This window comes from Pantherophis guttatus, chromosome 4 (assembly GCF_059756535.1).
Source record: "Pantherophis guttatus breed Tessera chromosome 4, ASM5975653v1, whole genome shotgun sequence".
In the NCBI taxonomy this organism is placed as follows: domain Eukaryota; kingdom Metazoa; phylum Chordata; class Lepidosauria; order Squamata; family Colubridae; genus Pantherophis; species Pantherophis guttatus.
Window position 1 is genome coordinate 36249420 of NC_142066.1, and position 72089 is coordinate 36321508.

The following is a 72089-nucleotide window of genomic DNA, read 5'->3' on the forward strand; positions in this document are numbered from 1 at the left end:
ACACTCACCTACTACAGAGATAATATTGGTCTGCTGTTTAAGGCTATTTTAGTAGTGTTATGTGAATATAAGCCTAGGGCTTTGAGCACAGAATAGCTGGATTTGTGTAAGATGTTTAACTAAATAAAATGGTATTTGTGCTTTTCATGATTCAAAGTAAGAGCTCAATCTTTCTTTTAATGTATTATTAGAATCTGCCTATCATCTTAATTTATATTATACTAATTATATATTTGGCATGGAATATTTTGTAATCAAAAGAATTGTGCTTTCTTAACCAGCATGAACTCAGCTCATAAGTAGAAAACCTTGTTTTCTGGTTGAACATATTCTATCATTAGGTAAAAATTCTAACTCAAAGACCAAAATCCCCACAGAGATTCCCAAACTCATTCTCCAAGGTTTGAAGATTGGTGATTTGCAGAAATCTTTGAGCCCATATCCCGCAATTCTTACTGCCATACAAATCTTGTTGAATACAAACTTTAACGTCAGGAATAAGATTTGTTATTTGGCACTGCTAGTCTTGCCAGGAAATGCATTAGCAACCAGAGCTTGCTTGCATGCTCTCTCTGTACATAGTTAACATTATTTCCATGAATGCAATAGATATGATTGGGGAAGCGGACCACTCCTCATTCATTTATCCATGCTTCTCACTAACAAGGACAGTCAGGACCCTATCTCATCTCCCAAATGTCACTGAAACTCTTGGATGTCTGAATGTTACTGGCTTGCTGCAACTAATATTTGAATTATACACTGAAATTGGTAAGAAAACTGAGAAAAATTCCTTAATACGAATGTAGAAAATCTGGAATCCTCTAGAAGTTATTCTGTTGTGATTCCTTACAGTTCATTCTGTTGATTGGACTGGCTGCAGCTGTTGGATGTATAACAATATGCCTGTGGAACACAAACTTCATATCTTTGTCATATTATTTCTTCTCCATTTATTATCTCTCCTTCAGAAGTTTCAAAAACCTAAATAGTATGCTCTAGCTTGATTTTTAGACAAAAAAAAAAGAGAGAAAGAGAGAGAGAAAACCAGATATAGTTTATTATCTATGTTATATTGATTTTTAATTTCTGAGCAAAAAAAAAAACAATTATAGTTAAGCAAAACAAGCTCAATATTTTTCCTTTGTAATAATATGGTAATAGTTCCACATTTTTAAATTGCAAGAATGAACGGTTAAGTTTTTCTTGAATGCATTGGAACAGAAAAGGGAGATTGTGCTGATTTTCTTCACAATGTGAATTAGTGTCTTCCACCAATTTCTGATCACACAAAAAAGATGGCCTAAAAACCCAATAAATCTCTAGAAGGCAGTCTGAAAAAAAAAATCCAATTCACAGTTGCATGTAATGGTTGTTGAAATTTTTGTAGCCCAGGTAGGGTAAACTTGACTTACATAAGGTTCATGGGGTGAATTTTCAAAAGAATATATGCTTAACTCAGCTAAATTATTTTAGAACTCGTAGAACAAGGATGATTTGGGACAAGGGGGACTGAAAACCATATGCAGATAGTTCTTGACTAATGATTATCCATTTAACAACCATTCAAATGTATGACAGCACTGTCATAAGCACTGAAAGAAGTGACTTATGAATAGTCTTTGCACTTAGAATCCATGTAGTATCCCTTCAGTCATGCGATCAAAATTTGGGCATAACAACCAGTATTTATTTATGACAATTGTAGTATCCCAGTGTCATGAGATCACCATTTGTGACATAAAGAGGTCATGATGGAGGGAGGAACACTTGTGAGATTCAGATGTGAAATTCTTATCTTGGTTCAGATTAAGACGCTTGCATATTGGACAACGTTCACACCCTTCACACTAAATCAGGACCTTTTACCATAATATGTTGAACCAGTCTGATTTTACATATAACCACAACTTATAATCAGCACATCACACCAGAGAAATCTATTGGGCAATTAAAAATGTCAAAACTTTGGTTGGAAACACAAATTAGCCTATCCTTTTTGTGTTGACATAATGAGTATACACAAAGGAGCAGGGCTTCAATTACATTTTTGAAACTGCAAATTTACTTTTTTAACCTCCCCTTCTGATACAACTGTATTTTACTCCAAATTAAGCCAAAATCTAACATAACTTTCCAACATGTAGAACAATGTTTTGACTAAGCCATAATGGCATATTATCTGTAAAGAAGCAATTTGTTTACAATCTTGGATTTTTTTTATGTTATATATTGAATAGATGGGCATAGGAACCAATCAGGGGCCCGTAGCTAGAGCAGGAAAATTAAGTGCGTGTCAGTGGCTGAAGCCACTGACAGCTCCCATTTAAAAAGAGCTGCTGCAGCTCGCATCACAATTGCTGTTACTGGAGCTGAATAAACCTGTTGAACTTTGCCGGACATGTCCTGTATCCTTTGTCTGAACCCAGAATTCAACACTGGCAACGAAGGTGGGATATTCAGAAGGACAATAGGCACTATGCTGAACAGACATTCCATGTGGCAATTGGTGGCCATCGAACTCAACAACCAGCCAGCACAAGATGTCTTCGATAATTCCACCTGCTCCATTCAACTCCGCAGGAGAAGACTGGGATTCCTACATGGAACGTTTCCATTTGTTCCTGGAATCCAACGACCTCTTGAGTCTTTCCAAACAAAGGAAAAGAGCACTACTCCTCACACACTACGGAGCTGCCATTTTTAAAATGGCAAAAGCCCTAGCCTCACCAGCAGAATTGAGAACCATGACCTGGCCGGCACTACAAAGAATTCTGAGGGCACACTACGCTCCCCAAGCATCATCCCTCGTGAGACGGCACAAATTCTACCAGAGAGACCAATGGGACGGAGAATCCATCAGCGAGTTCATTGCAACCCTGCACGAAATAGCCACCATCTGCGAGTTCTCCAACTTGGACAAAGTGATGAGAGACCGGTTGGTATTGGGACTGCGGGACCTCAACTTACAAAACCGATTGCTTGTGAAGAATAACCTTGCAAGGAGCCATGGAAGAAGCGACGGTGACAGAAGCATCACAAAAGTCTGCAGCCGCGATGAAAAAAATGAATAAATTACTGCAAGCAAAGGAAGACACCACCGTCCACTATGAGGACGCTGAGACCGAATCAGAGGACAGAGATGAGGATAAAGTACATCATCTCCATTTAGAATGGAAGGGGAGAACCCAAGAAAAAAGGACTTCTGGTGTGTTGGATGCGAGGGAAACCATTCCAGGACTGAGTGCAGATTCCGAGATGCCATCTGCCAGTGCTGTGACTGAAAAGGACACATCGCAAGAGCCTACAGAGCATCCCAACCAGTTTCCTGCAGATCCAGACAATCCAGCCCTCCTCAACACTCCAAGAATTTCCAAACAATCAGCAGGAGACAACCATTTGGAAGAAACCGCCGAAATGAGGGTAACCGTTCAGGAAGAGGGGAGACACACTAGACCATAATAGTTGGCTACTCGAGGGTGGGAAAAGCAAAGAAGATGGCAGCGACTGTTTCCATTGAAGGGAGAACCATGCAAGATGGAGGTCGACTCAAGATCCTACCTGTCCATGGTCTCCTGGACAGCCATCAAACTACTAGTACCCAGAATCACAGCCCGCACACTTAAACCACAGAAACTGACACTAAAGAACTATCAAGGAAACCAAATTCCAGTAATGGGAATCGGTTATTTCAATGTAGCTTTTAAAGACTTCAAAGGACAATTACTTCTAACCATAGTAGCCGGGCCAGAGCTGGCCTACTGGGGCTAGAATGGTTCGAACCTCTGGGCCTGACAGTGACGGGGATCAACCAAGTTGAAGACAACAACTGGGAAGAGGAACTCCTAAGGGATTTCACAGACATTTTCGACGAGAAACTAGGCAAATAAACGGGGACCCTCATCTCCTAGATCCCCAAGTTGCCCCTGTCTGGATAAAGCCAAGGAGGGTCCTATTTGCTCTACAGCCCAACATTGATGAGCAACTGGATAAACTTGTTGTCCAAGGGGTCTTAGAGACAATGGACCATGCTAAGTGGGAGACACCAATAATAACCCCCATGAAGCAGATGGATCAGTGCATTTGTGCGGTGACTATAAAAATATACTGAATAAAGCCTCACAGCAGAGCACATATCCCGTGCCAGTTGTGCAACACTTTTACATTCCCTGGGTCAGGGAAAGGTGTTTGCAAAACTTGAGCTGCCGGTTGATGATGACACAGCAGAGGTCCAAACTATAGTCATGCATAGGGGAGCATTCAAATGCAGGCGGTTGCAGTTTGGCCCCAGGGTTGTTCCAAAGCCTCATGGAGCACCTCTTACAGGGAATTGAAGGAGTCATCCCCTATTTCAAATGATGTCCTAATATCAGCTATTAGTCATGAACAGCTACAACAAAGACTAAGGGCAATATTAACCCAATTCCAAGAAGTGGGGTTAAAAGTAAAAAAAGATAAATGCCATCTAGCGGTGGAAAAAGTTGAATTTCTGGGATACCTAATTGACAGTTCCAGAATACAACCCACTATTGGCAAACTGAAGGCAATTTGAGAAGCCCCAACCCCAACAATAAAACAGAACTCCAGGCATTCCTGGGGTTATTAAATTTCTACAATATTTTCCTGCCACAGAAAACCACGATTGCTGAGCCATTGCACCGTTTACTGGACAAAAAGATGGATTTGACTTGGAGACGCAAAGAAGCGAATGCAGTCGAACAAATAAAAAAACTAACATTAGACAGCATCCTAGTCCAGTATAGCGAAATATTACCAGTAAGACTTGCAATATGTCACCGTTCAGAATAAGGGCAATCCTAAACCATTGCATACCCAATAGAAGAGAAGCACCCATTGTTTCTACTCCCGGACTCTATCCAAACTGGAAAGAAATTACAGTCAGCTCGACAAAGATTCCACAAATATCTCTATGGAAGGAAGTTCGAGCTGATAACTGACAATAAACCACTCCTGGGGATCTTTGCAGGAGATCAACCAACACCTCACGTATTATCTCCACGAATGCTGAGATGGATGGAATTCCTCGCTGCTTATAATTACCAGCTGCTCTAGAGACCCAGGAAGACGATCGACCACGCAGATGCCCTCAGCAGATGCCCGCTGCTGGAACCGGTGGAAGACCCAGCACCAGCCACAACCATGCTGCTAATAAAGACTCTTGCGAATACACTGATCACAGCTGCAGACATCTCGAGAGCAACAGTGAAAGACAAGACTTTGGTGAAGATTTTGAATTAGGTATGGAAGGGATGGCCAGAGACTGGGGTAGACGACGAACTCAAGCCATTTAAAACACGAGAAACTGAACTATTGGGACGGAGAGGGTGTTTGTTGTGGGGAGATAGAGTAATTATCCCAAAAACTCTATGAGAGGACATTCTGGAAATGCTACACGAGGGACACCCAGGGATAGTTAAAATGAAAATGCTAGCTAGGGGTTATGTCTGGTGGCCGGGAATGGACAAAGAAATAGAAAAATAGATTGCGATATGCACACCCTGCCAAGAATCTCGGCTGGCACCACACGCAGCACCCACACATGATTGGGAAAGCCCTAAGACTCCATGGTCCACATACATATTGACTTTGCAGGATCCTGCCAGAGAAACACATTTTTTAATCACAGTTGATGCCTATTCCAAATGGTTAGAAGTAAACCTCATGTCATTGACCACAACAGAAGCAGTCATCAGAGTTCTACGGAGACTATACACAACACATGGTTTGCCCGATTTAGTAGTCTCCGATAACGGGCCACAATTTACTGCCAATCAATTTGAAATGTTCCTAGCTAGCCAAGGGGTCAGACATTCACCATCCACGCCGGGACATCCATCCACTAATGGACAGGCAGAATGGATGGTGAGAACGACCAAAGAGACCAAAGAGACCAAAGAGCTAGAATAGGCCCCAGGGAAATCCAAGCAAAAATAGACAAGCTACTAAGCATACAACACAACACCCAGTGCAACCACACATGGAAGTCCCACAGAGCTATTGATTAGGAGGAAGCTGAGATCTCAGTTAGACAGACTACACCCCCAATATAATGCAGAAAAACCGGTAGATTCAACCAGTAAATATAGACAGTTCCAAGTGGGGGATAAGGTGTATGCGAAGAATTACAGCGGGAACCCCCTATGGGTTCCGGCGAAAATAATTCAAATCACAGGCCCACTAACATATAGAATAGAAACAGAGGACGGCCGAGGGTGGAAGAGACACATAGACCAACTCAGAGGCTGAATACTTAGAAAAGAATGCAAGACACAAGAGGAAGCCTCAGAGCGAGAGAGGAAACACCACACAGAAACCACAGAAATAGATCAGGCCCTACACAATATACAACCAAGTGGACAACAACAACACTCAAACCCAAATATAGTCAGTAGGCACTTATCTGATGTCCAGCGACAAGTTCCTGAAGTCGGAGACAGTCCACCAGTCCAGCAGGGGAACGAAGAAATAAATATCCAAAGAGATAGGCCCATATCAATAGCCGAGTTTGAGATAATTCCAAGAGTACCCATGGGAGAGGCACAGAACCCAACCTCTCTTCATGAAGCTGCTGAACTATCTGAACTATGCAGGTCAAGTCGTGCCCAAAGGCGACCCGCCTACTTGCGTGATTACATTGTCTGAGAAGAGCCTGATTAGAGAGTGCCAGCCTAGAGGGGAGGGGTGTTAGATATTGAATAGATGGGCACAGGAATCAATCAGGAGCCCATAGGTAGAAAGGGAAAATTAAACGTGACTCAGTGGCTGAAGCCACGGACAGCTCCCATTTAAAAAGAGCTGCCATGGCTTGCATCGCCATTGCTGTTACTGGAGCTGAATAAACCTGTTGAACTTTGCTGGACATGTCCTGTGTCTTTTGTCTGAACCCACTATTCAACAGTTATATACACAAATTGCTAGACCTTGGTTATGTCTGTACAGAGAAGTCTTTGCCAAACATCCTATTTCAACCCATCAGATCCACAATGACATCGGACCCAGGAGGAACCAAAAATCTATAAGGTACAATAGTAGGATCTTTATTTTAATAAAACAAGAAAGCTGTACAATTAGGCTGTTGATTTTTTACTCCTGTGCCCCCACAATATATCTAACTTTGCATTTTAGCATATGTATTTGTTTGCTCTGTATACCTTTTTCACATGCTCAACCCACTTTTCTTTCTCTATAAAAATCTTTGGACATGGGATGCTAGAACCCCTGATTTGGCACATGTTCTTTTTTTCAGGACTGAACTGTGAACCAAGTTGGTAGCCATTTTATGAAAGCAGCCATTTTATGACTAGGCTTATGTTACTTGATCCAAGAACTGGCAGAGGCAGGATTCTATGAAGGGACTGCAAAGCAACAGGTTGCTAGGATGAGAAAAAACCATTTTGCTGCTAAAAGCAAAAATTGGCAAATTGGAGTGAAGGGGAAAAATGACTGCCAAGGTACAAAATGCCATAGCCGGCCAAGATATTTTGGCAAATTAGACATTTGTCCTGTCCAGCAAGTCAGGATTTTCTCAGCTGTAAAAAATTTGAAATTTGGAGAAACTATAACAAAATTAATTTAATCTAATGTGAACTGTCTAAAACCTTAAAAGAGGTAGTTCACACACACACACACACACACACACACAAAAATTACAGAAGGGTTGTAGTGCTAAGCAAAATATAATAATGTAATGTAATATAGTAATATATAGTATGTTTATAGTAATGTACTATTATATAATATATATTACTACAATAATTATGATGTCCCCAAATTAAAGGTTCATCAAGTGGAACTGACTGATAACACTCATAGTTAAGTCTGACACCTTGAGAATGACCTCTCGTATCTCAGAGATTTATATACCAGTTCAGGTGATAAATTCTTTACATTTAAAAATAGATTAAGTTGTAGCTTGCTTTTTTTTTTTTTTGGCCTGGACAGTAGAAGTAATGAAGTTTTGGTAATGAAGGATTCTGCCTTACTCAACATTCAACTGCTCCAAAGTTAAGGCAGGCAACATACAAAATTAAAATAATTTTGCTCTCTTTGGATCCATACCCTTAACAATCTTTTAACCTTAGCTTCCCATCTTACCCCAAGGTACCTCTGGGTGGCTTACAATTATAAAGTTACAAAAACCTTACAGAGCTTCAGTCACCAGAAAGTCTTATTGTAAAATTGTGGTAAAATATTGAATTGCATTCAATAAATAGAAGTCAGGCTTTCCTGAGTAATTACTCTTCTCTTAAATAAAAGGTGTGGGTTTTTGTTTTTTTTTTGGTTTTTTTTGTGGGATTGGAAACTGTCTTCCACTACTTTAAATCTATCATCTGAATCCTGTCTTCTCATGAGAGAATAGTCTTGGCTTCCTTCTTTTTAAACATGAGAGTATCAAATCATCCTCCTAGTCAATTTTTCTTAAAGCTAATTATACATAGTTTCTTCAATCTGATTTAATTCTAGTCCTGATTATTGCCCTCTCGTGATCAAGAAGATGGAAGTCTCCCAGATATCTGTACACTAAAGAAAGTGAGATACAACTACTTTTCTTCCATCTTTCCAATTCCATTGTTTTTCCTTATGTTGTATCTTTCTGTGGGCTGTTTGACAGCTTCTTGTTTTGAGACGTATATTTATGAGCACCAAAGCAACCAGACCCACGTGCTAGATCCAAACTTGGAGGCGAAACTGGCAAATCCAAAGGTGGTGACAGAAATTGTTATAATAATTACCATGAGATGTCCCCAGTTCCAAAATAGTCCTGCAGCCGTGTTACACGCTTGGGCAGTGCTAAGATTCCAAGGGACGCTGCAGCAAGTTCACATTCTGAAAGGCTTGATACTTGAGAAGTGGGGCAGGACCATCTCTTCTTTCTTACCTCATCTCAACCATGGATTATCTGCACTGGCTTGGCCCACCTATTCCTTGGCTTTTGGAATCTTTCCCCGATGAAATATTAGCAGATACCGCTTTTTCTTTCCTTAGATGGATCAATCACAAGCTTTCCACTTGAGTAGAACGAAAGTGGACCTGTCAGCTCCTGCACCTTTGTAGGACACTGAGCAGCAAACATCATCCAACCCAGCTTGACATATCACATTCAATTTTATAATTTCTGCTGCAAAACTGGAGATAAAACAAGCACAAACTTATTTCAAGAGAGTGGGATAACTTATTGAGAGAACTTTTATCCACCCTGAAGACAAATTTCAAAGTTTATCTTTACAATTATTATTTTTTCTTAAAAATAGCTAGAGAGCAGGAAGTGGCCTGAATCCAGCAGACAAAATAAAATAAAAAGAGCTCAAATGGCTGTGGCACTGCAAGGATTTAGAGTCCCTTTTCCTGGCCTTCTTTGGATTCAAAGCCTTACTGCTAAATCATGTCTCTGTACTTAAGTTCTTGAAAAAATTCAGTTCTGTCCTAGCAACCTGATTACTCCTCCAGATAGAGGCACAGAGACTGGGCCTTTTAATGTAGAAGGCAGTTGTGATCCTGATGAGAGAGAAAATGTATCTCTAGCCTGCAATAATTTTTATTTATCTTTTATATTTCTAAACCACCCATTGCCCTCAGGTTTGACTTGCTGAGACCCTTGAGGTTTTTATAAAAACAGCAGTAAATGTCTTCTCTTTTGTCCTAGAAACTCTCCGTTTCTCTGGATAGGTGAGAAACCTAGGAGACATTCATGTCTGTTTATTTATTTATTTATTTATTATTAAATTTCTATACCGCCCTTCTCCCGAAGGGCGGTGAACAGCCAGAAAATAAAACACAGGAAATACAAAATCTAAAATAAATTAAAACAAATTAAATAATTTAGGCTGAATTTTAAAATACCCCATAATTAAACAGATTAAAAATTTATGTTTAAAATTTAAATTTAAAAGAGGAGATGATTTAGGCCAGGCCAGCTTGATGAAATAAAAACGTTTTAAGCGCGCGACGGAAGGTGCAAAGATCCGGGATCCTCTGTATCTCCGGGGGGAGCTCGTTCCAGATCGTAGGTGCCCCCACAGAGAAGGCTCTCCCCCTGGGGGCCGCCAGCCGACATTGTTTGGCCGACGGCACCCGGAGGAGCCCCTCTCTATGGCAGCGTACTGGCCGGTGGGAGGCTATTGGTGGTAGCAGGCGGTCCCGTAGATAACCAGGTCCTAAGCCATGGAGCGCTTTAAAGGTAGTAACCAAAACCTTGAAGCGCACTCGGAAGACCACCGGGAGCCAGTGCAGCTCGCGCAGGAGAGGTGTTACATGGGAGCTCCATGTTGCTCCCATAACCACCCGCGTGGCCGCACTCTGCGCCAGTTGGAGCCTCTGAATGCACCTCAAGGGGAGCCCCATGTAGAGAGCGTAATGCTGAGCATAATGCTTAGAAAGTGTAGATTACTGAACAATCAATGGCTCCAGATACAGAACTATCAACAGAGGAAACAAGGGGCTTGCTAGCCTTCAGGACGATATCTCTGGACAGACAGAGAATTTGAAAGTCAAATCTGGAAAACAGCAGACTTGCAATTGCAGGAACACCTCCATTCTGTCACCTAGCTCTGTATCTGGATTTGGCTAAAACATAGAGACATAATTAACATAAATAAGCAGAAGACAAACAATGGCTGCATGGTTTTTTAGGCCAACCTTAATCAGGAAAGGATTCTTACTTTGAGTTATATGCCAAGTCCAACTAAATCTATAGCCTACTGTCTCATGCAAATGCCTTCCGGAAAGCCCTCTGCAGCTGATAATAGAGCTGCTTATTGATCCAGAGCTGTGTTACAAGCTGCAGATGCCTTCTTGCAGGCATCTGAAGGCAAAACGGAGGCCAGGGCGATGCGTACGAGTGGCAGCAAGTGGCTGCACAAGAAGGTGAAGCAGGTGTCGGGATGTGCGAGGCCTGATAAGTAGGGCAGCTCCACCCCCACATCCCCACCCTAGCTTATTTTTTACCTCTGTGCTTCGCCCTACCCCCTGCACCCTTAATTAGGGCTAATTTTGTGGGTGGGGCTTAATTTGATCACATGCACTCAAAAACATGATAGGGCTTCTTTTCAAGATAGGTCGTCTTTTTGGAGAAACACGGTAGGAGCAGGAAGCTCAATGCTATATAGTGGGTAGTCGAATATAACACACACAGATGAACTGAGGAGAACTGAAGTATTAAAAAATTCTGATATGCCTGTCTCATATTACAATTACAACCTGTTTCTTATCTCCAGAGAGTGGAAAATTTTGCTTTCACTTTCACTTTCCTTCAGAGGAAATTGAAAGGTTTGCAATATCTCATTATAATAAGAATGTTCTATTTCTTTTTTAATTAGATCAATATTTGTAGATATAAATTTGAGTGTTAACAGGATGTATACAGTTAACACATACAGAACTATGAAAACTGGAAAAAGTCCCAAAAACTGATACTGGGAGGCAGTTGCTAGGAGACAGTTGCTAGGAGGACTGAAAGTAAAAAAAAGAAGAGATAGAAAAGACAAAGACAGTTGAAGGAAGGGAAATGGAATGAGAAAGTAATAAAGAAAGAGGAAATGCCATCATTTCTGGATTATGAGAAAAATTACTATCTCAGCTAAAAGAGACCATCACATATTTGCCAGCTTATTATGGAATAGAAAAGTGATGAAAGATAGACAAAATTGGGAGGCTTGCTGTGTTGAAAATTATTATATTGACATCATCCAAGATGTCGTGTTTGCACAGAACAGCAAAAATCAAGGTTAATGAAGATGGAACAACTGAAAAAGGTGAGATACCTATTAATTAAAGAGGCAGAGTAAATTTGGTTGGGTTTTTAACAATCATTAGTCTGCCTATGACCTGTTGGATCATAATTTCAAAGATATTGCCTTACCAATGGCAGAATTTTGAAGGAACTGCCTCCACTGGAAAAGTTCTTAAAAATAAAAAGAATATTTATAGATGTATCTACTTGAAAATAGCCCTTGCTGAACTACGTAGCACAAACATTAAAAGTGTTTATGATACTTGTCATAAAATGTGATAATTTTAATGCCATAAAATGTTTTATAACGTTACACAGCACTTATGAGTTCTGGATTTTGGGCACATTCTGTAATATGGTTCAAAAATTATTGCCCTAAGATGCACTCTTTTGCCCAGTTAAACGCTATACACAAACAAACATGAGTTTTAGTAGTATATAAATAATATGTAGACCTATCAATGCATTTTAATCAATTAATCCATTTTTAGGAGCCACACAAATTTATAACAGCATGTTATTTATTTTCTTTGACAGTGCATGCAAAGGGAAGGGATTTGAATGCGGCCAATTTAGTAACAATTGACCCTGATGAATCATGAGCGCTAAATATAATTTCCATGTTTAAAGGCAAGATGTGTAAATGTTCAATGTTAGACAAAAATAACTAGTAAGGACTGTTCTCTTTAGGGATAGGATCTGTGGACTTCCAAAATATTGCTGAACTACATGTTCCAGCAGTTCCAACCAATCTCTCTAATGGTGAGGAATGGAGGTATACCGTAGCACAGCAATCTGGAGGGTGATCATTTCCCCATTAATGTGCCCTATTTAGGTACATTAAGTATCCTGAAGGTACTTGGCTCCTCGCAGGTAGGATAGGATACCAAATTGGATGGATTGGATGGATTCTTAATGATGCTTAATAGACATCTGATGCCTTCCAAGAAAAGAGGAAGATAAACAAGATTGACACCAAAATATCATGTCCTTTTCCTATTCCACTAACCGGCTGTTGCTATAAACTGCCCTATTACAAGGACCCTAGAATTGTGTTTCTTTTTAAATATTTATTGCACTTTTGGTTGTATTATATGTATTGCTTGAAACATCTTAGCAAGATTGTCATCCTGTAACGCATGATATAATGTAACTTATTACAGTGCACTAGAGACATCAATATTTGTTTTTCTATTTTTCTTTTTATTTGTGTTTTGTTTTTTATTTATGTTTATTGTTTAATTGTCACTGCCCTGGGTGTTTTCTTCTAAACAGAAGGCAACATATGAAGTTAATAAATAGATTAGGATTTTGCATCATTACTTGACAATTCTAAAGTTTCACAAAAGTATCAGTTTACCATCTGAGTGAAGTGAACCCGTATAAATTATAAAATAACGTAACAGGGGACTTGAAATTACAAGCAATTTCAATAAACCTTTGTGCCAAGTGCTGGGCCTACAGGTGGAAGTTGCTTCAAGGCAGTCAATGCCACTAAAGAACCGGCAACATATCATTATCCTGTGTCATGCAGTCTATGTTCTTGCAAGAAATCCTTCCATCTCTCATCTCCTGGGATTCCTTCATACTGGCATAATTAGACAGAGCTCGAAAGCAGAAATGCCAGAGTTCCAACATGATAAGTTTTAAACACAGTAGCAAATCATTTTGACTTAGTAACAGGAAATGCTACCAAATTATTTTATTTTATTTTATAAAGAGAAGAAAGAATGGGTTTTGACATAAATGTGAGTTATGAGAAAGTGTCTAGTTGTTGAGTGGCAAATGACCAATCATTGGCTGGCAATTCTCCAGGTTCAATTATTTGCCAGAAAGGATAAGTACTGATTGATTTGTAGTGTTATGCAAACTATATACTTGTAAATGTACCTACATTTACAGTATCCTGTTGTCAAGTAAATTTGAAAATAATTGGAATAACTCAGTTCAATTGCTATCTCTTTAAACTACATTCAGAGTGGTAGAGACAGGACAGAACAGAACAGAGATAGAATGACTGATCAATTAGATTTCTATAATCATTCATTGGGATATTATAGTCCCATTTCAACAGTCTATTTTAATTCATGTTCTTATAGGACTGGTTTATATTTATCCCATCTCTCAAAGTGAGAAAATCTCATGAGCAAGATCAAAAGTTATGTAACTTCAGAGTTTCCAAATTTTATTTTATTTTTAATATTAATATTTAATGATATTTGCATACTTCCAAGTTTGCAATAAACCTGTCTAATCAGAAGATATAATGAGATAAACTATTTTCATTCTGGAAGTGACTCAAACCATGGTCTTCCAAACTCATTGTCCACTACAGCAATCCTGAAATCTATTTTACAAATGGATTATTATTTATTTAAATTTCTATACATTGCAGGAGCAGGTCAAAATAAGCAGCAGAGTATTCCGATATGTTAAAGGCCAGTTGTCATCATGTTACTGTGAGTTCCTCTTTCAGAAATTAGTATACAGGTTATTATTCAAAGCCTTTATTGTCATTGTACATAATGTACAATGTACCTTAACGAAATTGGTTAAGGTAGTACTCAATTTATAAACACAGCTGGGACCAGAATTTCCATTGCTAACCAAGGTGGTTGTTAAATAACGTGTGCCCAATTTTATCACTTTTTTGCCACAGTTAAGTGAATCATGCTATTGGTATGTGAATCCAACTTCCCTCACTGACTTTGCTTATAGGAAGCTAGCTGGGGAAGGTTGCAAATGATAATCACATGACCCAGGACACACAACCTTGGTAAATACAAGTTGCCATGCTAGTTGCCAAGCACCCACATTTTGATCATGTGATGGTGAAGTATTGTTAAGTATTTTTTTCAGTGCCATTGAAACTTTAAACAATTGCTAAACGAATGGTTGTAAATTATGGACTATTTGTATGGTTACTAAATCTAGGTACTCCATTTTCCATTACTATACATCACTGATTATCCCGGTCTGTTTCTTTTTCTTACATATATCCACCCTCCATGATAAATCTTTAAACTTTTTCTTCCTTTACAAAGGACAAAAGCATGGGGCCCTTGCTAGGATAAACTTTTTCTTCATGTAACTAGGAGATACAGTTCATTCCCTTCTGAATTCAGGAAATCTCATCAGCTTATCTCTGCCTACAAGGTTGCTGTTTAAGGCATAGCTGCAAAGACCAGATAAGAACATGATAATTTCAGCCAATATCAATCTTCTACTCCCACAATTTCTTTCCCCTCCCTGCCCACTTTTTAGTAAGATGCCCATTTGATTCTCTTGTCAAGCTCTACCTCTTCAGTTGTGATGTTTCTTTGCAATAGCTAGAATGCTGCCCCTTTGTAATACTATGAGCTTCCCACACCTCTTGACAAAATGATTTCCAGCTTTTTTCTCATAAAACTGTATTTACTTATTGGTTAACATTCTGTGATTAATTCTGTATTCATGGTCAAATATTTCACTGATACGTTTTCCCAGTTCTGTCTTAATTTTGACTACTTTTTAAGATGGTCCTTGAGTCTTCAGAGAAAAGCAGCATACAAGTTGAACAAATAAATAAATAAATAAATGTGAGTTCTTCAACTGCCAGAATTCCCCAGCCAGGCTGGCTGAAGAATTCTGAGAATCAAAGTCTACACATCTTAAAATTGCTGAGATTGAGAAATGCTGTGTCAGAGCCTAAGGAACTTATCTTACAGACAAAAGATAATACTGTCTTGCACTGCCTCTGCTGGTATTCATATAAGCATGCAAGTACTACTGTATACCATTCAGCTGAACCATATCTATAACTGGGATTCCTCAAGGTCATCAAATGCTCCACAACTATTTGCAGATGAAGTTTTAAGGGATAATTGTAGGTTGCAAAAGAGAGCTAATTTGCTGTAGTGATTAAAACATTAGTCTAAAAACCAGGACAATTTGAGCTCTAACCTTGCTTTTGTCACACAGCAGCCAGCTAGGTGACTTTGGGCCAGTTACTCTCTTCACAGCCCTAGGAATTGACAAACCACTTCTGAAAATATTGCCAAGGATACTATAAGGACTCAGCTAGGTAGTCACCAGGAATCAAGCCTGTCTCAAGTCCCTGCTCTGCCCTCCACAAAAGGTAAAATAAAGGATCTACACAGGAACACTTGTTACAAAAGTCAAAATAATGGCTGTGACTGTGTGGTTGAAACGTAGCTCCCTTTTATTTTGTATGCAAGTGTTAAAACAAATGGGCCTTCAATCACATCTTGCCTCCCCCCCTACAACCAGCCCATCTCCAACAATTCCCTTATTTTTTTGCATATCACAGTGGTGCAAAAGGCAAGACTAATTAATACTGGACATCCATATTAAACCGCTGTTGGCGTGAAAAATTAGTATGCATTTTTGAGCCTTCTGGATTGAGGAACAAGAGTTTCTTGTCCCACATTCCAGGTATTAACTAGAATAGTTGTGCTTTAAAAAGCCAGTCTTCCTTTTGCATACACTGCAGCTTTAATATCCATTAATATTATTTATTTTAGACTTTTACCATCACTTATATGTTTTTCCTCTTCCTCTCTACCATCATTAAGGTTGATACAGCACAGCCAACTAAAATAGTTTGTTTGGATCTGGCTTAGCATCATCTATATCAGTGTTTCTCAACCCTGACAATTTTAAGATGTGTGGATTTCAATTGCCAGCATTCCCCAGCCAGCATACTGAAGTCCACATATCATAAAATTGACAAGGTAGAGAAACTCTTATCTACACAGGTAGTACTCCATGTACAACCACAATTGAACCCAAACTTTACATTGCTAAAGGAGATGGTTTTACCCCATTTTACTACCTTTCTTGCTAGTGAATCACTATTGTTAATTTCTTAACACAGTTGTTAAGTGAATCGGACTTCCCCATTGACTTTGCTTGTCAGAAGGTTGCAAAAGGGGAATCACATGAGCCCAGGACACTGCAATTGTCATAAATATGAGTCAGTTGCCAAGCATCTGATCCAGTGATGGGATTCAATTTTTTTAACAACCAGTTCTGTGGGTGTGGCTTATTTGGAGGGGGCATGGCTTAGTGGTCATGTGACCGGGTGGGCATGGCTAGCTGGTCATATGACTAGGTGGCCATGGCTATGTGCATAGGGACTACTCAGAGGGCTGAAAAAAGTCATTTCTGACCAGTCCTCGCACTTTTAACCGGTCCTCACACTTATAACCATCCTCACATTTATGCCCATTGCAGCATTCTTAACAACCATGTCACTCATTTCACAACTGCTTCTCTTCACCATGGTGACAAGATAGGGCGCAAAACGTAAAAAGTGAGGATAGTTTTAAGTGCGAGGACAGGTCAAAAGTGTGAGGACCGGTCAAAAATAACTTTTTCAGCCTTCTGAGTAGTCCCTATGCTCATAGGGACTACCCAGAGGGCTGAAAAAAGTGATTTCTGACAGGCCCTTGCACTTTTGACCGTCTTACACTTATGACCATTCATCATTTATGCCCGTTGCAGCATTCTTAACAACCGTGTCACTCATTTCACAACTGCTGTGTTTCATGTGACCGGGTGGGCGTGGCCAGGTGGTCATGTGGCATCGCTTCTTTGCCCTAATGCAGTTTGCTGCAATGGTTGTAATTGTGAAAAACGGTCATAAGTCACTTTTTTCAGTGTCATTGTAACTGTTGTAAATCAAGGATTACCTATACAAAAATACAAAAAGCTTCTTTGCTTGCAAAACGTTGCCCTAAATACCAATCATTAGATTAGAAATACCTGCAAACTGGAGTTACAAATCAGGCAGGGTGGCAGAGCACCTCGAGGAATTAAAATAGTTAAAATGCAATGATTACTATCAGCAGCCAACTCTTGCTCATAAAGTGAAACCCTTTAGCAGAGAGGTCATTTAAGCTCTCCAGAATGAAGCAAAGGAGCAAACAGAGTATCTGTTGCTTGTTAAACCAATTACCAGAACAAATAGACACAGGAACCAGTTAGATTTCCGAAGCTGCTTTTTTTTCAGGAATAGAGATTAACATTTTTCCTTCCAAACAAAGCTGAATAGGGAAAATTATCTCATCACTAAACATAGGATTAAACATCACCAAGCACAGAATTAAACTTCACCAAAAACCAGTTTTAGACCAAAAGTCAGAAAGGATATGTAAACTCATGTTTGAATGTCAATCTTTCTAGCTAGCCAAGAAGCCTTGCTGAATGTCACTCATCTTGGTTCCTTGTCATTAAAAGCTTCTGCTTCGTTATTCAATTATTTCTTCAAAGTGCTGATCATTGCACTCTGGCTGGAAGAACTCCAACAGGGGAGTATTTCCTCCCAACAGCAGTGTAAAAAGCTTAAAACAATCTTTCCCTTTAAGAAAGTCAAGCCAAAAAAACCCAAAAACCTCTGAAAAGCTCCAGAACTGCAAGCAACAGTAAGTCTAGGTATACTGCCAAGAATGTAATAAGGGTTAATGGAGAGGCAGTTTCTGTAAACAGGGCAATAAAGATTAGGCTAGGAAACAACACCAGAAAGTTGTACTTCCTTACAGCAGTGGTCCCCAACCCCCGGTCCACGGACCGGTGCCGGGCCGTGGAGTACCTGGCACCGGGCCGCGCAGCGGCCGGGGGACATGAACGCTGCAGCGCAAAGGCTCCTGGGCCGTGCGCAATGGGCCGTACGCAAAAGCTCCTGGGCCGTGCCCCCACCCCTGCGCGCACTCAGCGGGCCGCGGCGATAAAAAGGTTGGGGACCACTGCCTTACAGGATTAACTCTGTAAAGTGGAAAAAAACAAAAGGAGATTTCTTCTAACAACCGGTTCTCCAAATTGCTTAACTACTTAACAACAGGTTCTACCGAACCGATGCGAATCGGTAGAATCCCACCACTGAATTAAATACTCCAGGCGGTTAAATAATTAGCAATGCAAGTGCATAGCCTAAGTGTGGAAGAAGTTCTCACTTTTCCAAAGAAAAAAAATGTGGGGCTATGTTCAATACTCATGGAAATATGGGGTTATAGTTCACATGATATTCCAAGCTACCAATTAGCATCTATGATTATCATAAGGATTTCTGTACTGAGAAGAATACAAAAAATAAATAAACATTTGATATATCAATCAACAGAACAGCTTTGTGTTCCCAAAGACAAGTTGAAAATAAACTAGCTAAGCATAAAAATAATTCCAAATATATCATAGGACAAGGCAAAAGACAGGATGTACGGCTGGCTAGGAGTAAGAAAGAGGAAATTGTGAGCAAAGCATGGTTTAGGAGATCAGATGGTCAACATTGATCTATGAACATGAATATGTATTTCATGCTTTTTGCTGATATCTATGAAAAGTTTGATGAGAAGTGAAACTATAATTATGCTACGATGGCAAATGAATGTATGAACTTGTGATGTAGAGCATTTATGGTTTTTATCTACAAAACCCCTCAATATCTGAGGATGTGTATACAGGCTGTAAGGGAAACCTCCTCTCCCCACTATGTGAATCAAATCTCCATATCAATGTGTTCAATTGTGCTTAAACATTCCAGGCAGGAACAGTTTTGGGCTGGAGCAAACTCAGAAAATTGGATCAATCAAATACAGGTAGTCCTCAATTTACGACCACAATGGAACCCAAAATTTCTCTTACTAAGTGAAGGAGTTTTGTCCCATTTTACCACCTTTTTTTGCCAGTTATTAATCATGTGTCGGTAAATGAAACTAACTTCCCACCTTGATTTTGCTTACAAGAAAGTAGCTGGGGGAAGGCCACCAATGGTGATCACATGACCACAGGACACCACAATCTTTGTAAATATGCCAGGTGCCAAGCATCCAAATTCTGATCATGTGACCATGGGGATGGTACAACAGTTATAAGTGTGAAAAAAGATCTAAATCACTTTTTTCAGTATCATTGTAGCTTTGAACAACCATTAAAGAAATGGTTGTAAACTGAGGGCTATCAGTAAATAGGCAAGTTAATCATAAACATGAGAAAACTCAAAATAAGATAATTTTCAACTTACAACCATTTGTTTAATAACCATTTGAATGTGCCCTGGCATTGAAAATAGAGTGGCTTATGATATGACAGGAGGAGGAGCCCTGTGGTCACATGGACCTAATTCAGTCTTGGCGACTGGCATGCAATTATGGAGGTTGCAGCATCCGAGGCTGCCATTTGCAAATTTCTAGGCAACTTCTGACAAGCAAAGTCAATGGGGGAAACGACTCGTTTGCTTAATGATTGGCAAAATAGATTGTATAATTGGGCCCGGTGACATGACTCACTTAGCAGCCATAACACTTAGGGAAAGAAATTGCAACTGTGGTTGTAGGGCTGGTATCAAGGATAAGTGGGCCAAAATGGTGACTGAGAATAGGAATATAAGTAAGATCTTCTACCGTATTTCCTCGACCTACCCCAAAAATAAGTCCTAGCATGATTTTTGGGGTGGGGCAAATATACGCCCTATCCCCAAAATAAGCCCTAGTGAAGGGGGTGGGTGTGGCCAGCACAGGAGGCAGCCTTTCCCTTCCCCGGTCAAACATTGTTTGAAATGGTTTCCTCTCCGCTGTTTCGCTTCTCTGCTCCACCAACCTGCCTGCCCACTGCACCTGGGCTTACCGGACACAGTCCACCCCAAACCAAGTGGCAGGCAGGCTTTGGGACAGTGCCCTTCTAGTACCCGCCACCCTGGCAAAAGTGAAGCTGAAGCAGGTAGGGGCTGCACAGGGCTCCTCCGATGGCCACTCCATCACTGCCCTGCTCGGGGGTGGCCCATAGACGAGGTGTGAGTACTGGCTGAATTTGGCATTTCACCTTCCTGCCTTTTGTGATCTTTTGGTTGCACGCAACAAAAGCAGCAGAAGCAGCAGAAGTCTTTCTCTCTCTCCCCCAAACTCTGCCAGAGACTCATTGTGCCACCTGCTTCAGCTTCACTTTTGCCAGGGTGGCGGGTGCTAGATGGAAGCTGTCCTGAAGCCTCCTCACCGCTTGGTTTGGGGGGGGACAGTGCCTGGCAGGCCCAGGTGTGGTGGGCGTGCAGGTGGGTGGAGCGAGAAAGATAAATGGCATAGAGGAAACCCTTTCAAACAGTGTTGCCTGAAATTCTTGTTACTGCCCTCCGTCGTTTCTCTTTCTCTCTCTCTTTCTCTCTCTCTCACACAAAGACATTTGATCGCTTGAAAGGTACAGGCTGGGCTTTGCTTCTATTGTAAGCACGCGCTTCCAGGGGTGAAATACTCCTGGTTCGGACCGGATCACCCGATCCGATAGCGATGGTGGCGGGTGGTTTGGAGAACCGGTAGCAAAAATCTCTGCCCCCCCCATGCCCAGTTGAGCCGTGTGATCATCAGAGGCTTTTTTTTAACTTTTAAAAGCATTTTTTCTACAACTTCTTTGGCCGAAATAATGCTTTTAAAAGTTAAAAAAAAAAAGCCTCTGATGATCGCGCGGCTCAGCTGGGATCATCAGAGGCTTTTAAAAGCATTTTTTTTACAATCTCTTCGTCTGAAGAGGCTGTAGAAAAAAATGCTTTTAAAAGTCTTTGACAATCCCAACTGAGTTGCCTGATCATCAGAGGCTTTTAAAAGCATTTTTTTCTGCAACCTTTTCGGCCAAAGAGGTTGTAGAAAAAATGCTTTTAAAAGTAAAAAAAAAAAAAAAAAAGTTGGCCACGCCCACCAGTCACATTACCCCCCAAGCCACTCCCACAGAACCAGTAGTAACAAATTTTACATTTCATCACTGCACGCTTCCCACAATTTTCCAGAATTGCCTGTCCTTTTCTCATGCAGCAGCAAGGTAGAGGTGGTGATGGTGGGAGCCAATTCAGACAGCCGCATGGCTTTCTGCTTCATCGTAGCAGCAGCCTAAGCAACATCCGAGCCCCAGGCCTGGCGGAGCGCATACCGTGCTCTCCGCCTGGTCCATAGGCTCAAGGTGAGCTGCTTCTGCAGAAGGGGCCTCGGCTGCAAGATTGCCTGGCGCTGTGGGCAGGGCTGGGGTAGCAAGAGTGCGCTGGAAATATCTCCTGGCAGCCAGAAAGACAGAACTCCTGGCCCTCGCTGGATCAGCTGGTATGTGGGCTGACAGTTAAGGGGCCCAGTAGCCATGAGGTGACTGTGCTCGCCGCCTCCTGCACCTGAAAAAAAAAATGATCTCCCCGTTAATAAGCTTTATATAATTTACTATTTGAAGCCTTTTGCTATCAAACATTTTCAGATTCTAGTTTACTCACACTAAAGCTTGGCTGCTACAGGAAAGATATAAATAATTTCAACGGAGAGCTCAAAATTAGTCTAATTTATACTAAAATACGAAACTGGTTTATTGCTGTAACTCCTCCTGCTGCCATCTAGTGGCCAACTTCTGAAGCAGTAAATGTTTCAAATCCTATTTCTACAGCTGTAATAGATGCTAGCTAGTCCTTGATTTATGACAATTGAGATCAGAATTTTTGTTGTTAAGCAAGGTGGTTATTATATGAGTCATTCCTAATTTCTGATCTTTTTGCCACAGTTAAGGAGTAATTGCAGTCATTCAGTCTTTAAAATTAATCCAGCTTTCCCTATTGACTTTATTTGCAAGAAACAGGCTGGGACAGTCATAAATAGCAATCATATGACCCTAGGACATTGCAAATACATGCCAGGCAAACAAATTCTGATTACATGTCTGCAGGGATATTGCGGCCATTGTGTGAGGTCTGGTTGTATTGCAGCCGTTGTAAGTGTGAGGTTTGTCAGGTCACTTTTGCAGCGTTATTGTAACTTTAAATCAATGGTTATAAGTTGAGGACTACCTGTATTGCCTCTATTACAGCCTACTCTTGTGTTTGCACATTTTCATTAACGTAGTCCATTGGATTTATACAGTGCATGAAACTATAAGCAAGCCTTGCTTATCTGAGTTTTCATCATGTTCCTATCCCATAAAGTACCAATTGCAGAGTCTAGTGTGTTCTATAAACTCAGCCAATAGCATTGATGTTACCTAGTTTGAATAATGAATCATCTGTGAGGAAATAACCAAGCTCAGAGAATACTAATGACCTGTCAAACTCAGCCAATGCCTGCAGTAAAGGCTCTAGTTTTATTAAGAGTGATGATTGGGAAGAACAAATAGAGATTCCCACGATTTTCACTATCATATTTGGGCTACGATTTTTTGAATATCACTAGACAAGACCATTGCAGAGTTCTGTAATAGTTTTCTATAGTTCTTTGTTGCCTCTGCATTGGTATTCAGCCCAAGATCAATTATTTTTGTAATCTAGGTTTGGTTGCCTAAACCAGGAGTCTCCAACCTTGGCAATTTTAAGACTTGTGGACTTCAACTCCCAGAATTCCTCAGCCAGCTGGCTGAGGAATTCTGGGAGTTGAAGTCCACAAGTCTTAAAGTTGCCAAGGTTGGAGACCCCTGGCCTAAACTACCACACATAAAGATGGCAAGACCTGTGTACTAAGTGGGTCTGACTTAACATGTGACTCTGGCCTATAAATATAGCCTTGGAAAGCTTAGGGTATGAATATTCAGAGAGCTCCATAAATTGCCACAAACTTTTAAACTCTAAATACTCTGAACTCTCCCTCCAAACCAGGAGCGCAAATTTCTTGTGCACTCCTGGTTTGGAGGGAGAGTTCAGAGTATGGTCACTAAAGCAGTATAGCCATCTCCTATTATTGTGTATATTTATATCAGTATTTATAGAGAACACCAATTTGTTCTTACATCCAATACTAACTGCTCAAGTTTTTTATTACATTGTGATTTCCTGTGCTTTTGAAATCATTCGTCATGCGACTTCAAACGTTTACACGGGAGATGGGCAACGGCATTCACAAACTGAGCAGAAACATGCCTTAATTGAGCAAACCCAAATGGTGCCCAAAGGAATTCAGCCTTAAACCACAGCTTATAACCCACAAAAGCTGGCTTCACAAATAAAGCAAAACCGAAAAATTCGTGGGTGATTCAGTTTTAACTCAAAATGTGAACCTGGCCAGCAATTTCCTTAATTACTCCTCCAAAAGGGCAATGGAAAATTTCGGGGTACAAAACTTCGGATAACTCTCGGATCGCAACGAAGCGAGTTTGCTGTATCTTTTTGCTACTAGCGGTTCGGATTTTCGTAATATGTAATGCCTCACGTGGCGCTTCTTCGAATTCTCTGCGCGTTCCAGGCTTTTATTTCTCCATCTCAACGTTCTGATTGTGGTTTTAACATTTCCAGGTGACTAAGAACCGCCCATCCCCGCCAAACTCTCTTCAGGGAGGAGGCGGAACCTAGTCACGTGCTCCTGCATTTGTGATCACATGACGAAGAGAGAGGAAAGGGCTCGGGCGTGTTTTTTTTTTCTTTTTTCTTTTTGCTACGGCTACTAAACTCTCTTTTCTTTTGTTTTTTTCAGCTTCTTCCAACCCCCTTCAGAAGAAAAGGCTTAACTTAGGTAAGGATTGGAAAGTGGTCGTTTCTTTATCTCAGTGTACTCATATTGACTCTGGAATAAATTCACGTGTCTCTCTCTCTCTCTCCCGCCGTCCCCATTTCTCTGCCACTTCTAAGTCTAGTTGGTGGGAAGCCGGCTTAGTAGCCAGTAATTACACAAATTCAAAGGGAGTCTGAGTAGGGAAAAGCGTATGTCTTCGAATGGAGTTTGTTTGTCGGAAAAGGTGCTACCAGGCTATTGGGTTTTTTTAAACTTGAAAATACGTATTTTGTGGAGGTCAGTATCTAAAGCCTGATATTATAAGAGCCAGTTTGATGTAATAGTTAAGGCACCAGTCTAGAAAGCGGGAGACCAGGAGTCTTGTGCCAGTCACTCATTCTCAGTCCCAGGAGGCAGGCAATGGCAAGCCATTTTTCTAGTTCAGGCCGTCGCGAGGAGTCAAAAACTGATTTGTATTGGCATCACAGCTCGATTATAAAGTGCCCTTCCGTAAAAAGATCTTGAGTGAGGACTATTATCAAGGCTTCTGTTGATTTTTATCAGCTAGCATTACCTGAAATTATAGTTGTGTTTGTTCACAGTTGTCCAAAGTTTATTGCTTTTTTGCCGGTTAAGCAGTCCCATGCATCTCGAGAGGCTTGTATAATGAACGCAGGGGAAACATGTATGTGCTTGAGTTTTTGTTCAGAAGTAAAAAAAAAAACCGACTATGGTTTGTTGGTTTTTTTCCAGAAAGTTTTGAGAGTGCCTGGTTCTCAGTTTCAGCTTTATCAGAGAAGTCTCCATTTGCAATTCTGAAGACTTTTCTTCCCTTCCTCTAGCAATGTAAACTGATAAGAGGAGGGCCGCCAGAGGTCCCTTCTCTTTTTACTCCCTACACATTAAAGGAAGGGTTCTTGCAACTCTTAATTTGTAAGGCATTATATAAATGTAATTGTTTTAATGATACTGCCTTTGTCCTGGATGGTTTGTAGTGAATGTTTTGGGCTGCATTCATATGCTAAACCAACATGTGCTTTATTTAAGGCATAATGCCTTGGTAAACCCACTCAGTATGGGTTTCAGTACATTGCTTAGGAGTGTTTTCAATAAATCATAAGACATGGCTTAATATGGACTTTAGGTTCTGTTTTGAAATAAACCTCAGTTAGGAGCTCTAGTTCTATACTACAAGGATAAACAGTTATTTGTCAATATTTGATATATTATATTGCTAATGACAATTTTCCTTCCAACATGATACAGGGTCATGGAACAGTATATCAGGAACTGTAGTTTACCCATAATTGCTATATAAACTTGACCAGAAATAAATTCTAACAGTTTCTAAAATCCAAAGTTTGAATAGGGAAGAACAGGCTGTAGTTGAACTTTGCAAAAAAACTGAGTAGTTATGGGTTTTAGGTCCTCCAGATCTGGTATCGAAAGGTTCCTGTCTTTGGTTCTGAATGAGGTGACACTTATCTTATTCAGACTTATTGTGCATTCTGGCCTCATAGTGGTTGCTCAGTTGCATGGATGAGTTGCACCCATTCCTGGACTATAAAGCCCTGCTTATGGCTACTTGTGCTTTACTATCACTTAATGGAACTACAGATAGTCCTTAATTAAAACTATTTGTTTAGCAACCATTCAAAATTGCATTGAAAAAAATGACTTCCACCTTATACTTCTGGTCCTTATTATTACAAACATCACAGCATTCTCACAATCATATGAATGCTTTTGAATGCTCTATATACAACTGTTCAGCATCTCCAGTGTTATATGATCACCATTTGCAACTGTCACAGCTGGTTTCCAACAAGGAGAGTCAATCCGGCAAACTGGATTTGCTTACTGACCACATGATTCTCCTAACAGCTGTAATGATTTGCTGAACAACATGAGCAAAGTTGTAAAATTGGGCACAATTCACTTAATTGTCTTGTTTAGCAACAGAAATTCTGATCAATGTCTATGGAGATTTTCAGTCATCCAGATCATAATTATCCCAAAGGTGCTTTTTCAAAAGGCAACTGGACTTTCTTTGTTTTCCCTTGTTTTCCTTGAAGACATTTCCCTTCTCATCCAAAAAGCTGCTTCAGTTCTGACCAAATGATGGAAAATAGATTTATATTTCTTTTAGTCACCTAGTTGTTAGCACTCTTTCTGAGAATCATCAAGGACATTTGGACCTTTATACCCTCAGGGTCACCTGAATAGTGCAAATGAGTGTGGAGCCCAAATTTGTTGGAATAAAACAGCTCAGGTCACATGTTCCACTAAGCCATAATTATTAAACAAGTTACAGCTTGTTATGATCAGTAAACAATGAGAAAGCCGGCTGATGGCATCTAATCTACTACCATTTTTACTCTTTACTGATTTCCAGCTTTTTTCTAGCCCTTCAGAGGTAGCTAAGTTTTATTGGTTTGTTTCTTTATTCATGTGTTGGTTGGGAATTTGACGATCATTTACACTGTTATGATATTCTTAGAGGAGGTTTGGTTCGTGAGAGTGCATTCATTTGTTTTTAGGACCAGGTTTGATAAGTCCCCAAATGATATAAAACAATGTTGATGTTGTTGACATGTTTGTTTGGATTTAGGTACCGATGGAGCTGAATGATCCCGACATCTTAAAATACAATATATTACAACTGCTAATCCGCTACCCAAATGGTGTCAAATTTGGGGACTTTAGTGGTGCATTTTATCAAATCCATCATTTTCATCCTCAATTCTCTCATTACGGGTATAGTTCACTCAGAGGGTTGCTGGGTGATATGAAGGAAACTGTAGTTATAGAATGCAGCAAATCATCTGAACCAGTAATGAAGCTAATAAATGATTTAAATCTTGATGGCCTGCTGGATGAAATCGAACAAAATGGACCGGACAGTTTTGAACAGGAAGATTCAAGATTGAAGGAGGAAGAAAAAAGAGCAAAAGGGGAAGATAAAGCAGCAGCAGGTAAATGCATTACCTTATTGGGAAAATGGCAGCCCAGTACAGCTAGAACTATAACAGTTGCCTCATATATTTGGCATTATATCTGGCTGTCTGAAACTTCATTTATTTATTTGCTTTGTGTGCTGCCCATTCTTAAAGTCTCTTCTTCCACTGTAGATACAGGTGTGTCTCCCCCTTCCCCCCATGACTGGTTCAAATTACAACAGACTAAAAGCTATTTATGATCCAGTTTCAAAATTATGATGGCTGCAGTAGCCCTTCATTTGTTCACTCTTACAAGTAACTGCAGGGATATTGCAGTGGCCCTCTACCTATCAGCCCCACTCATGCCTATACATGTCCCCACAGCTGAAGCCTGCTTCCCACCCAACTGGCTAAGGAATCCTAAAGCCAGTAGACTAAACTACTGGCACACAGAGGACTGTTGCAGGTTGTCCCACACAGGAACTTACAGGACTTAGTCTACTCTTTGGTTAGCTCCAGGGCCCAGCAGCATCCAACTTGCCTTTCTGTTTTTTGCAGAGAAGTGTCCTGGCCAATGCGATCATAGTTTTCCTACAGAGGCCACCTCATGTGAACCACATTCTAGGCTCTGTTTGTTTGTGGAATCTCCTTAAAAAGCAGAGCCCCCTAGAGAACCATGAGAATAATACTGCCTACAGAATAGCAAGTGGTTCCCATGAGGCAGCCTCTGTAGGAAAGCTTAATCTCACATTGACCTGGTGACTGTCTGAAAAAAAAAGGGAAAGGTATGTTTTATTTTGTTTGGAAAATTTATATTGCCTCCTATTTGCACAGAGCATCTCAAGGCGGCTTACAGGAAATAGTAACAATATAAAAGAAATAAAAATAATAAAATTTTCTCCCACCATAATAAAATAACTGGCTGGTAAAATAACTGGTTCCCACCCCGGTGATAACATAACACACACTCATACCAGCCATTTAATGTGCTCCGTTCCCCTCTGGGTTTCCAGTTCTGCCTGTTGGCAGAACTACTTATTCGGGGCCTTCTGAATGAGTGTTAAATTGGGAGCCAGTCTAATTTCCAGAGGGAAGGAACCCATTACGGAGAAGGTCCCTTCTTCTGGGTCCCGCCAGATGTATCTCCTTAGGGGATGAGATCCGCAACATTCCTTGCCTCCCCACTCTAGTGGGTCAGGTAGATGTGACCAGCAAGAGATGGTCCCTCATAACTGATCCCAAGCCATGAAGAGTTTTAAAGGTGACAACCAGCTCCTTCAATTAGTGCTGCTGGGCCCTGGAGCTGGCTAAGGAGCAGGCTGAACCCTGGGTTTCTGGGTCACTTTACATTCTCTTGCATGACTGAGTGGCTGAGTAGGAGACCTTGGCCTGTAAGCTGTAGCAAACCTGTACATGCTGATAGCTTCTGTTGCCCCTTATCCCTGAGGCACCCAGTGCTCTGCTTAATAAGTGGTCATTTAACATCTTCATCAGGAAGAGGAGGGCTGATGTTTGTTAAACGAGGTAATCATGGTGTCACTTAACAACCGTCATAATTTGCAACCGTAATGGGTAGGCTCTATTATGGTTGTAACTCAAGACCTAGCTGTATTGCAAGTTGGATAGGACATAAATTTTGCTTGGTCTTATGGCCTAACAGCAATGCAATTTAATTGAAGCAATCATAAGTAGCCCAATGCTCCATTCATTTACCATATTTTTCGGACTATAAGACTCTCCGAAGTATATGACGTACCTAGCATTTGGGAGGAAAACAAGGGAGAAAAAATCTGCCTCTGTCTCTTAGGATTTTACCTCCTTGCAGCAAGTAGCAAACAGCCTGGTCAGCTTCAGCACAGCCTGATTTAGCACAAATAGCTGATTGGTGGTTGGATCTGCCTCCTGGAATACCGCCTATCAGCTGTTCCAGGCTATTGCCGCCATCACTGCCCATCACTGCTGCCACCTATCGCCGCCTCCACATGTCCCATTTTTGGCCCATTCCAGGTGGTAGGGATTGCTGCCACTGCTGCCTATCCCCACCCCGTGAAACAGGCCAAAAATGGAATGTGCGGAGGCCTAAAATGGGATACGTGGAGGTTCTAATAGGCAACGGCAGTGATGGGGATCCCTGCAACCTGGAACAGCTGATAGGCGGTGAGGGGTGGGGGCCGATGGGTGGGCAGGGCTTCGGCAACATTCGCTGTATAAGATGCACAGACATTTCCACCCACTTTTTTTTTGGGTGGGGGAGTGTGTCTTATACACTGAAAAATACAGTATTCACTGGGCATATTGCCTAGTCTCTACATGTCAGATAGCACATTGAAATGAATGACTGGATGCAAAGTTTCATAAAAGTATATCTTCATCTTTTATCCAGTCTTCTGCAATTCCCTTGTATCTAATCATCTAAATGAAATACTTGTCCATCCGATGGTAATTCAGGTTACAAAATTACATTTATTTGAAACCATATAACTGATGGAAATTATGGAATGCAGAATGCTAGCATACTTCTCAGCTCTTTTAGATGATAAAAGCTACTTTTTCAAATTGCAAATATAATAGATCACCAAGAAATATTTCTAGGTTTTCACCTTATTATTCCAATTTACATTCTAATTAATATATATTTGATAATGATTATTGCTATTTCAAATTTCTTTAGAATGTTTATATAAGAATGACCAAGTTAGTGGCAGACTACATAGAACTACAGGGAGAAGACAGGTTCAGACTAAGATAATTTATAATATCATTATAAAATACTACATTGAGATGTGGATTGTTTTTTGATCACTGATTTGCATTATTTGGTAGATCTGGCTGAAGTCTTAGCAGCAGTTACCAACCTCCTACTAGGATATGGGTCAGGTTTGCAGTTTGAGAAAATGCAGACACTCTTGTTTTCCACAATTGGAATTGATCTACAGACATTCAGCATCACCAAAGGCTATAAGGATGTCCTAACCTTTTTGGGTGACCATATACCTAATCTAATCATCAGACGTCGAGGGAATAAATATATTGTCCAGCTTGCTCAAGGTATAGCCATAAAATCTCAATTTTATTTTAATAAATAATATAAGTATAATGTAATAATATTTAATGTAATAATTAGAAATGGCTCTGTACATTGTATAGAAAGGTTAAACTGCTGGATCAGCTAAAAACTCTTTATCAAAATCACCATCATTTTCCACACATCATCCAAACAGATGCTTCCAAAAAAACTGGATGGTTTCTTTAAAACCTTCTCTACTTGCTTGAAATTAGAAACAAATTCCCAGAACTTTTTCTTAAAAGGATTTTAGCCCAGTTGTCATCTTGTGGAATTGGCTAATTCAAATCAGATCATTTATTTATCTCAGGTCATCCCAATATGAGCAACTTAAAAAAAAAATGCATGAAATCCATTATATCTCAGAGTTTCAACCATATATTCCAAGTAGATTCAGACTCGGCAAAACTGAAATCAGAACATTTTGGTTTTCCAGATTATGGGAGAAGAAAAAGTCTATAAGGTTTTCATGTGGTGAGTAGGACAAAGCTAGGATGCATTATCCTTCTTCCTTTCCATGACTTGTACACTGTTCTATCTGCTAATCTTCCCAGTGAATTTCTTTCTCTACAACACTTTTAATAATTGCCTGTATTCTTGGTTCAGGCATGGTACATACCAAACCAGTCAGCTTACCTCCCTAATCATTCCAGTGTCTTCTTCTGTGTGCATCATTATAAGACATTACTGATACCCTCGATTATAGGACTGTCTACCTTCCTATTGCTTTCTTTTCCTTTCTTTTTAATTACTGCCTGCCCTTGCTGTCAATCTCCTTGGTATTTTGCCACTTCTTTGCCCCTACCCCTGGACAACAACAAACTCTTTCCATAACTCAAATGTTTGGACTGGATACAGACCACCTGAAAGTATCTGTTCTATGCTCAGAACTGTTTGTATCTGTATCTAATTGTATCCTTAGGGAACTTGATCTGGTCATTCTGGTAGTGGGGAATTTGGAATTAATATATTTGGAAACTCCCATATTGGAAAACACCGATCTTACTATTTCTTTAGTTACCTACCATGACTGATGGAGTTGCCATATCAGGGAATACTTATTAAAAGCCATGAAAGTTCTAATAAAGGAGAGTGTTGATAATACCAAATTCAGCTGTTTTCTTGTAGATCTTCCATTACCCAAGGTCAAAAGGCATCAAGGAGCCCTCATGACAGTTCTTTCTACCTCCCTGACATGATTTGTCATGGTTAAAAATATTTTGGAGCAAGAAGACTGTTTCTCAAAAAATTAAATACTGTATTCATAGAGGAATGTTACATTATATTCTGAAAGAATAGAAATCCTGTTCAGTACTGCATTCCTAAATTTATTTATTGATAAGTGAGCCTTTCTTCTTTGTTGCAATAATTACAATCTCAATAGAAGTAAGAGAGCAAAACATTCTCTTTTATCCTCTTTTTAAAAACCTCTTATCCTAATGTTCAGTTTTCATCTATCAGAAACTAGCCTTATTCTTGGAAAAAGGGTTTTGTACTTTACATTACATAGAAATAATTTCTCAATGGCCAATGAGGACTTCCAGGAAACATAACAGCATGGCCTTGGTGTAGTTGATTTTCTCTAATCTTATAAACATATCACAAGGAGATGGGAATGGAATACTTTCACAATTTCAATTGGTTGATTGTGAATTTCTTCTTTCTTTCTCTTATACAAATTTCTGCAGGAAAGAAGGCTAAAAATCACCCTTGCCCTTAAAACAATAAGAGGTTTTGAGGAGTATACAAATATACTGTATGTGTGTTGATGAAATTAGTTCTTACCTAACCGTTGATTCTCTGGGCATTCCTTCAAAACCTTTTCTAATCCATTTCCTTGAATTTAAGCTGGCTGGAAAAGTAGCACCTCTTGACTCCAGAAGCTGCCTTTGGCCTTTTGGTTATTGAGCAAAGTGCCATCTCCTTAAAAATGTACTGAATAAAGCCAGGAGCAAAATTTCATTTGACTTCATGAATTTTCATCAATTTTAAGTATAGTTAATGTGGCTGTTTTCAAGTTCCACACTGAATTATTTCATCCTTCTGTCACTTGAAATTACAATTTGGAACTTTTGGAGATTTCTAGGAGCTGCAAGGTTTACTCCTGAAGTATTATTCATTTATAGCAAGGCTATTTGCTAATTATATAATATGGGGATTGAAGTCATTATCTTCATTTGCAGATTTAACAGTTGCATCAGTGCCAATTTGTAGCATTTTGAAATTATACCCTGATGGCTTGAAGTTGTCGAAGTTAAAAGAGGAAGTGAAGAAGAAATGTGGATATGATCTGGAAGTATTTTGCTATCAAGTTGGCTTTAGCGACATAGTTTCCTGCCTCCAGGAGATTCCTGAGCTGGTAATAAGCAGGAATAAAAATAGGAATTGTAGGATTCAACTTAAGTCAGGTAAGAAATGTAATGGATGGGCAAACAGATGTTTGGATAGATGAATATGGAGTGGCTTTGTGGCATTTAAAAGAGCATGCTTATGTTGAGCAAGATAGTTCTGGCAGAAAATAGCAATAAAATAAAGAAGGGATGTGAACTACCAATAAAGTGAAATTTAGCTCATATATATGTATTTCAACAGTCCTGCATGCCTAATATCACTTTCAGACTAAGTTCAGACTAAGATCGGTGGTGATAATATGCTTCCAGGATTTGGGTCTTCAAATGAGCGGGATGATCATGGAAGATGACACCTATTTCTTTCTAGGTAGTCCTCAGTTAATGGACTGCTCGTTCAGTAGCAACATTGAAAGAATAGTATTTACAAATGATCTGCGAACTTCTGAAATTATTGCAATCTGCTCAGAAACATGTCCAAATTTCCAACTGTTGCAGAATCCGTGATCATTTGATCATAATTTGTGACTTTCCTGTAGGATTCTCACAAGCCAAGTCAATAAGAAGCCTGCAGGAAGTGGGATATCTTGGTCACATGAGGTCCTTGCTTAACAAATCTGCATGGACCTTCCTTAGTGATGGTAACCAGGGACTGATGGAACTGCCATGTCGTAAAATGGGGCAAAGCTCATTTATCAACTGACTTGTTTAGCAATGAAAATTTTGGGTTCCAATGTGATGGTGGACTACCTTTTTTGGACTACCTTTTTTCTAATTATAATTTTAGCCTATGTGTATTCCAAAAGGAGAAAGAAATGGTTTGTCCAAATATCATAAAAATCATAGTAGCTGCTGTATTCTTTTATACTTGTGAAACAATATAATCAGTGTACATGTTTCAGTCACTGGGAGACTGGAATACTATACCCAAATACCTAAAATTTTTAATATCTATTTCATTCTCTTTGGTGCCTCATTAAATTTTTTGGATTTCTTGGCAAAAAACAGCCACTCGGTTTTCTGCTAATTAATTACCAAGGAGGGCTCCCAGTAGAATCAGTGAATGCTTTGAGTGCTCACCTGTACAGAAAGTCTTTATTGAGGCCATCAATAAAGAACAACTGGGAAGTACAACTTCAGTGAGCTAATCCCAAGCACTTTAAATTCACCTGGACTCACTATGATGTCACAATGGAAAAGATAGTAGTGGCAAGAGTCATATTAAGCAAATCCAGCCAGTGTTAGGAGAGGAGGCATAAGTAAAGCTTATAATTTCATTACTATCAGTTTCTGAAATACAGGAGGAAGGGAGCCAAGAAGTTCTTCTGAAGATATGGTCCCTGTACTGTAGAAGCTCTTGATCCAATAATGTTTGTGGGGCATAGCATTCAACTGATCAAGACAAAATCAAATCTACTCGAACCTCTTGAAATTTATTATAGGGAAGCTATAATTTTAGAAGGATGTGTGGAGGAATATGAGCGAATTCATTGTGGTGAATAAAGATGCTAGGCTAGGAATGGGTAAACCCAAATTCTGGCCCTCATGTAGAAAGCCAGCTGGGTGACTGATCAGTCTCACTCTCGCCTCTAGAAAGAAGCAAAGGTGAACCACTTTTGAAATCTTCCTTCATATCATGGTAAGCATGAAGTATAGCTAAATCTCCCTGAAAAAAATAAACTGATGATCCACATTCTGTGACCGTGTCCCTATTATGGTGCATAATCAATCGGTTTTCCAGAGCGTAGTTGAGAATCTGCAGTTGGAAGGCTTTTTTTTTTCTTCCAGATTTGTTACTTTGACTTCTGAGTGTTCTCACTTTTCCCCTTTATGTTTCTAATATTTCAGCTTCCCTCAGCTGCTCCTCATCCCAAACCAGCCATTCTCCCTCTTCTGATTCAAAAAAGTCTACCTGTATATCAAAGAGTGTAAACCAAGATGCATCTGAAAAGAAGCCTGGTAGGTTTAATCTGATTAAAGAATTAACAACAACAACAACTGCCATTTTTGTGAATATGGCCTTTGGGGTATTCTTGCTTTGGTTTGATGTATTAATTTGTTCTTCGTGGCTTTTCTGAACTTTTATTTCTGTCTATACATTTTCAGCAATGCTGGCGTGAGAGTTAAGAAATTGCAAACTTCTTTCTGGCAAAAGAAGGGATTGATTTTGAGAAATTCAGCATTGCCCAGGGCAACAAAGACACATTGGAATTTTTGGAGCAAAAGATGCCTAAATTAAAGTTGAACTACCAAATTAACAGGCTTAATTAGCTATCCCCTGGATGGATCCATCACTCATGGTGCTGGTTATTGGCATCTATAATGTGGGGAGTGAGTCTTGCATGTACAACTCATCAAGAGTATTTGGATTTGGATTGGGCTACAAAAAGAAAAAAAGTTTGGTCTAGTAAAGATGCTGGGCTACAGTCTAAGCTGTAATCCTCTTTTTAAATTGGCCAGTCACTTTTTCTAAGCTATCTCACAGTGTTATTATGGAGCAAATAGGTAATGTTATATGTGACAACTTGAGTTGATAAAAATAAAAGCCAGGTATAAATCTGCAGGTGGTCCATAATTTATGACCATTATTTTAATCACAATTTGAAGTTGCATTTTTGGTGAAAAAAGTGACTTAACAACCATCCTAGAAATTACAACCATCATACCACTCTCAGTTATGTCATCACAATTTGGGAATCTGTCAACTGTCTCGCATTTGTGATGGTTGCAGCATCCTGGAGTCACATAATCATGATTCCTGGCTGGCTTCTGACAAGCAAAGCCAATGAAGGAATCTGGATGTGCTTAATGACCATCTGATTCATTTAACAACTGCCATCATTTGCTCAACCACAATAGTAAAAATTGTAAATTCATCTAGTCACATAATGTCTCACTTAACAAATTACATTGGTTTGTGATGAATTCTGGTCCTACTTGTCATAAATTGAGGATTATCTGTAAAACCCAATGAATAATCTTTTCCCTGCTTCCCACATTCTTTCTTCTCTATTTGTTATGTAAGAAAACGAGAGAGAATTTCATAGGTGAAAAAAAGAGTATAGTACTTTCTTACTGTGTTTCCCCAAAAATAAGACCCTGACTTATATTCTTTTGAGCCCCGAAATAAGTGCTTGGCCTTATTTTCGGGGATGTCTTGTTATTTTGCGGCGTGTGGAGCAAGATGGAACTCCTCTTGCCATCCTACGTGATTTCCAGCTCTGTCTCCCTAACCCTAACCAGAGGAAATGGCAGGGACCGGCTGTACATGTGTTTAAATATTTTCAGGGAGGGCTTATTTTCAGGGGAGGGTGTGTGTGGCTTATTTTAGCATATGCCCTCAAAAGCCCAATTGGGCTTATTATTATTATCTTATTTTGGGGAAACAGGGTAGAAAATGGGAGCGTTTCCTGAATGTTGTATAGAAAAACAAAGTGCTGGGAAAAATGTGTATAAAAATGTGGTCATATGACACTACACCATGGATTTTATGGGTTTAGGATTCACTGAAAAATTAGTTGGAATGTGTTACTAAATTCCCATAATGATTGGAAAATGGGGCACTATGGTACTGAACTTGTCAACTGGAAAGCTTGACTGCTCGGGTTTGAGACTGCATCATGTGACAGCATGAGCTCCCATTATTTGCTGCAGCTCCTGCCAATCTAGCAGTTTGAAACCATGTAAATGTGAGGGGATAAATAGATACCATTTCAATGAGAAGGCAACAGTGTTCTGTGCCCCTTGGTGTATAGTTATGCTGGCTACATGACTATGAAAGTGTCTTCGGACAACTACTGGCTCCCTTAGCTATGAAACAGAAATGAGCACTGCCCCCTAGAATCCGACGTGACTGGACAGGGAAAATTTACCTTTTTTAATGATTGGAAATTTTTGCCATTGGTGGTTTAGAGTTATCTAAAGGATGAAGAAAGATATCTTTCATATTATCCAAACTGTGGAGTAAGATTTCAGTGATTGAACTGAGTAAATAATCCAACAATTTATTCATCTCATCCTATCTAGCAACTACTGTGGTTGAGAAACTGCAATTGGAAGGGGGGTGGGGGTTGTGCCAGATTTGTTACTCTGACTTCTGAATGTTCTCATATTTCCCCCCTACATTTCTTTTCCAGCTTCATACCAATCCAGTTCTTCTTCCTCATCTGACTCAGATCAATCTATCTACACATCAAACAGTTCAAACAAAGTTGAATCTGAAAAGAGACAAAAGATTGGTAAGTTTGTTTGATTCTGAAATTTTGGGAACAATGGGAATCAGATTTCGAGGGTCAGGAAATGTTAAACCAAGTAGTATATTTCTATGAAAACAGATAGTTAAAACCATTAGGTATCAAGCCCTCTTACAGTCAAATAGATCCTTCATCTTTTTCTGCACTTGCTATAATTGTTACTGCATATGGTAACTCTCAGTTCAGTCATGTGCATATTCTTTTTTAAAATGAGTATGATTTACTTAAAAGTTTGTGTAGAATTCCAGGTTTACAGGGCAGAATAGGCTCATGTAAGCCTATATCTGTTTTTCTCCAGGTAGAATAGAACAGCTTTTTACTACTCTGGTATCCTAAAGTGTGTTGGAATTGGAATTTCAGAATTCTTTGCTAGCATATTTCAGAACATTTTCTAAAGTTGGAATCCCAAAACATATATAGAAGGCACCAATTTGAATTTTACTGGATCATACCATCCCTTACCATCTTCAGCCAAATCATCATCTTCAGCCAAATCAAAAGCTGTTACCGCCATCAGCCATGGTTTACTTTCTTTACTACAGTAGGATTCCATGGATATGAGTATTCCATACAATAGACATCTCCTGTTGATGTTCCATGGCAGTTCTGTCCCATTCTAAAGCCTACATATTGCCATTTTGGTGTGCAGCAGTAGTGGGTTGTTCCAGTTCGGTCCGGTTCTTGCGAACCGGTAATAAAAGCGGCAGGAGGCTCCACCCACATGCCTGGATATCATCCTGGAATATCTGCGCATGTGCAGAAGCACATGCACAGAAGCATGAGCGAAGCGAGCATGCATGCATGCTCCTGTTGCGAACTGGTAGTAAAGGTAAGTGGAACCCACCCCTGGTGTACAGCTCTTGATACACAACCCTTCATGAATATGCCTAATGTTATTTTAAACTGTTCCATTCAGAAAAAAAATATAGTGACATTTTGAAGTTCTCAGCCCAGGGATTTTTTTTTCTTCTGTACCTACATCAGTGATGCAGTGTTGCTTTTTCTATATAGTTTGGATGTGATTCATTATACATGAATATTCCATGATAATTCAGTTTATGATGAAATAATGAAGATAGGATACCTGTGCAACTCTGCTTGAAAATGGAAAGATCAAATTTGATTCCAACATCCTTCACCAATCTACTATCCAATGATTTATTAATCTAAAAATTGTAATATTAATATTGATAATCCAGGATAGAATCCATGATAGGGATGAAACCCTACTTGGGGGTACCAGCATGGGAATAGATTAAAAGTGTTCTTAAGAAAGCTTAGAAATTAGAGTGCTTTGTATCCTTTTCTGGAAATTGATATACTGTACTTGTAAAATTAAAGGATTGATATATTTAAAAAATAACTTTTGAACATATTGGGAAAAAGATAAATTAGAAAATTTATACATCATGAATTCTTTGTAAAAGAATTTGCCTTTTTCTTTACTGCTTATTCCCCCCCAAAATGTACAATATTCTACCCAGGTACAAACAGTGCTAAAACAAGAAATAAATCATGATAAACCATAGAATAAATATGCTGTTCTGAACAAATAAGTGATGTTGCTTTTCTTTAGTTCTCTCTTTGTACAAGTAGAGATAGAAAAACGGGATTCCTTCCCTTTCAAGCACTGAGCCATTGACTAGGGTTAATGTGTGTTTATATGGGCTGTTTTAACCATTGTCTTCAAAGATGCTTCATTAAACTAGCTCACACATCATATTATGCCTTATTATACTGAAACTAAAACCAAGCAAATCACACTATGGCTTAATATATAGTATGTACATCTAATCAGAGGCCTGGTAAGTTGGCTTTAAGTTAGAGTTGTTGATTTGAATCTAATTTACTTTGATATTCTTGGCCATAATATCTTACTTTGCACTTTTCAGAAAAGTATTTTGTGGCCTGTTTAGTTGAATCAATGTTAAAGTTCAGCACAAGAAAACACATGCATATAATTATTGATTAAGATGGGATTCATAATTGTTTTTGTTATGTGTAAATATAGCCATTGTGGTAGTCTTGAATTGTTGGATTTATTAACTTATTTTCATGGTTTTCTGAGCTTCATGTCTCTGTATACATTTTCTCTCCTTTTCAACAGTACTAAGTAACGTCATGGCATCAATCACTGCCCTCTTAAGCAGGTATATGTCGGGCCTGAGAGTTAAGAAATTGCAAGACTTGTTGCTGACAGAAGAAGGGATTGATCTTGAGAAGTTCAGCTTTTCCTTGGGACACAAAGACTCATTGGAATTTTTGGAGCAAAAGTTGCCTCAATTGATTTTGAGCTACAGAGCGAACAGGCTTAATAGCGTTGTCATTGAACCTCATTCAGGTAATGTCTAGCCTAAATAGATCCATCACTCCTAGGTTATTGGTATCTATAATGTGTGTTTGAGGGGTGTTAGTCTTGCATGTACAACACACCTAGAGTATTTGGAATGGGCTGCAAAAAGAAAAAAAAATTGGTCTAGTAAAGATGCTTGGCTACAATCTAACCTGTAATCTTCCTTTAAGTATGGAAACTGGCCAGTCACTTTCTCTGACTCCAAGCTACCTCTAAATTATGGAGCAAATAAGTAACGTGTCAACATTAGTTGTAAAAAATAAAACAAGGTATAAAACTAAGTGGTTCTTAATTTACGACCATTCTTTTAATCCAGTGGTGAAATGTAAAATGTGTTACTTCCGGTTCTGTGGGTGTGGCTTGGGGGAAGGGTACTGTGACTGGGTGGGCGTGGCCAACTTTTTTTTTTTTTTTTACTTTTAAAAGCATTTTTTCCCAGCTGAGTTGCCTGATCGTCACAGGCTTTTTTTTTCTTTTTAAAAGCATTTTTTCTACAACCTCTTTGGCTGAAGAGGTTGTAAAAAATTCTTTTAAAAGCCTCTGACGATCAAGCAACTCAGCTGGGATCGTCAGAGCTTTTAAAGCATTTTTTTAACAACCTCTTTGGCTGAAGAGGTTGTAGAAAAAGTGCTTTTAAAAGGTTCTGATGATACCAGCTGAGTCGCGCGATCATCAGAGGCTTTTTTTTTAACTTTTAAAAGCATTTTTTCAGCCGAAGAGGTTATAGAAAACATACTTCTAAAAGTAAAAAAAAAAAAAGCCTCTGATGATCACATGGCTCAGCTGGGCATGGGGTGGGGGGTGGTACAGGGATTTTTGCTACCGGTTTTCCGAACCACCTGCCACCATCACTACCAGATCGGGCAATCTGGTCCGAACCGGCAGCATTTCACCCCTGTTTTAATCACAGTTTAAAGTTCAACTAGTGCTGAAAAAAATGATACAACTGATCCTTGAAGTTACAACCATTATACTACCTTGGTTGTGTGATCATAATTTAGGCACAACTGCCTTGCATTTGTGATGGTTGCAGCATCCTGCAATCACATAATGACGATTTGCAACCTTTCTGAATGGCTTCTGACAAGCTAAGCCAATGAAGGAAGCTGTGGATGTACTTGACAATCATCTGATTGAGTATTACTATAATTTGTTTAACACCTGCCATGATTCGCTTAAGAATTATGGAAAAAAATATTGCAAAATTAGGTCTGGTCATATAATGTCTCATTTAACAAGCACATCGCTTCGTGACTGAATTCTGGTTCTGGTTGTGGTTGTAAATTGAAATTGTAAAATCCAAGAAATAATCTCTTCCCTGCTTCCCACTTTTCTCCCCTCTCCATCCACTGGTAAAACAAAGCTATCAGTTTTCTATCACATCAAAATGTTATAGCTACAGTGACCAGACAAGTCATCCCTGAAGGGAATTGCCTGCCATTTATTAATCTTGTTAGCAACTGTGCATTGGGGAAAGTTGCACAAATTTGGAAAAGGCCCATGATTTAGGGCTAACTTTTGTTAGGGAGAATTTTATAGGGTCATAATGTCCCCTTAGAAAACGAAAAATTTTCATGAACATTGTATAGAAAAATAAAGTGTTGGGAAATATGCAATGGGCCATTAGAGCATGGATCTTCTGGACAATGGGATTCACTGAATTATTTAGAATGTGTTATTACATTCCCATAATGATTAGAAAATGGGGCATGATGGCTCAGCCATTAAAGATGCTGAGGTTATATGACAGCCCGGGTTTAAAACCTGAGTGCTATGTGACTGGATGAGCTCCAGTTATTTGCTCCAACTCCTGCCAATCTAGCAGTTTGAAACCATGCAAATGCCAGCGAGATAGATATCACATAGGTGGGAAGGTAACAGTGTATTGTGTGCCTTGGTGTATTGCCATGCTGGCCACATGCAGGCTCCCTCGGCTAAGAAACAGTGATGAGCACTGCCCCTAAAGTTGGACATGACTGGGGAAACCTTTACCTGTTTAATGATTGGAAATTCTGCCATTGGTGGTACACATTATCTGGAGGAAATAATAATTGAGAAGGATGGAGGAAGTGGTCTTTCAGTCTACTGAGTTTGTGAAGATGGAGTGAGGTTTCTTTTGTTAAAATAAGCAAATGGCCCAACATATTATGCATCTCATCCTATCTGCCAACCATCTCCTGCATTTCCATCCCCTTGTTTTGTTATATCTCTGCACTGGATGTAAATAAGTTTTGGAAAATATTGCCACTAGTGTGTGCTTATACTTTTTTAAATAGCTATCTACAACCTTTCTGCGTGAAAGTACATTCCTGGATTCTATTCTGCTAATGAGAGTAAGCCTGTAATTGTTAGCATGTTAATTTTCCATATTGTTCTTTAAAAAAGACTAGCTTTTAGATCTATACAACAATAAGTATTTAATTGCTTAAATTTCTCCTCCAATACATTCCGATGTTAACTTTACTTGTTTTTTAAATGCTCCAGTTCCTCTTCTGGAATCCACAGGAACAGCTGACCCACTAAACTCTGCTCCAGGTAAACTTTTAAACTGTTTCCACTGTACTATAAGTAATAATATTAAAATATTAGTAATAATAATGAGATCTTTACAATAATAAAGATCACTAGCTGATTGGTTCAATTTCTCCTCTCCCAACATGTTATGATGTTATCTTTTTCCTTTCTTTGTTAGATGTGCCAATTCCTTTTCTGAAATCCATAGGACCAGTTGACCCACTAAACTCTGCACCAGGTAAACCTTTAATCTGATTCTCCATACAATATAAGGAAGGTAGAGATGGTTTTCAGCAAAAACTATGCTAAGCCAGGTGGAAAGAACCTTTTTTGAACCAGTTTGGAATTTTGAGAACCTGCCATGAAAGTGGCAAAATTCTGCCCTAGCAGTTTTGTCCATTGAAAAGTGATCCATGAAGAAGGGCAAACTGGGGAGATAGTTCTCTATTCTCTTCCCACTTAGCATGGTCTTGATAATTCCCAGTCTAATTTATTGGTTTTGTTGCTTCTGCAGCTCATAAAGTACTGCGCCCAATTTTTTTATTTCCTAAGAAAGTTTGTGTATGATTTTTAATAATGAATGTTTTGAAATAATTCCATTAAGAAAGACAGGGTTGTATTTGGCACTTTGCAGCATATAAGGTTCCCTAGTATTTTTCCTCCTAATACAGACAAATAAAGAAAGATAGGGCCCTGCATACTTATCCCTAATTAATCTCTTTGGAAATAGTATTGATAGCCAATTTCAACCAATTTTCAAGGCAATTTACAAAATCATATTACTGTAGCTTGAGAATCTGCCTGAAGCCTGCAGAGTTTTCTGGGGGCTGCAAGATAATGTTGCTTTTTCTGAGTCTTTGGGAGGTAGCTTATAATGGAATATTAATTCTAGTAGAAGGGAGCCATTTAGTGTAGCAGTTAAAGGCACAAGTGTAGGATTATAGTTCTTCACCACATTTAGGCATTTAATTTAATTTAATTTAATTTAATTTAATTTAATTTAATTTCGAATTTATATACCGCCCTTCTCCCTGAGGACTCAGGGCGGTGTACAGCCAAGATAAAAAACATAGAATACAAATATTAAAACATTTAAAAATATATATAAAATTTGGCCCAAAAAATTAAAAATCGCAGACTAATTAAAAGGATTTAAAAATTTTAAAATTTCTTCTTAAGCCAACCCGGCTTGCTGAAAAAGATAGGTTTTCAGGGAACGACGGAAGGCATTGAGGTCCTGGATTCTTCTTATCTCCGGGGGCAACTGATTCCAGAGGGTGGGAGCCCCCACAGAGAAAGCCCTCCCTCTGGGGGCCACCAGCCTACATTGTTTGGCTGATGGCACCCTGAGGAGGCCCTCTCTGTGGGAGCGCACGGGTCGATGGGAGGTCATCGGTAGCAGCAGGCGGTCTCGGAGATAGCTAGGCCCTATGCCATGGAGCGCTTTAAAGGTGATAACCAACACCTTGAAGCACACCCGGAAGACCACCGGGAGCCAGTGCAGCTCGCGCAGGAGTGGTGTTACATGGGAGCGCCATGTTGCTCCCATCACTACCCGCGCTGCTGCATTCTGGACCAGCTGGAGCCTCCGGGTGCTCTTCAAGGGGAGCCCCATGTAGAGAGCGTTACAGTAGTCAAGGCGAGAGGTGACGAGGGCATGAGTGACTGTGCACAGGGAATCCCGATCAAGAAAGGGCCGCAACTGGCGAATCAGGCGAACCTGATAAAAGGTCCCCCTGGTAACAGCCGTCAGATGTTCCTCCAAAGACAGCTGCCTATCCAGGAGGACTCCCAGATTGCGAGCCCTTTCAGTGGGGGCCAAAGACTCGCCCCCAATAGTCAGTGATGGAGTCAACTGACTATATCGGGATGCCGGGAGCCACAGCCACTGGAAGGGTTGAGCCTGAGCCTGTTCCTCCCCATCCAGATCCGCACAGCCTCCAGGCACTGGGACATCACTTCAAGGGCATCGTTGGGGTGGCCTGGGGTGGAGATGTACAGCTGGGTGTCATCAGCGTACTGGTGGTATCTCACCCCAAAGCCACGGATGATCTCGCCCAGCGGCTTCACATAAATGTTGAACAGAAGGGGCGAGAGGACCGATCCCTGCGGCACTCCACAAATGAGAGGCCTCGAGGTCGACCTCTGCCCCCCTGCCAACACAAACTGCGACCGGTCGGAGAGAAAGGAGGAGAACCACCGTAACACGGTGCCTCCCACCCCCAACTCTTCCAGCCGGTGCAGGCATGAAAGCCAGTTATGTGAGTTTGGGCCAGTCACTTTCTCTCAGTCCTAGAAACCAAATTTTGGCAAGCCCCTTTTGAAATGTTGCCAAGCGATAGCATGGGCTTTTCCATATAGTCAACCAGGAATCAAGAGTGCTCAAAGAATCATAACAACAGACCTAGAGGCATTTGGTGTCCTGCCTCTGGAATGGTAAAACACTTGTGGCTTTTTGAGATATTGTTAAGAGTATAGTCTCCATCATTTGCTGGGACTTTAAATACAATAATGTATTTACTGCATAACTCATTGATCTATGTTATATCAATTGTAAAATTCACTATGGTGAAACATACACTATTTATAGCATTACTTTAGGTTTGTAACAGGAATGTTTTTTTACCTAACTTATTAATAAGGTGGTCAAAGTGCAAAAGTGATTGTTTGCTCATTAACAATAAGAGGGCATACTATCATTTTGTAATCTGTATTTGTTCAGCAAGAAAAACAGCTTTTTCTTGTGGACATTGGAAGGGTAAGGGATCTATCTGACTTTTGTACAGTTTTAGCTGACATTTTTAGGGCAAAAATTACAAAGAAGCAAGCAGTGAAGAAATAGAACACACACACACACACACACACACAACACACACACGTTTTCCAGTGTAGTTGAGTTGGAGGGCTTTTGTTGTTGTTGTTGTTGTTGCCAGATTTGTTACTTTGACTTGTGAGTGTTCTCACTTTTCCCCTTTACGTTTCTAATATTCCAGTTCCCCTCAACTGCACTTTATATCATTCCGGCTATTCTTCCTCTCCTGATTCATATCAGTCTAGCTGCCCATCAAACTATTCAAAACAAGATGAATCTGAAAAGGGGCCTGGTAAGTTTATATCTGATTCCGAAATTTTAGGAACAATGGGAACCAGGCTTAGAAAAATCAGGATTTCTGTGAAAACAGACCCTTAATACCATTATGAGAAGCCATCTTACAATCAAATAGATTCTTCATCTTTTTCTGCATCTGCTATAATTGTTACTGCATATGGTAGCTCTTAGTTCAGTCATGTGCATATTCCTTCTTATAATATGATTTTCCTTAAAAGAAAGTTTGTGTAGAACTTGATGTTTATACGGTAGAATAGGCTCATATAAATCTTCATCTGTTTTTTTCCTCCAAGTAGAGTAGAACAGCTTATTTTATTCTGGTATCTTAAGATGCATTAGAAGTAAAAAATTCAGAATTCTCTGCTAGCATATTTCAGAGAGATTTCTGGGAGTTGTTGCTGAATCATACAAGCAGCCATCACCATCTTCAGCTGTATCACAATTTTAAACCAAATCAATAGCCATTACCACTATCAGCCATAGTTCACCATTTTCTTTTATTACATTAAAATCAATGGACCTAATTATTCCATATATAGAATACAAGGTCTAATAGATTTCGCTTGCTGATGTTCCACAGCAATTATGAGTTCTTTCCCATTGTAGAACCTACAAATTGCCATTTTCGTGTGCAGCTCTTGATAGGTGGCGCTTCATGAATCTGCTTAATCTTCTTTTAAAATTGATCTTAACTACCATATTTTTCAGAGTATAAGACACACTGGAGTATAAAACGCATCTTAATTTTTGGGGAAGAAAATAGGGGGAAAATAATCTGCCTACCTATTCATCTGGCCAGTGTCCTTAGTCTGGTCAACTTCAGCACATTAGTTTGCTGGTTTTTTATCCCCTGCTTGGGGATAAAAAAACAACTTCTAAGACACAGCTGAGAGGAAGCTGAATGAGAAAAGCAGGCAAAGCACAGGGAGATTGCTTCACTCGGCTAGTGCCTAGTTAGGGCTGAAAAAAAAAGCTTCTAAAGAACAGCTGAGAGTCGGAGCAAAGCATGGAGATCACTTGCTAGTGCCTCGTTAGCGCCTTGTTAGAGCTGAAAAAAAGCTTCAAAAAAGCTACATGCAGAGTATAAGACACCCAAATTTTCAGCCTCTCCTAGGGGGGAAAAATACTCAGCCTCTTTTAGAGGGGAAAAATACTCTGAAAAATACGGTACTTCATTCAGAACAATTTTTTGTAACATTGTGAAGCTGCTGCTTAGCCCAGTGGTTTATTGGTTTGTTTATTTATTTTTTTGCTATACTTAGATCCATGTGATGCAGTTTTGCTGAGCACACTTTTTCTTTATAGTTTGGATGTGGTTATTGGTATATGAATATTCCAAGATAATTCAGTTTATGAGAAAATCATGAAGCTGGATATCTCTGCAGTCCTGTTTGAAAATGGGAAGATCAACATTGATTCAAACAGTCTTCCACAATCTATTATCCATCAGTTTATTAATCTAAAATTCTAATATTACTGTTGATAATGCATGATAAGATCCATGATAGGGATCGAACCCTATTGGAGGATACCAGAATGGAAATAAGTAGATTAAAAGTGATTTTAATAAAGATTAGAAATTAGATTATAATTCCTTGGTATCCTTTTCTGGAAGCTGGCAAACTTGTAAAATTAAAGGATTGATATATTTTAAAAATAACTTTTGAACCTCTTGGAAAAAAGACAAATTAGAAAATTTATACATCATGAATTCTTTGTAAAAGAAATTGCTTGAATTTTTTCCTTACTGCTTATTCCCCTGAAATGTAGAACAATCTGCCCAGGTACAAACAGTGCTAAAACAAGAAACCAGGCATGATAAACCACAGAATAAATAAACTGTTCTGAACAAATAAGTGATGCTATTCTTTTTTAGTTCTCTGTAGAGATGGATATAGAAATGGGATTCATTCACTTTCAAGCATCAGCTATTTTGATTATGGTTTATGTGTGTTTATATAGGTTGTTTTAACCATTGTCTTCAAATGTGCTTGATGAACTAGTTCACACATCATATTGTGTCTTATTATGCTGAGCTAAAACCAAGCAATTCGCACTATCACTTAATATAGTATGTGCATCTAATGACAGGCCTAGTAAGTTGGTTTGAATCTAATTTGCTTTGGTATTCTTGGCCATAATACCTTGTTTTGCACTTTTCAGAAAAGTATTTCATGGCCTGTTGAATTTAAGTTCAGCACAAGCAAACAGATGCATATAATTATTGATTAAGACAGGATTCATAAGTAATTCTTTAATGTGTGAATATATGATATTGTATTCATGGATTGATTTGATGTATTACCGTATTTTTCGGAGTATAAGATGCACCTTAGTTTTGGGGGAGGAAAAAAAGGGGAAAATATTTTGCCTCTGCCTACCAGCATCCATCCGTATTCATCTGGCTAGCATCCTTGCAGCAAACAGCCTTGTCAGTTTCAGCACCTTATTGCAGCCTGATTCAGCATGAGGAGCTGATTGGCGGGTGGATCGGCCTCCCGGAATATCCCCAATCAGCTGTTCCAGGCCGCAGGGATTGCCACTGACCATTCCGCCTCATATTTTTGGGAAGTTCCAGATGGCAGGGATCAGCAGCCTCCTGACTGCCACTGGATTTTGATAACGAGCAGCCTATGCACATTTAACTGGTGTGGGGTGGGGGATGATTTTCATGGGGGCAGAAGAGGGACTTGGCACCGAAGGCTCCACTCCCAAGATGCCCCCATCTTCCTACCTATAGCCATAGGCATTGAAAGCCTGGCTTTCTTGCAGTAAGGTCCAGTAGAGAGTCAGCACTTCAGACATCTCATAAACTGGAACTGTGATGCTCAATACAATACAATAGGTCTGAAGGGTGGGGGCCACTGGGTGGGTGGGGCTACCTTTGGAGTATAAGACACACCCAAATTTTGAGCCTCTCTTAGGGGGGAAAAGTGTGTCATACTCTGAAAAATACGGTAATTAGTTCTCCATGGCTTTTCTGAACTTTATGCTTGCCTATATATTTTCACTTCTTTTCAACAGTATTGAGCGATGTCATGGCTTTAGTCACTGACCTCTTAAGCAATTATAAGAAGGGCTTGAGAATTTGGAAATTGCAAGATTTCTTGCTGACAAATGAAGGGCTTGATCTCGAGAAGTTCAGCATTGCGCAGGGCTACAAAGACACAGTGGAATTTTTGGAGCAAAAGATGCCTCAACTGACGTTGAAGTACCAAGTTATCAGGCTTAATACTGTTGTCATTGTACCTCACTCAGGTAATGCCTCGCTTGGATAGATCCATCACTTTGGGTAATGGTTATTGCCATGCATAATGTGAGGGATGAGTCTTGCATGTACATATAGAGTATTTGGATTCGGAGTGAACTAAAATAAGAAAAAAGTTTGGCCTATTAAATGTGCTGGGCTAAGTCTAAACTGTAATCTTCCTTCAAGTATGGAAATTGGCCAATCACTTTCTCTCGTCCAAGCTAGCTCACAATGTTGTCATGGAATAAGTAGGTAACCTTATGTATGCCAAAGTGAGTTTTAAAAACATAAAAGCAAGGAATAAATTGCAAGTGGTCCTTAATTTATGACCATTATTTTAATCACAATTTTAAGTTCAACTCGTGCTGAAAAAAGTGACCTACAGCTCATCCCTGAAGCTTTAATAGTCATACTACCTTCTCAGTTATGTGATCAAAATTTGGGCACATGTCGACAACTGGTCTCATAATGACTGATTTAATGACCACGTTGCTTAGTAGCTGAATTGTGATTGTAAATTGAGGACCATCTGTAAAATCCAATAAATAATCTCTTTCCTTCTTCTCACTTTTTTCCCTCTCCATCCAGTGGTAAAAGAAAGCTATTACAGTTTTTTATTACATCAAAATGTTATAGCTATAGTGACCGACAAATCATTCCTGATAAATTAGGGCAATCTTTTGTTAGGGAGAATTTTATGAGGGAAGTATAGTAGTTGCCTAAAAAATGGAAGACTTTCATAAAAGTTGTATAGAAAAATACAGGTGGTGTTGGGAAAAATGTGTACAAAATTGATGTGACTCCATGGCATGGATTTTCTGAGCTTTAGGATTCACTGAAAAGTTGAAATGTGTTATTAAATCCCAATAACAATTGCAAATTCTGCCATTGGTGATACACATTTATCCTGATCCTGGAATGGTAAAACACCCTTAAAGATATTGTTGGAATATAGTCTTCAGCATCCCTTGCTGGACTTGAAATTCAATAATGGGCCTTAAGTTACTCACTGGTCTATGTTATATCAAATGTAAACAAAAGTTTAGTATTTGGAGTGGACATACACTCAAAATTTAATCGTATATATTCTATATAGAATTTTTTTTGTAATGAGAAAGTTTTTCAACTTAACTGTTATTAATAAGTCTCTGGTCAAAGTGCAAGAGTTGTTGTTTACTCATTAACAATAAGAGGATACTGCCGTGTAGTCTTCATATTTGCTAAGCTAGAAAAACAGCTTTTTCTTGTGGATATTAGAATGGAGAGGGATTAGTTAGACTTTTGCACAATTTCAGTTAATCTATAGAAAGGAGGAGGGAATAGAAAGAAGGCAAACAATGAAGAAATAGAACATACATTTTTCAAAAGGCTCCAAATGCAAACATTTTAGTGGCTTACATGTGTTTCCTTGTTTGAATTTAAATTTATTGTGGCGAAGTTAAAATCCAAAGCTGCTTCATCTCACTATGGTCTAAATTGTCCAAGTTTAGGCAGAGCCGTTTTCATATCCTACATTGTGAAAGTGGGTCTTGATTTTAAGATCTTCTGCAGGCTGGTTTTATGCATTGGAGCTGGAGGGGTAGTAATGTAGGTTACAGGCAAACCTCGTTTTACAGTTATTTCTTTAATGACTTTGAAGTTACAATGGCTTAGGAAATTCTGATTTATGAACTGTACTCATACTTGTGACCATAGTGCCACCCCCTCAGTCACATGATTGCAGTTCAAGCACTTGGCAATTGGCTCGCATTTACTACTGGCTGCAGTATCCTGCAGGAACATGATCACCATTTGCATTTTTTTTCCAGTTTCCAACCCAAAAACCACCATTGGGAAGCTAGATTTACTCAGTGATCATGTGGTTCGTTTTACAACTGCAGTGATTTGCTTAACAATTGCTATGACAATTATTAGGCCTTGTCTCTTCAGTGAGTTATGGTGGAAATTCTGGCTCCAGCTGTGGTTAAATGTTGCGGACTACTTGCATAGCCCCAAATAACCATGAAATGCCAGGTCGCCTGCCCTTAATCTAAATAATAGTGAACCATGTTCTCTTGAGGTATTGTTGAATTGTAGCCTCCGTTAAGAATAACTATAACCATCATGGTTGGAGATGTTAGGAAATTAAATTGAATAAAGAGAGGGGATTCATAACTCCCTCCTCCTTTCCTTTTGGTTCAAATTATTTCCACTTAACAATTTATTTGTTATCTCCTTTCTTAGGAGGGGGGCATTTGATTTTTTTTAAAAATTAATTTTTCAGTAATTTGGCTTAAGTGGATCCTACATATTTTGCAATCACTCACTACAATTTTGAGGCCCAATGTAAAAGTTTAGATTGATCATTAAAAGCACATTCAACCTGCCTGTGTAATGAATTCTACCTTCTATTTTATATGTTATCACCATGAGAAGTAAAGTAGTGATCTCCATTTCTACATGTAACCTTTAGTAACTGTTTGAAATTACAACAGACCCACTCAGAGCTACTTACAATCTGGTTTCAAAGTAATGGACATTTGCCCTTAATGACCAGTGGGGGAATACTGCATTGCCCTTCACCTATTTCCTGCATCCATTCTGCCCCTCAGAGTCCTTGGGGTCTTGGGTCTGGTTTCCCTCCCCACATGGGTCCCTGCAGGCTCTGGTCTTGCCTTCAGGGACTTGCAGGACTTGGTCTGCTCCTCAGTCAGTTCCAAAAGCCAGCAGTATCCAACTTACTTTTCTCTTTTTTACAGCTTCTGATGGAGGTGCCAAGTAGATGCAAGGCTCAATTTTCTTATAGACTACCTGCCATTCTGCAAGCAGGTGTTATTCTCGCAATCCTCTGGAAGCCTCCATTTTTAAGGAGGTTCTGTTTCAAAGATGGTTCCATCCTTAAAACAGGCCTTCTTAAAAATGGAGCCTCTTTAAAAAAACAGACTTCCAAAGGATTGTGAAAATAGCACCTGCTTGCATATTGGCACAAGGAAGCTTCTGTATGAAAGTTGAGCCTTGCATTGGTTGAGTCCTGCAAGCATCTTGGAGGCGGGTATGTGTGTCAGGCCCAAGGTCTGCAAGCTGCAGCAAGTTCCCACGTACCAGTAGACTCTGCAGCCACCTGACTTTCTCCTGAGTGGCTGGATGGCAAGCAGGCCCAAGGTCTGCAGGGACCTTGAAAGTCAGGAACAGAGCATGTGGTGCCTTGAAATGTGGGAGGCCTTGGAAGACCCAGCGCAGGCAAGCCAGAGCCTGCACTAGGCCTCCCTTACCTGTGAGGCACCTTATATGCCGCTTAACAATCACATTTGGGAGGGCAGAATGTAAATCATTAAGCAAGGAAATTATGTGGGCACCTTGCTTAATGACCATCATGACTTGCATTGCAGTCATGTAATGACTCCATTACTGGCATAATTCGAGAACCATCTGCACTGTAATTCTGAAGCTTACAGTTTAATCCCTTACAGAAATGATTCTGTAGAACATGTTTGGGTTGTCTTGATCTCAAGTTGCTGTTAACTATCTTGCTATAGCTTTTTTGGAAAAGTAGCTCGTTGTCTCTTGTTGTCCCTCTTAAGAGAATTAAAATAATAGATGTACTAATATGCTACATGTCCCCCTTCTGTTGTCTCTGCAATAATGGTGCACTGTTTCTTTCCTAGATTTAGAAGAAATCTCTGAACCTGCTTCGGCCATCAGTGAACTGTTTGCAAATGGCTCTCAGTATCAAAACGCATCTGCTTCAGTTGCTGTTGTCCCCCCTGAAGTAAACAACTTGTTTCACACCAACCAGTCTGGTCCATCTACCATGTCCTCAAACTTACCTTCATTTCATGAGCCCCACAATACTTTATCAGTCAAAGCCAAGAGTTCCTCTCTTTTTTCTTCTGTTGTTCAGTCACAGCAGCCAAACCCACGCCAGCCCAGTGCAAAATCAGTCACCAAACAGACAGCCGGCAATTCACAGGTGGCCACATTCCAACCCTCAACTGTTCAGGATGAACTGAAGCAACAGGTAGCCCTGATTCTGGCCAGGCATCCAAATGGGATGTCTCTATTCCAGTTCCGAATTGCCTATAGTGCTACCTTTAAACAACATTTTCCGGTGGGAAATGCTGCTTCTACAAAGCAACGTCTCCTCGAAATGCCAGACATTGTTTATCTGAAGGGTCATGGAGTTCAGGCATTGCTGATGCCCGTATCCCCTGATGTGTCACCTGCAAAACCAGGTATGGCTATTACAGAATTTCCTTAGTTTCCTAATTTGACATTTCTTCTGCATTGTGTTTTTGAAACAGAAAAATAGCTTGACTGCCCAAGATTTTCCTTCCACACTTTTCCACAAACCACATGACCAAATTAAAACAAAATTAGAGCTTTTATTCCAACTGCAAATGTATGAAATGCTTCACAAGCAAGAACACTTCATGTTCATCAGGCACAAGGAGTACACATCTTAAACAAGTAGAATAAGAAGAATTAAATAAGGTGGTTGCTTCTGCCTGTGTTGTCTATTTTTAGACTGAAGTTGGTACCACCACCATTTCAGGGAAGTATCCCCACTCTTCTGTAAAGGAAAGACACAGCTAAGGACAAAGAATTTGGGAGAATAGAGATTGGTTGGTTGGGGGGTGGAATACAAGAACATAGACAGTGTTCTATGTTTTGGTGTTTGGATCTAGGAAGGTGAGGCAAAAAGGAAAATGCAAGACTGTAGAACTTTTCCCCTCATTCGAATGCTTATTTAACTGATTTTAAGGCAAAATCAGTATATGGTAATTGAGCCCTCAGAACTCCTATGGACCATCATTGCTGAAAACCACTAGCAGCTTCCTGACATCTTGCAATGGAAATGTGAGTTTATTTTGCAAACCCTAAAATCAGGCACATGACATTTTTTTTTAAAAAAAGAAAAGTTCCTGAAGTTTTCCTCCACCCAGCCCATACATCTATATATGTGATGAATCTATCTTACCTTAATATGTTGGGTTTTGTTATAGACAATGTGAAGGCCAGTAAAGAGCCAACAAAAGCAATGCAAAGATGACCATAATTATTAAATGCTCAGAGATCTGACAAAATTCTCTCTGTTTTATCACAAGTTACATTTTTTTACAGCCTGTTTCCCAGGTGAGTATGACGCCTGAAATTATTGGCCAAGATCCTATAAGTAGTACCCACTACTTTTATCTATGCACCTTTCAGATAAATTTATGTTTTGTTTCTCCCCAGGTCAGCCTGTCTCTTCCAAAGTTGAGAATGTTGCAGTGGTATCTAGCCTTGAATTGGTCCATCCTGTACCTGGGACTGAACCTTCTGTACAAAGCTTTGATTCTCATTCTGTTTGGACATCACCTTTAGACTCCCCTGAAAATCCAGGAAGCAAGGACTGCTGCATCTCTAAGGACCTATCCCCAAGTATGCTTCTGGCCGCATGCCAAGAGCAAGAGAAGGCCAGAACAAGTTTGCCAGGCTTTTCGGATCAACTGTCAAAAATAGAAGACATTCCAGTGCGCTCTGGTTGTTCTTTGCCTACGAATGAATCACTGATAGTTCCACAGTCTTTGCTGGTGCCTGCTGCTCCCAGGGCTTCCATGATTCCTATACCTAGGCCCCATCATTCCTTCTTGCAATATTATCAGTCCATCAGAGCACTAGAAAATAAGGGGAATAAGCCATTCACTGAACTTCACACCCAGAGTATCCCAGGTTCCATTAAAATTATGCAAACGAACACATCTCATTTGAATGGTCTTGGTGCCAAGCTAAGAGAGATCCCCTTCATTCCAGATTGCTCTGCAGCTTTACCTACACATTCTCAATGCACAGTATGTGGTGAGAATTTGCAGCCAGGTATTCTTAAATCCAGATTTACACCTTCCACTAACTCAAATATTTCTGTTTCATCAGTTGACTCGCCATCAGTTCCCCCAGTTTTAGTAAAACCTTCTGAAATTTACTCTCCAAGGAGTACATCACAGAGCTTCGATAGTATTCAGCCTATGCTTCCAGTGCAACCACCACCTCCTAGCCGAAATACAGAACAAAGGGATTATAATTGTGCTGTTGCAGAATTTGATTCTTTTTCTGAAATACAGATACAATCCAGAGCTTCCCAGCATTTCTCGAGTCCTGACTCCTCTGCAAAGATGAATTCTGTTTCTTCATTGTCTAGAAATTCTGCAAGCTGCTTTCCATCCAGATCCCAACCAGATCACCAATTACAACAGCCTACCCATACAAGACCAGATGATCTCCAATCTATTTCTGTTTCTTTAGCAGATAAAGCCTCTTTGGATAGCATGTCTCCTGCAGCCATTTATCAGAGAAAACCTACTTATGCGAATTCTATTGAAACCAACTCGACCACAGAATCATTCATTGCTTGTTCTGTCAGTGGAGCCTTTCACACTTCATCTGTGATCGCCAATAATTCCAGGGCTTCGTCATCTGTATCCTCAAGGAGAAGGGCAGTAAATCCAGCTTCTTCTCCGTTAGACTTTACTGCCAACTCATATGATCAAATTGCCTATGATTCTGCTAAGAGCACCAGTAATTCCAGTCCTTTGTTTTCTGAGACTCAGGTTTCCGCTCAGCAAAGGGAGTATGCCAGGACATCTGCTACTGTAATCTCAAACACAGAAACAACAAGCCCCACTTCTTTGTCGCCAGAATCCACCACCAGTTCACACCACCAGTTTGCATATGCTTCCAGCAGGATCACCACTAATTCCAGTGCCCTATCTTCTGAGACTTATGCTTTCACACATCAGAGCCAGAACACACAGGCAAGCGAGACTAGAATTGCCTCGAGTACAAAAAAGGCGGACTCCTTTTCTCCTCCTCTAGATTCTACCACCAGCTTACCTTGCCACCATGCCTATGCTTCTTCCGAGGCCACCAGTACTTCTAGTGTTTTGTCAAAGTCCACTGCCTGTCATACTCCAAATGCTGATTTCCAAACTAATTTAAATCATGATCCTCCTAGTCAGAATAATCTCACATCCTCATTGTCTAAACAGGGGGATCAGTCTGCCTCTCTGCAAAAAAAGCAGGTGCCTGTTAAACCTATCTCCAAACACTATAATGGATGTCTCATCCTATAATAGGCTAGTCTTCAAATGGTCCATGTGAAGACATTTGCATATGGACACCTTTTTTTTCAGGGATAGATGAAGAACAGCCTCTTCAATATGCTACCTAAGGGCATTCAGAAACCATCCTTGTCTAAACCAACCAATGACCCCTTACCTATCAACTATCAAGTTCAGAGATTGAATGTTAAGAATATTGTAATTAAATTGTTTCAGCCATAAAAAGAACAGTCACTAGATTACACAGAGTGAAATAGCTACCTCAAATGGCACGTAGCATGGAGCTGCAGTACAGTAATAGAGGAAAGAATGATGGATGCTCTTACAGCCATTCCAGTGCTCTCTAGCTGATTTGCTGGTTTTTTATGTGATGGAAGATACCATCAACAGCATTGAGCCAACGTCAGCTGATTAACTCATTTTTTGAATGGGAAACAGAAGCTGTGATTTCCCCCACCCCCACCCCCTTTCAAGTGGGTGTACGCCCTGGGTTGTCTTGCCCAAAATATCACTGTGAGATCTTCCTTTCAGTTCTACTAACTAGAGCTCTTTTTTAAAAAAAAAGACAGGATAGAACTGTAATTGTCCAGGGTGGTCAGATTCTGTGCTGGAAGCAGCTTGATTTGCTGTTGTGCAAGCGTATAATTACTTTATACTGCTGTTCCGAAATCATGGGTACAAACTGATTCTTGAACCTTCAGCCTTCTCTCTCAATCTTCTGAAATGTTTGTATACAACACCTTTCAAATGTAAACCAATTGATTCAACATCATGTTTAAAAAAGTCAGATTTGCGGGTTGTTGAATATGTTGCGTTCCATATCTCGTAATGTCTGGGAGCAGAATGGTTGAAGATTGTGCATTCTGTATTTTCCTCTGGAAGTTCTGCTGAATCGTCTCACATGTGTTTTGGTAGAAATGCAAATGGATGCAGTTAGATTGGAATGTGTTGCTTTCTGCTCTCCTGCTTCTCCACACAGGCGGAGTGTTTGCTTGCTCATTTCCCGTTTTCCCAGCACTCTTCCCTTTTATCCCTTCAGCTGTCATTGATGTCCCAGTGCTGTATATGTCACTGGCTGACTTGTCCTTCAATCTTCCCAGTACCCTCACCTTAGCCTCCTACCCTTTTTTGCCTATCCTTCTCTTTCTCCTTTCAATGAGAGCAGATTTACTTTAAATCCTTTCTCTAAACCTGCTTCTGGCTTACTACCAACCTTCTCTATAACTACCCTTAAGAGGTTAACTTTTTTCTCTATAGGCATGTGGAAAAAAGGGTAGTTATTACTGAAGAACAAGAGACTTTGTCCAATCAACACTAATTCAAGGCATGTGCAAATTTTTTGCAGGCAAATTTCCATCTCCAATTTAATTGCTTAGGAAATTAATATTTTATGTATTTTTTTGGTTCATTGTGTGGATCTTTTGGCTTATATTTTTCTGTCAAATAAAATAAAATATTTAGCAGAGAATAAATTATGTTAGACATGTTTTAATTTTACATGTTTATTTTATGTAAATGGGTGTGGGCAAAAGTCTATAGGAATTGCTCAAAGAGTTAAGAATTTTATTAGTATCGTACTCCTCTCCCAAAAATATGTGCGTATCATCTATATTATAGAGACAGCCGGTTTAGTGTAGTGGTTGAAGTGCTGGCCCAGAAACCAAGAGACTTGAGTTCTAGGCCTCCCTTAGGCATGAAAGCTGGATGACTTTTAGCCAGTCACTTTTCAGTCCAACTCATCTCTCAGGGCTATTATGGGGAAATAGAAGGCTGGAGTATGCAGAATGTTTACTATCTTGGGATAAAAAATGACATATTTGTAAACGTAATAATACTGTACAGTAATTTGTGGTAGAAAAATGTTGATATCCGAGTCCAGGCTCTCCCAAATGAGTGACTGTTCCATAATATCTGACAAAACAAGCGTCCTTTGTATCCCATCTACTAAACAATGGTAATGAGTGGAACCTAGGAAGTACATATTTTCCTGTATGGTTCCTGCCTTTTGGAATATATAGCAATCTTCCCAAGAAAAATGTGACAACTAGTCGGGGTAGTCATCAGGAGTCCGCATTGACCAAAAAACCAACTCCCCCCCCCCATAACATTGTCTTTCCATTTCCCTGTAGTTGATTATTTTTTTTTATTATCAAACATTAAGCACATGTGAAAGCCTATTCTATGTATCCTGGAGGTTACTAAGGTTGATCCATTAGTAAGATTTAATCCAATTCCACTGGAAATAAGGTAGGTAGGAAGGGAGATTCATTTGCATCTGTGTTATAGGATGGTGTACATGTATGAAATGTAAATAAATTGGCCTAGACATAGATTCCCATTACACTATTCACTCCATGCCCATTTAGTTTGAACAGTCCTTTGTTTTTGCAAGTGATCTCTGGGAGAGGAAATTGATTGCTCATGACTTGTTCTGTGATAGTGATGGCAAGAAAAGAAACTTACACCTCGCTTGTCATTATGCACTATGGCTTTTCCAAGTGTGGGGGATCTAAATATGATTGCGCATGTCCAAGATGGCGGCGCCCGCTGGGATCGTGATCTGAGGATGGGGCGCCGACCTACCTTTTGGGTCCTTTGGGGGTCATTTTGAAGAGCTCCGACCCCAGGACCAGTCAGGGGGGCTCCTGGCCAGCACGGAGAGGGTTTTCTTTCCCTCCGTGACTGAGCAGAGAGGAAGGGGCGATGCACGGAGCGTCAGGCTGATCAGCTGGGCGTCGGCAAAGTCGGCGTTTTTCTAACAGCCGGAGGCCAGCAATTAACTGGAGCGGCAGGCGCCCACCGCGCAGCGAGTTTTCCAAGCCCGGGGGGGTTGCCCGAAGGGTTGCAAGATGTGTCGGGCACCCCCAGAAGATCTCTGGGACGTCGCCGGGCTCTTTCGGGGGCTGGCGACATGGGCGCGGGGGCAGCAGTGATGGCGGTTGCTGTGGAGGCAAGCTGACGGTCAGACGGCGCTGGGGACCCCCCCCCTTTGGAAAAGGAGCTGGGGGGCAACAAACCAACAGGACTGGGAGACCTGCAACCACGGTTGGGGTGAAAATGACCCGGAGTGATCTTCTGGGCCCTGGGAGGCCTCAATTTGTGATTGTGGGGGGGGGCTGGGGGCTCGAGAAAACTGCCCCATTTTGCCCCATTTCTCTCTCCCCCAGCGTTCCCTTGTTAGAACTGGGCCCACCTGGACCAACTGTCAGCCTGTGGGACTCATTGGTGCTATGCTCTATTACTATTTTGAAACCCCCCTGACTCTGGAGAGGGCTATTTTCCACCTGAATGGGAGACTGGGGGTACATGGCTGCATCCCGTCGGCTGAGGGGGCCAGACATTGCCTGACCACCGTGAGAGGGTGGCCAGGTGTCAGAGCCCCTGGGGGCTAAACCGGGACGCTTTTTTACATATATGCACTTTACCAGCTTTCTACATATATGCACTTTACCAGCGAGGGGACTTTACCAGCGAGGGGACTTTACCATCGGTCTTTACCACTGGACAAAATGCTGTGAGAGGGCGATTTTTGGACCTGACCCCTGGACGCTGTCTATATGCATCGGCTCATTGCTGCCACCCCACCACAAGAGGGGGCTGTCCAGCTGACCTAACCACCGTGAGAGGGTGGTTGGATCTATTTCCCCCTTGGAACTGTGGTCGTCCTGGCTTTGGACTATGTCCTCTGTTGTGAGGGGACAGGGGACTTGGTCCTGCAAATATGTCTCTGAGATTTCTCCCATCTTTTTGTCTTCTCCTTGGTCCTGTATATACACCCTCAGGATATGGTCGTGTCACCCATTATGATTAATGTACTCAGCAGCGGAGCTTCTTGGTCTGCGAGACTCCCCCCTCTCGCAGGCTTGGCCCTCCATTCTATCGAGGGCCTACCTCGATGACGGGCTCTGGAGTCCCGAGAGGTGGCATGCTGCAAAGAGGGGGCTGCGGGGTTTTTTAAAATTGTCCTTGTTTAAACTTTTAAAGGGTTCTGGGAGGGGGGAGGGGGGTGGGATTGGAATTAGGGTTGTGGGTTTGGGGGATAACCCACTAGGGGGAGAATCGGGCTTGGCCAGGACGTTCGGCGGGGGTGGTGGGGGATCCAGAGGGGGTCGAGCTGGTCCAGACTGCGTTTCTACCATCGGTACTGTGTGTGGGAGAGGTAGATATGGCGGGAGCAGGGGGCCATATCATGTTAAGGGAGCACGCACCCGCTGTCTTCAAGCGGTAGAGTGCTCCGGCCCCCAAGGCTCCAGCCGTTCTCCAGGTAGCTCAGACCTCCAGGGCCCGGGCCTTCGCCTGATGTTGTGCAACGCCAGGTCTGTAGTAAATAAAGCCCCCCTCATTTGTGATCTTGTTTACGAGGGGGGAGCGGACCTGGCGGGTATTACGGAGACCTGGTTGGGCCCAGAGGGAGGGGTCCCTCTGGTAGAAATGTGCCCACCAGGTTTCCACGCATTCCATCAGCCAAGGTCGCAGGGGAGGGGCGGGGGAGTAGCGGTTATTATTAGAGAAGGCCTTAGGCTGAGGGAGACCACTGTACCTCAGACAGCCGGTTGTGAGTCCCTCCTTGTGAAGTGGGGCCATGGGGTTCAGATGGGCTTGCTGATCACGTACCTGGCTCCCTGCCACGTGGCGGCAGCCCTGCCCGAGCTACTCAACGTTATTGCCTCGGTGGCGGTTGATACTCCCAGACTTATGGTCATGGGGGATTTCAACCTGCCATCCGTGGGTGAGGCATCTGAGGTGGCTCGGGAGTTCATGGCTTCCATGACGGCCATGGACCTGACCCAACTAATTCATGGCCCTACGCACACTGGACAGTCTTTTTGTCTCTGGACAGTGGTTGAGTGATCTCGAGATAGGGGATATAGTCATCGAGCCCTTGTCATGGTCAGATCACTCGCTCCTTCGCCTTGACCTTCGAACCGCAGCACCCCGCCGCAGGGAGGCGGAACCGGTAAGATGGTACCGCCCCAGGCGCCTGATGGAACCTGATAGGTTCCAGATGGAACTTGGGCCAATCCCGGAGGTTCTGGCTCACGCCTCATCTGGGGACCTAGTTGCCGCCTGGGATAGGGCGGCGGCTGGAGCCCTGGATCGAGTCGTGCCTTTGCGGCCTCTGACCCGGCGCCGATCTCGCCTGGCTCCTTGGTTCACCGAGGAGCTGAGGGAGATGAAGCGCCGGAAAAGACGCCTAGAGAGCTGTTGGAGGGCTAGTCTTTCTGAATCTGACCGAACACTGGTAAGATCTCATATTAGGAATTACCTAGTGGCGATAAAAGCAGCAAAGTGTTCTCATTTTGCTGCTCTTATTGCGTCATCAGATAATCGCCCGGCCGCCCTGTTTAGGGTGACCCGCTCCCTGCTCCACCAGGAAGCGCGGGAGGACCCCTTGGAGGGAAGAGCCGAGGATTTTGTTCAGTATCTGTATGACAAAATCACTCAGATTCGGGCAGGTCTGGACTCTTGACGCGATAGATCCAGAGAGGGTGATGGAGACAGATCTTGAGACTGTTATCTGGGATGAGTTTGATCCTGTGACCCCAGATGACGTGGACAGGATTCTGGGTAGATTGAACGCGACCACATGTTTGTTGGACCCGTGTCCCTCCTGGTTAGTGCTGGCTTCCCGGGAGGTGACGCGAGGCTGGCTCCAGGGGATTATAAATGCTTCGTTGGGTGAGGGTGTCTTCCCCGCCGCCCTGAAAGAGGCGGTGGTAAGGCCTCTCCTCAGGAAGCCTTCCCTGGACCCGGCAGTATTGGCTAACTATCGTCCAGTCTCCAACCTTTGCTTCGTTGCGAAGGTTGTTGAGAGTGTGGTTGCGCGACAGCTACCCCAGTACCTGGATGAAGCGTCGTATCTAGATCCATTCCAGTCGGGCTTCAGACCTGGGTACAGCACGGAAACGGCATTGGTCGCGTTGGTTGATGATCTCTGGAGGGCTCGGGACAGGGGTTGTTCCTCTGTCCTGGTCCTGTTAGACCTCTCAGCGGCTTTTGATACCATCGACCATGGTATCATGCTGCACCGGCTGGAAGGGTTGGGGGTGGGAGGCACCGTTTTACGGTGGTTCTCCTCCTTTCTCTCTGACCGGTCGCAGTCTGTGTTGACAGGGGGGCAGAGATCGACCCCGAGGCCCCTTATATGTGGGGTGCCGCAGGGATCGGTTCTCTCGCCCCTCCTGTTCAACATTTATGTAAAGCCGCTGGGCGAGATCATCCGTGGTTTCTGGGTGAAGTACCATCTGTACGCTGACGACACTCAGCTGTACATCTCCACCCCGGATCACCCCAACGATGCCCTTGAAGTGATGTCCCAGTGCCTGGAGGCCGTACGGATCTGGATGGGGAGAAACGGGCTCAGGCTCAACCCATCCAAGACCGAGTGGCTGTGGTTTCCGACGTCCCGATATAGTCAGCTGGCGCCATCGCTGGTATTGGGGGCGAATCATTGGCCCCCACGGAAAGGGCTCGTAACTTGGGCGTCCTCCTGGATTCACGGCTGTCTTTAGAAGAGCACCTGACGGCCGTGACCGGGAGGATTTTTCATCAGGTTCGCCTGATTCGCCAGTTACGTCCCTTTCTAGATCGGGACTCGTTAGCACAGTCACTCATGCCCTCGTCACCTCTCGTCTGGACTATTGTAATGCTCTCTACATGGGGCTCCCCTTGAGGTGCACCCGGAGGCTCCAACTGGCGCAGAGTGCCGCCGCGCGGGTGGTTATGGGAGCAACATGGAGCTCCCATGTAACACCTCTCCTGCGCGAGCTGCACTGGCTCCCGGTGGTCTTCCGGGTGCGCTTCAAGGTTCTGGTTACCACCTTTAAAGCACTCCATGGCTTAGGACCTGGTTATCTACGGGACCGCCTACTATCACCAACAGCCTCCCACCGACCAGTACGCTCCCACAGAGAAGGGCTCCTCCAGGTGCCGTCGGCCAAACAATGTCGGCTGTCGGCCCCTAGGGGGAGAGCCTTCTCTGTGGGGGCACCGACGATCTGGAATGAGCTCTCCCCAGAGATACGGAGGATCCCGGATCTGCGCACCTTCCACCGCGAGTTGAAGACGCTTTTATTTCATCAAGCGGGCCTCGCCTAAATTTTCTCCCTTTTAAATGAAAATTTTAAATTTTTAATTGTATTTTAAAATTATGGGTATTTTAAATTATGGGTATAAATTCAGCCAAATTTATTTAATCTATTTTATTTGATTTTAAATTTTGTATATTTATGTGTTTTATTTCATGGCTGTACACCGCCCTGAGTCCTTCGGGAGTAGGGCGGTATAGAAATTCAATAAATAAATAAAATAAATAAATAAATGTATTTGCTTGAACTGTGTCATCACCAGATTTTTATCAGGTTCGCCTGATAGCCAGTTGCGCCCCTTTCTGAGTCGGGATTCCTTATGCACAGTCACTCATGCTCTCGTCACTTCTCGCCTGGACTACGCCAACGCTCTACATGGGGCTCCCCTTGAGGAGCACCCGAAGGCTCCAACTGGTCCAGAATGCAGCCGCGCGGGTGATTACGGGAGCGACATGGTGCTCCCATATAACACCTCTCCTGCGCGAGCTGCACTGGCTCCCGGTGGTCTTCCGGGTGTGCTTCAAATTGTTGGTTTTCACCTTTAAAGTGCTCCATGGCTTAGGGCCAGGGTATTTACGAGACCACCTTCTGCTACCGATAACCTCCCTCCGGCCAATATGCTCTCACAGAGAGGGCCTCCTCAGGGTGCCGTCGGTCAAGCAATGTCGGCTGGCGGCCCCCAGGGGGAGAGCCTTCTCTGTGGGAGCACCCGCCCTCTGGAACGAGCTACCTCCCGGAATACGGCTGATTCTGGATCTCCGCACTTTCCGTAAGGCCCTGAAGACATTTTTATTTCAGCAAGCCGGCCTGGCCTGAATAGGTTTTATGGGTTAGTTTTTAATTGTATAGCTAGGGGTTTTAAACTGGGGCGGCTGTTTAATTTAATTTATTTTTAATTATTTTAACTTTTATATTGTATGTTATTTTAATTCTCGGCTGTTCACCACCCTGAGTCCCTTCAGGGAGAAGGGCGGGATATAAATTTAATAAATAATAATAATAATCTGCAACCTGATAAAATTGTTTGTCTCAAGTCCCCAACCAACCTTTGTTTCATTCCCAAATCACATTTTCCCCTCTTAATGTCTCATAATAGTAAATGGGTTACGTGAAACCTTTATTAGGAGTTTTGCTATCATGTGCTTCACAAGAGGTGGCATAGTGGTTAGAGTGCAGTACTGCAGCTACTTCAGCTGACTGCTAGTTCAGCAGATCAACGGATCAAATCTCACTGGCTCAAGATTAACTCAGGCTTCCATCCTTCCGAGGTGGGTAAAATGACCCAAATTGTTGGGGGCAATATGCTATTTGGTATACTGTCTTTGGTGTAAGCCGCCCAAAGTCCTCAGAGAGTGGGCGGCATAGAAATATGACAAATAAATAAGAGAGACAAGCCATGATGGGAGATACTCTCAAGAGAGATGCTATTGATCTGGGATCACAATGACCTGTTTTAATTTAAGACAACATCTACTGGAGATCAATATAAGTCTGTCAATCTCAAGAATTTCAGTTTTAATGTTTCTCATCTCCAACAGGAAATGTCAGAAAATCAATGAAACTTGCTTTCCAGGGAGACAGTTGAATTATATTTAAGTGATTGTCCACTAGGACTCCAAGATCCCTGTCACAATTGCTGGCATTAAGCCAGGTTTCACCTATATAGTTGGTTTTTCTTGTTTAAGTGAAAAACCTTTGTTTTGTTACATAAGGTCCAATGTTCCAGTCTGTCATGATCTTTTTGGATCTTGAGCTTGTCTTCTGGGGTGTTGGCTATTCCTGCCAGCTTAGTGTTGTCTGCAAATTTGGAGTTCCCTTTCTATTCCCTCAACTAGATCATTTATGAAGATGTTGAATATATTGAAGAGTATTGGACCCCAAACTGCTTCATGGGGGGGGGGAAGCAGTTGGGGTATCCCAGTGCCCCCCCCCATGTAGATGTAGTTTCATTGAGGGCTACATATTGAGTACAATTCATCAACCAGTTAAATCATACTGAACATGTAGTCCTGAATGGAACTACAACCTACATGGAAGTAAGTAAGCAGTCAGGTGATCCAAGGTTCCATTGAACAATGTATTGTTTCCTTACTCTGGTGTTCTCCTTTAATCTCAGATCCATGGCTAGACCAGGGGTGTCAAACTCGTTTTCATTGAGGGCTGCATCAGGGTTGTGTTGGAGCTCGGGGAGGCCGGTGTGGACATGGCCAGGATGGGCGTGGCCAGCTCATCATCACTCATGTCGGGGGAGCCTGTGGTGGCCCAAGCACTCTGCCTGCAAAAATGGGCTCCTGAGCTCCATTTCTAGCTGTGACGGCCTCCTGCAACCTTCCGCCAGTGAAAACAGAGCTTTGGGGGGGGGAGGTTCTCTATTCCCCGCAGCCCTCCTGAGCTCCTTTTTCACTTCTGACCCCCAGGCCTTGAGTTTGACACCCCTGGGCTAAACTGATTGGGCTGCTGGAAGAGCAAGAGGAGATTGCTCTAAAATTTTCACAAAATGGATTAAGATTTATTGGTGTCCCTCCTTGGCCAATGTCTATCACATTCTTTTCTTATTCTGTTTCTCCACCTTACTTTCCAGCTTCTCCTATGATGTTTTCTTTTCTCCCTATAGCAAAACTATGCTTCCAATTATCTTGGATTTTAGTCTCCTATTTGGCCTCCATTTGAAGCATAGATCTAAAGCCATTCCATGTTTTTGGATCAGCATTAAGAATAGTACAGGTATCAGAAGCAGTAAGATATTAATCTGTGCTTAGTACCAGAGAGGGAAATTTAGCTTAAATTAGCGATATTTTAACAGTTGTTTCTTATGAAGTTAAAGTTGTTACCAATGTTCTCAGTTATTGCATTTATTTTAGTTGTAAATTATGGAAGTTCTTCGTTTGGTTCCCTACAGAATTCATTACACAGGCAGCTTCTGTTATAAACTCAGAAACTTCTACCATTAGGGAGGAAATCTTTGGAGAAAAGAATTTCAAGGAACGGTAATGAGTGTTTTAATTTTTCAGTGACACAACAGCTATCACACCAAGATAGATCACCAGCTTATGGTCAAAATAAATGGTTTCTTATTGATTTCATTTGTATTGTTTTTCTGGGGGGGAAATGTTCAGTCTTCACCCAGTAAATTTATTACTCAGGAATTAAATCCTTGTTAAAACTGAGCTTGATTCTGCTTTAATGAATAGCACTGAGATTCTGTACTGTGATAGTGCAATTCTCAAAGTGCTTTTTCTGGATCATTCTTGAAACATGAACAGCCGTCACACACACCTGCCTGCAGGAATTATAGTACATAGTAGCATTCCAAATGAGATCAGCATGACTACAATCCTATGCTTAATTTATTGGGGACAGGTTTTATTTCTTTGCTGTATTCTATAAATCATATGAACATTTCTGAAAGAACAGTAGCCAGCTCAAATCTTTTAAACAGTAGCCTTGTTATAGGCTGGTAGCCTTATTGGAGGCCTGTGCTTCACACACTTGCAGTTCAGCGATAATGCTAGCTGTAACTCTGCTAATCTTGCCACCTAGTGTAATAATTTGAAACTGCAAGTACGAAGCACAGGCTTCTGCAAAGGGAAGATTCAATAGTAATGCCAGTTGATATCTGAGTCCAGTCTCTCCCAAATGACTGTCTCAGTGGTGAAATCTAAAATTTGTTACTACCGGTTCTGTGGGCGTGGCTTGGTGGTGGTGATGGGGTAATGTGACTGGGTGAGCATGGCCAATTTTTTTTCTTTTAAAACCATTTTTTCTACAACCTCTTCGGCAAAGAGGTTGTAAAAAAATGCTTTCAAAAGGCTCTGACGATCCCAGCTGAGTTGCCTGATCAGCAGAGGCTTTTTTAAAAAGCCTCTGCCGATCAGGCAACTCAGCTGGGATCGTCAGAGGCATTTAAAAGAAAAAAAGGGTTGTTTTCTTTTAAATGCCTCTGACGATCCCAGCTGAGTATTTAAAAAAGCCTCTGCTGATTAGGCAACTCAGCTGGGATCATCAGAAGCATTTAAAAGAAGAAAAGGGTTTTTTTTTCTTTTAAATGCCTATGACAATCCCAGCTGAGTTTTTAAAAAAGCTTCTGCTGATCAGGCAACTTAGCTTGGATCGTCAGAGGCATTTAAAAGAAAACAAAGGGTTTTTTTCTTTTAAAAGCCTTTGAAGATCCCAGCTGAGCCATGCGATCATCAGAGGCATTTTTTCGGCCGAAGAGGTTGTAGAAAAAATGCTTTTAAAAGTAAAAAAAAAAAAGCCTCTGATGATTGTGCAGCTCAACTGGGCATTGGGGGAGAGGGGCAGGGATTTTTGCTACCGGTATTCTGAACCACCCGCCTCCATCGCTACCGGATTGGGCGATCTGGTCCGACCCGGAGCATTTCACCCCTGGTCTGTCTGTTCCATAACATCTGACAAAACAAGTGTCCTTTGTATCCCATGTATTCAACAATGGTAATGAGTGGAACCACGAAGTACATATTTTCCTGTATGGTTCCTGCCTTTTGGAATATATAGCAATAGCACTTAGATTTATATACTGCTTCACAATGCTTTTACAGCCCTCTCTAAGCGGTTTACAGAGTCAGCATGTTGCCCTCAACAATCTGGGTCCTTATTTTACTGACCTCAGAAGGATGGAAGGCTGAGTCAATCTAGAGCCTGGTGAGATTCAAACTGCCAAATTGCAGGCAGCCAACAGTCAGCAAAAGTAGCCTGCAGTATTGCATTCTAACCACTGTGCCACCATGGCTCTTAATATCATTCCCCTGAAGGTTCAGACTGGTCAAATCAATACTGTCTAGCATATGTCACAGCTGTATATTCCTTCATCACTAAATTACAATTGGAAAGTACTAACATTTCCACTTCATTCCTTAATCTGAATTTCAAAATGTCAGCACACAATTCTGTGATCAGAAGTATTTTGTTATTGTGGGAATACTGTATTAGTTTCCTTCCTTCCTGAGTCAGTTCCAGTCAATGCTGGGGGAAGGGGAGAGAGGAGACATTTCTGTGGAATTCCTCCAGGCATGACACACTCTTGTTTTATATCCACAGGAGGTTTCTGGGTGAGGGGAGTTTGGGATCAGATATCAGCTTTGAAGATATCTAAGATATGCCTGACTGAGTGTCTGAGAAAGCTGGAGGGTATTCAACTAATATCACTACAATTCCTGAGTAGAGTTTGTAATTGCCCATTGTGATCTCATACTGTAGCTGGCTATCTAGAGGCATAGGGGTGGTTATTTGATCTTTTTTGGGTGCTAGTTGCATAGAGATAATACACTGGCCATTGTGACCTCAGCTTCTGTGATATGTGGGCAAGTTTGAAACTTATATTGTGACCTCATGAAACCTGCTACTTACATACCTGAATCTTCAGTTTGCACTGTGATGTCATAATTCATACAACTTCTTTATGACTTTGTGCTTTGATGCAGACTCCTATAGTTGGAAATCTCAAAAAGTTCAATAATCATAATTCTTTACATCTCGGGATTATTAATCAGTTCCATTTAAATAGTCCAGACAGTTTTCTACAAATCAAAAGTCACTTCACTTTACTTAAGGATCTTCTTTATTCTCACAATAGAGTTTCCAGTAATCATAAAGTAAATATTTATAGAACAATAAGTATTACAACAATCCTCCAGATGAACATTGTTTATTTTTCTTATCAGGAATTTTCCCAGGCTTGTAGGGGTATGGTATATTTTCCATTCACCAGTAGGTGGTGCCCTCAGCTTAGGTTTCAGTGCTGTTTCAAGTCTGATAAATTGATTAATCCAATTTTAGTTCAATTTACGGAAACAAAGTTAGCTATTCAAGTAGATAGTTCCAGCATTTTATAATGCCTTTCCAAAACAATGCCTACCCAGTTTAAAAATCCAATTTTCTATGTTTTAAAATGCCTTTAGCTTTTCTCCCCTTATTTTCATTCTTTCCGGCCTTTTCTCTCTATGGTTGTTCAACACTTTAGAAATAGTTCTAAGAGTCTATTTTCCTGGATTTTCTTTCTTTTTTCTTTTTGTTAGGGTCTAAATAAAACAAGAATCTTCTCACCCAGCTCCAGTCACTGTTCATCTACACTGCTCCTGCACATTTCTTTGTTGCCTCAGCTGTCCCACTCCATGGCAGCCATGATGGCTGCCTCTTCTCGTCGAGGGTGAGAGGGAGGAAGCCCTGGATCAAACAGGAGAGTTGCGCCTCTCCACGACCTGCAGGGCACCCCTCTTTTCTTCACCACCCCTATAAGGTGACTTTAGCTCCTTTCGGAGCCCACCAATGGGGAGAACTCAGTGCGGGAACACGGAGACCCGCTCTTCGCATCTGATCTTGCCGCAATGTCAGCTGGAAGTCCGGAAATCTTGATGTCCATTGGAAAAAGAAATTGTGCTGTTTCATAAGATCAACTCGCCTTTATTATGACTTTATGGGGAACAAAAGCAAACATTTTTTAAAAAATCTTTTAAAAGACAAATTCAGATATCAACAGTCAATGAAGACATTAGATGACTAGGCTCCAGATATAGCTACCGTATTTTTTGGAGTATAAGATGCACCTTTTTCCCCCCTAAAAGAGAGTGAAAGTTTAGATGCATTTTATACACCAAATGTAGTCCTGCCCACCCAGTGGCCCCCACCCTTTGTCTTCTGCCTTGCAGCAGTTACCTCCTTGCAAGCAAACAGCAAGAAAAAACAGTTCCTTTCAGCTTCAGCACAGCCTAATTAGCACAATTGATTGGATCGGCCTCTTGACTCTCAGCTGATTTGCTCTCAGCTGTTTTGCTCAGGGCTCTGCTGCTTGCTGCAAAGAGGTAAATTGCTAAAGCAGATTTTTTTCCCCTTGTGCTAATCAAGCTATGCTGAAAACAAAACTGAAAGTAAAGCAGGCTGTTTGCTGTTTGCTGCAACTAGGCAAAATTGCTCAGAGGCAGAGGGAGATTTCTTTTTCTTCTTTTCCTCACCAAAAAAGGTAGGTGCGTCTTATACTCCAGTGCATCTTATACTCCGAAAAATATGGTACATTTAAAAATCTTTTAAATAAATAAACACATAATTTTCCTTAAATTATTACAATGTGATTGATTTAAAGATACTATTTTGACAGTATCATTTCAAATATTTTAGAAAAGAATGTTTCAGCACTTACTTTTAAACTAAAATTTTTCTATAAAGATAGATATATTTATGATGCTTAGCATCAAAATCCAATCTACACGTAGGAAGGATCACATATGTCTAGTTGCTCTCAATTCAAGGTTTTTCTTTTCTTTTTTTTTTATTGAAAAAGTTTTTCAAATACAGATTTTTTCCCCTTTCCCCCCCCTCCTCCCTAACCCCCCTCACCCTCCCCTTCCCCTGTGATTTCTTCATAATAAAACCCAAATTCATAACAGATTATATCATACTTTACCATCCACTTACTCCATCTCCATATGCTGACCCTTTCTTTCTAATAAAATTATCATGTCCCCCTTATACTATACTATACATTTATTTATTTATTTATTTATTTATTTGTTTAAATTTCTATACCGCCCTTCTTCAATGTAGGACTCAGGGCGGTGAACAGCCAAAGTAAAAACAAGACATACATACAAAACATACAAAATCTAAAATCTGTTTAAAATAATTAAATAATTTTGGCCGTAATTAAAACATTCCAATTTAAAATCCGTTTAAAATTTGACTCAAGCCAGCCCAGCTAATTGAAATAAATGGGTTTTTAGGGCCCGACGAAAAATCTGGAGGTCTGTTATTGTACGTAGCTCTGGGGGGAGGTTGTTCCAGAGGGTGGGCGCCGCCACAGAGAAGGCTCTCCCCCTGGGGGTCGCCAGCCGACATTGTCTGGCGGACGGCACCCTGAGGAGGCCCACTCTGTGGGAGCGTACTGGCCGGTGGGAGGCTATTGGTGGCAGAAGGCGGTCTCGTAAGTACCCCGGCCCTAAGCCATGGAGCGCTTTAAAGGTGGTCACCAACACCTTGAAGCGCACCCGGAAGACCACCGGGAGCCAGTGCAGCTCGCGCAGGAGAGGTGTCATGTGGGAGCGCCTCGTCGCCCCCAAAATCCCCCGCGCGGCCGCGTTCTGGACCAGCTGGAGCCTCCGGGTGCACCCCAGGGGGAGCCCCATGTAGAGAGCGTTGCAGTAGTCCAGGCGGGAAGTGACGAGTGCCTGAGTGACTGTGCGTAGGGAGTCCCGATCTAGAAAGGGGCGCAACTGGCGTATCAGGCGGACCTGATAAAAAGCCCCCCTGGCTACGGCCGCCAAATGATCTTCTAACGACAGCCGTGCATCCAGGAGGACGCCCAAGTTACGAGCCCTCTCCGTGGGGGCGAGTGATTCGCCCCCAATAGCCAGCGATGGCGTCAGCTGGCTATATCGGGACGCCGGAAGCCACAGCCACTCGGTCTTGGAGGGGTTGAGTTGGAGCCTGTTTCTCCCCATCCAGGCCCGCACGGCCTCCAGGCACTGGGACATCACTTTAAGGGCATCATTGGGGTGGCCTGGGGTGGAGATGTACAGCTGGGTGTCATCAGCGTACTGATGGAACTCCACCCCGAAGCCACGGATGATCTCACCCAGCGGCTTTACATAAATGTTGAACAGAAGGGGCGAGAGGACCGACCCTTGTGGCACCCCACAAGCAAGGTGCCTCGGGGTCGACCGCTGCCCCCCTGTCAACACAGATTGCGACCGGTCAGAGAGGTAGGAGGAGAACCACCGCAAAACGGTGCCTCCCACCCCCAACCCCGCCAACCGGTGCAACATGATACCATGGTCGATGGTATCAAAAGCCGCTGAGAGGTCTAACAGGACCAGGATAGAGGAGCAACCCCTATCCCGGGCCCTCCAGAGATCATCCACCAATGCGACCAATGCCGTTTCCGTGCTGTGCCCAGGCCGGAAGCCGGACTGGAGCGGGTCTAGATAGACAGCTTCATCCAGGTACCGGGGAAGCTGTTGCGCCACCACACTCTCAACAACCTTCGCAATGAAGCGAAGGTTGGAGACTGGACGATAGTTAGCCAAAACAGCCGGATCCAGAGAAGGCTTCTTGAGGAGGGGCCTCACCACCGCTTCTTTCAAAGCGGCCGGCAGGACTCCCTCACTCAAAGAAGCGTTAACAATCTTCTGGAGCCAGCCTTGTGTCACCTCCCAGGAAGCCAGTACCAACCAGGAGGGACACGGGTCCAATAAACATGTGGTCGCGTTCAGCCGTCCCAGGACCCTGTCCATGTCCTCGGGAGCCACAGGATCAAACTCCCCCCAGATAACGCTCTCAAGACCTGCCTCAGTCATCCCATCTGGACATACCCAGTCAGAGGCCAGCCCTTCCCGAATCTGAGCGATTTTGTCATACAGATACTGCACAAAATCCTCAGCTCGACCCTGCAAGGGGTCATCCCGCACTTCCAGATGGAGGAGGGAGCGGGTCACCCTAAACAGGGCGGCCGGGCGATTATCTGATGACGCGATAAGAGCGGCAAAATAATTAGTTTTCGCCGCTTTTATCGCCACTAGGTAGGTCTTAATATGAGACCTCACCAGTGTTCGGTCAGGTTCGGAGCGGCTGGTCCTCCAACTACTCTCCAGGCGTCTTTTCCGGCGCTTCATCTCCCTAAGCTCCTCGGAAAACCAAGGAGCTAGGTGAGTTCGGTGCCGGGTCAGAGGCCGCAAAGGCACGACTCGGTCCAAGGCCCCGGCAGCCGCACTATCCCAGGCGGCCACCAGGTCTTCGGCCGAGTCATGAGCCAGAATCTCAGGAAATGGCCCAAGCTCCATCTGGAACCTATCAGGGTCCATCAGGCGCCTGGGGCGGAACCACCTGGTCGGTCCCGCCTCCCTGCGGCAGGGTGCAGCGGTTAGAAAGTCCAGTCGAAGGAGCGAGTGGTCAGACCATGACAAGGGTTCG

At 41.5% G+C, this 72089-nt stretch overlaps 2 protein-coding genes and 1 long non-coding RNA gene across 6 annotated transcripts in view; 2 read left to right on the forward strand and 1 right to left on the reverse strand.

Annotated features, from left to right (window-relative positions):
• The window catches only part of LOC117668995 (serine/threonine-protein kinase SBK2), a 25939-nt gene extending 25785 nt beyond the window's left edge, over positions 1 to 154 (forward strand). Inside the window, exon 4 of the mRNA XM_060693653.2 lies at positions 1 to 154. This exon is cut by the window's left edge and continues 11513 nt beyond it. The gene's annotated coding sequence lies outside the window, so the exon portion shown is untranslated.
• An 11189-nt stretch (positions 155 to 11343) lies between these two features.
• On the forward strand, positions 11344 to 56555 carry LOC117668994 (uncharacterized). 4 transcript variants are annotated; one of them, XM_034423082.3, is made up of 14 exons: positions 11344 to 11771; positions 24160 to 24198; positions 26789 to 27152; positions 29940 to 30164; positions 32364 to 32588; positions 34377 to 34487; positions 36665 to 36766; positions 38889 to 39122; positions 41619 to 41669; positions 41827 to 41886; positions 44642 to 44752; positions 47782 to 48015; positions 51652 to 52218; positions 53222 to 56555. In XM_034423082.3, the coding sequence occupies exons 3-14, from the start codon at positions 26795 to 26797 to the stop codon at positions 55093 to 55095; spliced, it is 4152 nt and encodes a 1383-aa protein (XP_034278973.2). In that variant the 5' UTR covers positions 11344 to 11771; positions 24160 to 24198; positions 26789 to 26794; the 3' UTR covers positions 55096 to 56555. The 4 variants fall into 4 exon arrangements, with proteins under 4 accessions (XP_034278973.2, XP_060549635.2, XP_034278974.2 ...); XM_060693652.2 differs by lacking the exon at positions 11344 to 11771 and having other exon boundaries at positions 23974 to 24198; XM_034423083.3 differs by lacking the exons at positions 11344 to 11771; positions 47782 to 48015 and having other exon boundaries at positions 23975 to 24198.
• LOC148114004 (uncharacterized) lies at positions 30918 to 33669 on the reverse strand. Its single transcript, XR_015733716.1, has 2 exons — positions 33609 to 33669; positions 30918 to 32536 (listed from the first exon to the last, which is right to left on the reverse strand). It is a non-coding gene; the product is annotated as an uncharacterized LOC148114004 (long non-coding RNA).
• Positions 56556 to 72089: the final 15534 nt, after the last annotated feature.

Bases quoted from the DNA above. Each gene is read 5' to 3' on its own strand.
- LOC117668994 (XM_034423082.3), top strand. From the start codon at position 26,795: ATGGAGCTGAATGATCCCGACATCTTAAAATACAATATATTACAACTG. The intron at 32,589-34,376 runs GTAAGAAATGTA...CTAATATTTCAG, and splicing joins TAGGATTCAACTTAAGTCAG to CTTCCCTCAGCTGCTCCTCA. The intron at 41,887-44,641 runs GTAAACCTTTAA...CTAATATTCCAG, and splicing joins CCCACTAAACTCTGCACCAG to TTCCCCTCAACTGCACTTTA.